Genomic DNA, 72,089 nt, shown 5'->3' with positions numbered 1-72,089 from the left:
CTTCTTGTTTTTAATATTCCCCTGATGAAATGTAGGTACCTCATTATCTGCAATGGATTAATTATATGAGGTTCCAGCATTCCTTTCTGAGCATTTACTATGGCATCTCATATTCTCTTTCTAACTCAGTGTAAACTGATACTGTATTAACTGTATACCAATACTGTATTAACTGTTCATTAACAGTAGTGGTCACAGATAAGTACTGTACATTTTTATCAGTGCTATTGACATGTTCGTTCATGTATCTCTGGAACTTTTCCATATTTTTTAAAAACTCCTCGTTTCTTATGTGCCTCATGTCTAGATAATCGTCCAGTTACACCTTGCGGATTTTGGTTCTTTTTGACATGCAATTCTAAGGCTTTCTCCACAGCGGTACATTCTTGATCACTTATTCCCAAACTTGTTAACTTCCCTTTAAATATCCGATCGATAAATGTGCCAGTCTCTCTGTCTTATCAGCTTTTGCCTGAAGTTCTTCCAGATTAATATAACTGACACTTTTCCATGTCACACTGTAGATTACTATCCTGCCTTTTCTGCCATAATGTAAGCCCAGCGATGAAGGAAACGTCTCTATGGTGAAATCTTGAAACTCTCCAAGTGGATACACTGCGGAAATACGGTTCTCCAGGTGCAACACTCCTGTCAATTTCCTCATCTGAAATTCAAGAAAAAGTTCTGTTTCAGTAGAACTCCTTTAATGTATTGGCGTGCACCGTTCAAAATTGTTTCACTTTAAATAATTGACCACATTTGATACTTTGTCCTTACTACAGGTATGGGCCAGGCCACTGCGTGTTTCCCTTACGGCTTCTGCCCCTTTTAACACTTTCGTCGTGCAATATGACTTGATCACCTATTTTTAAACCCTTCAGTTTCTGGTCTTTATCGTAGTATTCTTTGTTGTTCTCCTTACACAGCTAATTATATTCTTGAGCACATTGTTGCATCTGTCTCATTTTCTCTTTTAATTCGGGTACATGGTCTTCATGACTATAAGTAACACCTGTCGGATCTCTCTGCAAATATACCCGGTATGTAACATGCTCTGGTGAAAAATAACTCATGTGGTGTATAATTCGTAGCTCTATGGGGCGTGGTATCGTACACGAATACGCGAATGGAAGGCATTTGTCCCAGTTTGATTGAGCCCTATCGATACTGTGCCTCAAGAATTCTGTTATAGTTTGGTGTGATCTTTTCAGTACTCCGTTCGATTGGGGATGGTAACAGGAGGTCTGTACCCCACTAATCCTTAACAATCTGCACACTCTTTTTAGTGTGTCACTCAAAAAATTGCTACCATTGTCACTGAGTCTCAGAATTATGCCTTCCATCAAGACTCAAGCGATTGTATGTGTGTCCTGCTTTTCTATCGGTTCTACCACAATGAACTCAGTTAGAGCATCCTGGAATGTTAGTATATATCTATTATTTCTGTCTGTTATCGTCAGTGAACCGACGATAACCAACTGCATTTTTGTCTTATTTTGCGTTATTTTCATTTTTTGACAGCAAGGATATTTCCGGATGTAGTCCTCAATGTCCTATTTCATACCAGACCATGTTCGGTATTTCCTAATTCGATCGTAGAGCCTTGCGATCCCTTGATGTACAGCTATAGGTGCGTCATGGAATTCCCGCAAAAATTTCCAAAATTTCCACCTTTTCTTCAGCAGTTTACGCCTGCTGTTCGTCATCCTCGACTACTGGCACTTCCTCGTGTCCATTTGCTCGTGTTTCAGTATCACCTGACTGTAGTTCCCTCGTCCTTGACAATGCATCTACTACACAGCTGTTCTTGCCTTTTTTGTATACAGTTTCAGAATCATATTCCTCCAGTTTCAATCTGAACTTCATCAAGCGTGAGGAAGGATCGCTAACGTTTCCGACCCACTGCAATGGTTTATGATCTGTACAGATGGTAAACTTACGACCAAAAACGTATGGTCTGAAATGTTTGACAGCCCAAACTATGGTCAATAACTCTCTTACAATTATTCTGTAATTTCACTCTGTATTGTTCAAAGTTCTGGACGCATATGCTACTGGAAGGTCTTTATCTACCTCACCTTGGCTAAGATCTGAGCCAATTGCATCTTGGCTTGAGTACAAGGTGATAATAAACTTTTTTGAAAAATCTGGGTAGTACTGTAATTTAAGGGGGGAGGGGTTGAGTAGCTTCTGTTTTAGCATTTGGAACGCCTCTTCTTGTTTGGCGCCCCATTCGTACTTAACATCCTTTTTTAACAACTCATGCAGTGGTCTTACCATTTTACTAAAATCGCCAAGGAAGCGTCTATAGTCCTCAGTTAATGCGAGGAAACTTGTTAATGCTTTGGCTGTGCTAGGCTGGTGAAATTGCGCCATTGCTTATAGTCCGTTTGAGTCTGGTTTGAGCCCATCTTTGGTTAAGACATGTCCCAAATGTGTGACGGCCTTCCTTAAAAATTCACATATATCCGCCTGCAACTTCAAGTTATTTTGCCTTAGCCTCTCGAAAGCTTTGTCCAATCGGGCCAAAAATTGCTATGTCATCTAAATAAATAAACATCTTTTATCCTGTAAACCCATGAGAACCGAATTCATCTATTTTTGGAATGTGGAGGGTGCAGAACGGAGTTCCATTGGCATTCATTTGTGCATGTAATCAGTGTATGGTGCGCTGAAAGCTGTAAGTTCTAGGTCTTTTTCATCCAGTAACACCTGATAATATCCCTTAGCCAAATCAAGCGTTGAAAAATATTTTGCCTTATCCAGTCCATCTAAAATTTCGTCTATACGTGGAAGTGGGAAGACTGTGTCGACAGTAATGTCATTCAGTTTTCTGTAATCAACTACAACCCTCCATTTCCTAATACCAGATGCACACATCTTTTTGAGAATCATGTGTAATGGGGAACTGTAGGCGCTTGCTGAAGGTACTATTATATCGTCCCCCAACATCTGATTTTCTCCTATTGTTACACCTCTTTCTGCGCTTCTGGTATCCTGTAAGGGCAAGAGCGAATTACTTGCCTCTCTAGTTCGGGAAACAGTTTTATTTGGTGCCGGATTGTATCTGTATATGTCAACTTATCCCCTGGCAAATGGGTGATATCATTATAGGCATAATACACTTCTATTATGGATTATTTTTCTACAGCATTTAAATAGTGTAACCGCAAGCTTTCTTTTAATAAACTGATACTCGACTTTTTTTCTCACTTGAGATCTTGTCTGCCTTGTGCACAGTCTGATTCTGACTTGGGTTAAGCGGCGTAACTTTGTCAACCTCAGTGCGAGGCATCTCCATTGAAACCTCCCCTCCTCGTGTCTTTAACACGCTAATTAAACAAGAGCCTTTCTGTACGCTCACCAGCGCCTCTGGTTGGTACACGCATTCCAGGAACTCTTGTTTCTTGATAATGCCTTCTCTAAGGGTAGTATCTTCAACCTTCATTCTCAAAATCCTTCCCTTACGAGGCCCCACCTTTATTTTAGTCACCTGGGTTGGCTTATGCTCTGTAGCGTTCTTTTCCCATCGGTAAGACGTCTGTCCACCAGTACCTTGTTTACTTCACCATTTCTTCAGTGTACTGTTGTTTATGGGGCCCACTGAACAGCTCAGGGATCCTTGAACTCCATTGTATTCAAACCTTGCAGTTTCAAATTCTGTTCGTGGCTTTCTAAGACTCTGCTCCTGTGTACTTGTGCATTACGCCTCTGTCTTCATACAGAATTTAACGGGCCTACCCCCGATCCACAGGGTTGCCTGGCGTAATCAATTACTACACCATGCTTCGAATGGAAGTATCTACCAATTAAACCGGCGTAGGGAATATCCAGCTCCCTCCCAACAGATTAAACTTATGTTTATCTCTTAATTTTCGATCCATTTCTAGATCTAAAACTGCCGTCCCACATGTACGAATGACTGGACTTGTGATACCTTTAATATTTATATTTCCTTCAGGTCTATGCCCAACCTGGCTTCGCAGATACTTCATACTCAACAAGCTAATCTGTGGTCCATTATATAGCAGCAATTTTAATGGACTTTCTGCACTCTATGGGAAATTCAGTTCTACGAAGATATTTTTATTTTCACAGTCGACTTTGAATACCTTTCCCAGTTCAACATAAGGCGACTGTAATCTTATGCTTTCCTTTCGTTTCTCTGCTTCTCATTTTTCAACGAATTCCCTACATTCGAAACACACAACAAATTTTTATTGTTGTATTGTTAGATGAGGCCATGACTTACTTTTATCTGCTGATGCGTTGTGCAGAGGCGATACAAGACAGCATCATTGCTGAAAGCAGAACACTGTGCTGAGGTGAGGTGAGGTGAGCTGAGCTGAGCCCATCAGGACGTGACCATGCGACGCCCATGGAGTCACGTTGCCCTCAATTGTGCAGCTCAGGGCCGTTGCCGGCTGTCGTTGCCCTGGCGGTCCGTCCTGGATCACACTCGCAGCTCCGTCTCGTGCTTGGCCATTCCCGTGACCCTCGCACTGTCGTGAAGTCGCGTTGACAAGGCTGGATTGGCCGCATCTTCCCTCGTCAGGCATCGATCTCCGGACCTCAGTGAATTTCTTCTGCTCTTCAAGCTGCACCTGTTTTCATATGAGTGCAACTGCTGCTTCTCAAATGAGTCTAAAAGCCGTCAGCCAGGCATGACGTCGGGATGAGTATGTGCAAATCTCCCATCTGTATCAAAAATCATTAAGACAATCATCCCACACCTGGCAGCAGAAATATTTACCTATGTGGTGTCCTGACACAGGACAGAGGGAAGACAGGGCGTCAAAGGTCAGTGTGCAACTTAACGAGTGGTGAGGATCAAATGCAGAAAGACATATTCCCAGTGAAGGTAGGGTGAAAACTTGGATCAGCGTCAAACACTATCACAGGGCATCTACATGAGATGCAGATTCTGGAACTCGACAAGATGATTCCAACGGGAGACTCGTGAAATTCAGGGGCACTTGCGACCAGACTATCTGCTACACTGAAGGCTAATTATAAACATCAGAAAAAGCCAAGGAGGCAACTGGTTGCACAACAAAGTCAGTGTCTGAAGCCATGGGAGCAGTTGCTATCAGAAGTAGCGAACACTAGCAGCACCTTAAGTACAGACTTAAGAGCAGCACTCCAAGTGAGAAAAACAGACATGTCGGGAATTATCGAGGGTGGCCACGTGCGACACGGAGTCGGCGCCTCAGTGATCTGACTGAGAACTCCCTCTGAATTCAAAAACATGGGTTTTTAAAGAATTGTGGAGGCGCATCATTTCTTCCTTCCTACAGACGATCCACCAACCCATCGGCTCCCATCTGTATCAAAAATCGTTACAGGAATCACCCCACACCTGACGCTAGAAATATTTACCTATTAGCTATTGCCTATCTGGTTGGTCGTTCTGCATCTCCAGGTGCCTCTGGCCAACCACATTTAGGTTCCTCCCCTATGTCTACTGGGTATGTAGGGATGCTTCTTGATTTTACATTAACAGACTCTAAGTTTGGTATCAACAGCGTTCACTGCCACTCCAATTGCGGCCAGCAACAACAGTGATTTACGTCACGTGGCCGCGCTCTCCGTCCTTCTGTGAGTGGGGACTGCTGTAGTAGCACTCTAACCTGCGCAAACCCACTAATGCTGCAGTTCTAAACAGCAAGCATCAAGCTTGCTACCTCTGCTAAGACGTGCCTTTTCATGTCCATCTTCTACAGTGCCGCCATACAACAGCTTCTACGCGGTGGATGGAATTACAAGTTAATTCCCTGAGGTGAAACTTCTCTCCCCCGGCAGCTGCAAAAAGCATCTCCAATTTGCACGGATCTAGTGTTACTATTTATCCGCTGTAACCTAAACACTTGCACTATCACCTGGTCTCAGTATTGTGTCTCTGATTTCCTTCCTTGGAGTGCCTTTGATGGCTCCAAATAGCCCTAACCATAACAATGTACAAATCATTATGTCGTCAATATATGACAACAGGTTTAACTAATTCTTTGTGACACTTCTTAACTAGGGCACTAGATATCTCATCCCAGCCAGCTGAGTGCTTGGTCTTTAACATGCAGATTATTCGATTCAATTCATGTTCACTTTTAGCTCTGAATTCAAAGTTTACAGCTAGGGGTGAAGAAATGAAACATCTGACTATTTTGATCAACAGGTGGAGCTGGGATACCATGTGGTGTGATAACATATTTTTTGAAAATGTTGCGGATTGTTCTTGGATCTTATCTTGATTTCCCCCCATGCAATGTGCTTATTTCTTCCATATTCACTTTTGATGGTGCTTTCCAGTATTGATTAATGAGCTTCCAAGATGCTTTACTCACATTGTCAGGTTTAATGACTGAATCAATGTGAACCGTTTTCCTGAAATCCGAAAGCTCTGTCTGAAATAGCTTTGAAATGCTTTTCCTTGAGTATGATGTCCTTTTTAGATGTTTAACGTGAGAAGAGATCATGAACATTCTGCATGAGTTTAATTAGACTAGTGAATAGTTTCAGCTTTGGATTCTTTCTATGTATTAGGGTCCCTTTAACATCTTTAAGTGGGTAACAATGGTTATAATGTCACAAAATTGTTTCATAGAATTCATCTCATTTATTATTTGAGCCTCGACTGAGCGAGGTGGCCGATTGGTTATCACACTGGACTCGCATTTGGGAGGACGACAGCTCAAACCCGCATCCAGCCATCCTGATTTAGATTTTCTGTGATTTTCCTAATTAGCTTCAGACAAATGCCAGGATGGTTCCTTGGAAAGGTCGTGGCTGACTTCCTTCCCCATCCATCCCAAATCCGATGGGACTGATGAACTCACTGTTTGGCCCCCTCCCCAAATCAGCCAACCAACCAACCTTATAAGCACTGTTTCATTCCTCCTGGGCTAATTTACGTTTGAGGCGTTTTGTATTATTATCATTCAAGATTCTTTTCTGTTCAGTAACATTTGTTGCTTCTGCTGTGTTTATACCCATGTACTTAACAGACTATCATTGTGATCCAAGTGGTGAAATTCTGTATCATTCTGTTTAACACTGTTTGTAGCATGTTTATGAGTTATGACACAATTTATCCTGCTAGAGGTGTAATCTGTCACTCTTGTATCAGTGCCTACTATGTTTACAAGGTTGCATGAATTCAATAGATCTGTTAACTTCAAGTCAATCATGTTGTTGGAGTTTGCATTAACATTGAGATCCCTGGGTATAATAAGGTTATCTTAGGCTAAGGACTGAGCTGAGCCTATCAAAAAAGTGTGACACATCTGCATTTAATGGGTGATAAATTCCTGTCACTTTGTATTTCATATAGTTACTACCCTCTTCCTTCAGTTCAAGACTACTTTTTGTAGTAATTAGTTTCTCTTGAACAAAAATAGCCACCTCAGCAGCTTTAAATTGCTGCCTACAGAAGCTGTTAACTAGAATGTGACTGTCAAATTTACGAAATTTTAATTTCTTATCATTAAGAAATTTTCAATAATCACAATGATATGGGGGCCATGTTATGTTATAAAGACTTATAAAAGGCCTAGTTTATTTATGAGGTACTAAATACTTATGTGTATCAGATTCAGGACTTGTTTCCGATCTGCTATGTTACTGAATCACTCAAACGAGCTTCCCTCTCATAAAAAATCATGTTTACAGTAATAAGCATATCAATACTTTTGTTCTACCATAGTTATTTGGGTGGTATTTGAGATTGATGGCTGCTTTGTTCATTTACCTGGTGTGCTGGTTTGGGTCTTCTCTTTTTGTTCATATGAAGACCGTGGGTATTGAGACATGACACATAAAACCTGCTTTTGTCCACTAATTTCACATTAGAGAACTTAGTGCAAATTCTTTTAAGCTTATTATTAATTCTGTCAATTTTCTTTTAACACCCAGCCACTCAGGTAAAGCGTTGCTCTTGCTATAGTTGTTTACAATAATATTTGAGCTGATTAGAAGATCAAATGTTGTGGTCTTCAGTCCTGAGACTGGTTTGATGCAGCTCTCCATGCTACTCTATCCTCTGCAAGCTTCTTCATTTCCAAGTAACTACTGCATCCTACATCCTTCTGAATCTGCTTACTGTATTCATCTCTTGGTCTTTATATATGCTTTTATCCCCCAAACTTTCCTCCAGTACTAAATTGGTGACACCTTGATGCCTCAGAATGTGTCCTATCAACCAATCCCTTCTCCTAATTATGTTGTCCCAGACATTTCTTTAATCCCTAGTTCTATTCAGTGCCTCATCATTGATTATGTAATCTACCATCTAATATTCAGCATCCTTCTGTAGCACCACATTTCGAAAACATCTATTCTATTCTTGTCTAAACTATTTGTCGCCCATGTTTCACTTCAATACATGGCTACACTCATTACAAATAAATCCAGAAACGACTTCCTGACACTTAAATCTATACTCCATGTCAACAAATTTCATTTCTTCGGAAGCACTTTTCCTGCCATTGCCAGCCTACATTTTATATCCTCTCTACTTCGACCATAATCAGTTATTTTGCTCCCCAAATAACAAAACTCCGCTACTACTTTAAGTGTCTCATTTACTAATCTAATTCCCTCAGCATCACCTGATTTAATTAGACTACATTCCATAAGACTCGTTTTTCTTTTGTTGATGTTCATCTTAGAGCCTCCTTTCAAGACACTGTCCATTTTTAATGAGCTTCACCATAATATCAGTATTACAATTGAGCGAGAATCCGATACTAGCTCCTTAAATTTTTTGGACCTCACTTTAGCTGTGGTTGACAACCGCACTGCATTTAATATTTCTAGGAAAAACACGTTTTCTGACAATATTATACCTGCAGACTCAGCCCATCCATGCACCCATAAGATGGCCTTTTTTCATTCAAATATTCTTTGAGTTACAGCAATCCGTCTTGCACCAGATGCGGTAGAAACTGAACTGGTCACACTACATAATATTGCTATAAATAATGGCTATAGGCCTAATTTGGTAAGACAGATGTATAACAAGAAAATAAATAAAACTAATATATTACCTCTTCCACCCTAGGGGATGCGCTAGATAACAAACAGGTGGCAACGATTTCTATCCCTTACATAGGCAATACAAGTTACTAATTGGGACGTTTACTCAGAGCCCATAATTTCAGACTCACCTATTCTACTAATAACAGTTTATATAGGAATTTAATTCACTCCTTGCAGAGTAAGAGCGATAGACTTTCCCAATCAGAAGTATATAATATTACATGCGGGGATTGTCCAAAATTTTACATCGGGCAAATATAAAGAGCATATTCCTACTAGAAGCAGTGATCGTACTAAGGCCTCTACTTATGCGGAACACCTTGTGCAAACGGCCCTCAAGTTAATATTGAGTTACTTCATGCCGAGGTTAAGGATGTTTTGGAAGAAATGCAGATCTTTAAGCATCTGCAACATGTTAAAGACAATATCCTCAATGACCAACTCCTGCTAAGAAATAGAAAATTTTTTGAAGGTTTCACGTTTACTTTGTTCTTCATACTTGTAAATCTCATGATCTGGGGATTATCAGATGAGTGTGCTGCGTAGGCAGTATCTATCTTACCCCTAGTGATATATGCCTCTACATCCTTACATTTGTCCTTTAGCCAGCTCTGCTTAACTATTTTGTACTTCCTGCCAATCTTATTTTTGAGACATTGATATTCCTCTTTCCCTGCTTCATTAACTGCATTTTTATATTTGCTCCTTTCATCAATTAAATTCAGTATCTCTTCTGTTACCCAAGGATTTCTACTAGCCCTCGTCTCATTACGTAATTGATCCCCTGCTGCCTTCACTATTTCATCTCTCAAAGCTATCCATTCTTCTTCTACTGTATTTCTTCCCTCTGCTCTTGTCAATCGTTCCCTAATGCTCTCTCTGAAACTCTTTACAACCTCTGGCTCTTTCAGTTTATTCAAGTCCCATCTTCTTAAATTCCCACATTTTTGCAATTTCTTAAGTTTTAATCTACAGTCATTGTGGTCAGAATCCACATCAGGCTCTGGAAATGTCTTAAAATTTAAAACCTTGTTCCTATATCAATGTGATAGCATTATATAATCTATCTGACACCTTCCAGTATCTCCAGGCCTCTTCCATGAATACAACCATCTTTCATTATTCAAAACCACGTGTTAGCTTAGCTATCATCTGTGCAAAATTCTACCAGTTGGCTTCCTCGTTCATTCCTTAGCCCCATTCTACGTTCACCTACTACTTTTCCTTCTCTTCCTTTTCCTACTATCGAATTCTGGTCCCCCATAACTATTAAATTTTCGTCTGCATTCACTATCTGAATAATTTCTTTTGTCTCGTCATACATTTCTTCAATCTCTTCGTCATCTGCGGAGGTAGTTGGCATATAAACTTGTCCTGCTGTGGTAGGCATAGGCTTTGTGTCTATCTTGGCTACAATAATGCATTCACTATGCTGTTCGCAGTAGCTTATCTGCATTCATATTTTTTAATTCATTTTCAAACCTACTCTTGTATTACCCCTATTCGGTTTGTATAATCCCTGTATCCACCAGACCAGCAGCATTGTTCCTCCTGCCACCGAACTTAACTAATTCTCACTATATCGAAGTTTAACCTCTCCATTTCCCTTTTAAATTTTCTAATGTACCTGCCTGATTAAGGGACCTGACGTTCCACACTCTGATCCGTAGAACGCCAGTTTCGTTTCTCCTGATAATGATGGCCTCCTGAGGAGTCCCCGCCCAGAGATCTGAATGGGGGACTATTTTACCTCCGGAATATTTAACCCAAGAGGACGCCATACAGTAAAGCTGCATGCCCTCAGGAAAAATTAGGGCTGTAGTTTCCCCTTGCTTTCAGCCATTCACAGCACCAGCACAGCAAGGCTGTTTTGATTAATTTTACAAGGCCAGATCAGTCAATCATCCAGACTGTTGCCCCTGCAACTACTGAAAAGGCTCCTGCCCTTCTTCAGGAACCACATGTTTGTCTGGCCTCTCAATTGATACCCCTCCATTGTGGTTACACCTATTGTACGGCTGGCTGTATTGTTGAGTCACGCAAGCCACTCCACCAGTGGCAAGGTTCATGGTGCATGGGGGGGGGGGGGGGGGGGAGGAGAGCCACTAGTCTTACATAATTCTTCAACACTGTAACTGAATTTTTGCAGTATGTCATTTTTTTACAATCTTCCACTGTGACACCAGACAATAACATTCCTACTTTTTTCGCCATCTCCATCATTTGTTCTTTTCTTGCATGCTGAAGGAAAGTTAGTTATTTTACAGTAATAGTTTAATAACACTTTGTGCTCATGCTTACAACTTTACTGAACTTTTGAAACAAATGAAAATGTAACATCTATGCAACTATCGAAAAACAAGCTTCAATATAGATAAAAGAAAAATGATTATTGTCTTACCATATTCCCCCTGGTACTCTGCAATCAGTACTTCTACTGATTGTCTGTCCTACTCCATTCGTACAAAATATGTATGTTCTACATCTACATCTACATCCATACTCCGCAAGCCACCTGACGGTGTGTGGCGGAGGGTACCCTGAGTACCTCTATCGGTTCTCCCTTCTATTCCAGTCTCGTATTGTACGTGGAAAGAAGGATTGTCAGTATGCTTCTGTGTAGGCTCTAATCTCTCTGAGTTTATCCTCATGGTCTCTTCGCGAGATATACGTAGAAGGGAGCAATATACTGCTTGACTCTTCGGTGAAGGTATGTTCTCGAAACTTTAACAAAAGCCCGTACCGAGCTACTGAGCGTCTCTCCTGCAGAGTCTTCCACTGGACTTTATCTATCATCTCCGTAATGCTTTCGCGATTACTAAATGATCCTGTAACGAAGCGCGCTGCTCTCCGTTGGATCGTCTCTATCTCTTCTATCAACCATATCTGGTGTGGATCCCACACTGCTGAGCAGTATTCAAGCAGTGGGCGAACAAGCGTACTGTAACTTACTTCCTTTGTTGTTGGATTGCACTTCCTTAGGATTCTTCCAATGAATCTCAGACTGGCATCTGCTTTACCGACGATCAACTTTATATGATCATTCCATTCTTAATTCATGACAGACCAGAGCAAGTTTCTATGAATGCCTGTTTAATGCCAAATCATACTAGCTGTAACGGCACTATCATGTCACAACATCACATCGAGGTGTAGTCACACTGTCCATCACATCAGGGCATGTCAAGTCAATTCAGGTCATATGATATCAACTCGCATGGTTGTCTGTAATTGTTTTTTTTTCCTACCATCTTGACAATGTGATTCTGAAGTGTTTTTATGTGCAAAGTACGCGTACCCTATCTGGTAGCTTATATACATGGATGCTAGAGTCCACATTTGTACGAAAATGACATGTATTTCATTCAAATGGTTTGCAGCTTCCAGGTTCTGCGTGTATGTTAGAGACGAAGGACAGAAGTGCAAAACGACAAAACGACACAAAAAAGAGTGTGGGTCCGAAAATGCCATTACATGGCACACAATGGGAATTTCACACACTATACAAGAATCTTTTCATTTCACATTTTACATAGTCGAAGCATCATTTTTTTCATTTGTTACGTCCAATTGTATACTGAAACACTAAAACGAACACTGCATTACTAGGTGCAATCATATCCCATAACAAATTGGTTTGTTTAAGGTTAAGCTTAGTTGCTAGTCCAATGCAAATATTTATGGAATGGTCAGATGAAGGGTTCATTTTATTATTGGTAGTAGTCCATTTTTGTTCATTGTGATATACAGCATCCTAAAGTTAAAGGAACGTTGAAAAATCTGCAATTGAGATACCAGAAATATCCAAGCATATGGCTTCTTCGTAGAGATGAACCTTTCTTTCTGTTTGTTTGGATAATTAATTGCAGAAGCATTATAGGCAAAAAAGTGGAGGTAATTGACTTGTACCACTATTGGAACAAACGCTTCATATCTCCCTCAATAACTTTCTCTTCAAGATTTATAGGTTTTCTTTAAGTTCTGTATTTGGTTTACAGTTCAAGATAGTGAAGCCATGAAACCACATAAATGTTGACCACTGATCCTTGTAAAACTGTTTCAAGCATAATCCTGAGAGCTACTTAATAATAAATTAGCCCACGGCAAACACATATTTAAACACACAAGTTGCAGAGTCTGAAGGTTTCAGTCTGTTTCCTTATGAAACGCTACAAATGTCCTCTCGTCACATAACTAATAACGTTATAAACAACTGTATTTTCTACGTAATCAGATCTGACTTTTTAACTGGCCTCGCTTGTGGAAGAACACTCAATGGAACAATATCCAATTCCTCATGGAGCATTTGCAGTTTGCCACGAAAACAAAGCACAATACTAAAATAAAGATTAAGTAGAAGCAACAGCAAACAATCAACTGCAATAACATAAGCGAATATGGCGAAAATAGGTTAACTTCCAATATTAGCAGACACTGACACCACCGAAACATACTCCGAGAGAAATCTTGACTTGATGTGATGTATCGGTCCCTTGGCTGTGTGAATGATGCCATTTGAAATGTATTGTGTAATCTTTTTACTCGGCGTGATATGAGTGTGACTTGACGGTCAGAGTGAACTGTTCCTTACCTTTAGAGTTCCGAGACGGTACGTTCATAGAAGAGTCAACCCAATATATTACTTCCTCCTACCTACATCTCGCGAAAACACCATGAAGATAAAATTACGGAGATTCGAGTCTACTGGCAACTACTAGTGACTGTGATGGTGAAGTTACAGTGCTAGACAAAGTCCCCTCCGCCATACTCCACTAGGTGGCTTGCGGAGTATAGATGTAGATGTAGAATTTTAAGATCAAGATACCATACTTAATTATTTTGAATGCGGAAGCAAACGTAATTAATAGTAATGAAAGAAAATAGACGACTATAAAGAGAAACTTTTAAAACCTTGCAGGCAAAGCTGAAACAGATTCTAATCTTTGAAAAGCTACATGAAATCTATATTTGTATATTTTGTGAGCATATTTATTAATTATTGAAGCTTGATTTCCACTTTCCGAAATAAAATCTGTCGTGAAGAGGCCGAAGATCCAAAGACGAAAGAGGATTAGGCTTTATCTTTGGTGAATAATGTTTCTCGCACATGTTGGAATGTGGGATGTGGATTCAAACTCTGGAAAACAACCGTGACAGTCTCACGAATCCAATCCTAATACGTTTTTGTAACGTATTTTAAGACCACACAAATATGACCGAGATTAATTTGTAGTGAGCGAAGCATTTGTCGACTTTCCATATATATAATTGGTTGGTGTCAAGATGCCGCTTCTGAAAGGTGATTTATCGAGTCATCTTCAACGAAACAAATAAAAATTTATTTGTTGCATTTACGGGTAACCATTTAGTAACAACAACTGCGTTTGAAAGACAAATTTGGATAACGATGAGTTAGGAAAATGACATTTTTCAGTTATTGACTTGTTCTTATAACCAGGCACGCAATTTTTGTTGCTAGGACATTATTTTGTACAAAGCATGTACAAAACTATTTAATAAACACTGTGGCGCGCCCACAGAATTTAATTGTTCGATGGAGAGAGGGCGCCGTTAATTGTTGCGTTCTTCGCACACATTGTGAATATAGAATGAGTGCTAACGGGACAGTGTTGATTCTGTTAAACCTACGTCGCTTCATCTTTTGGAAAGATAGAGTGAAATGCCTGAGCCAACTTGGTTTTTTAGTACACTTCATGGTAAATTGTGAATTCTTTTTCTGCATCGTATTAGTGTCGGCATCGTATAGGTAGCACCATCTGTCAAATTTAGTTTATATGGGACAAGTCCATTCCATACATTATATGACACTCAAATTCGGATGTAAATGTATGAAAATAACTAGCGTAATGCCCCATAGCATATTATAGTGATCAAGAATGTATTAGATCATGACTGATTTGTATGTTGGTGATTTAAATAAAAAACGGATTTATCAGTATATTATTTTTTATAGGTGATATGGAGGCCATTATTAAAGATGCCCTTAACACAATAACTTTCAAGGCTGCTGGAAAGGGCGGTGGTGGCTGTATAAACGAAGGCGAAGCATATTTTACAGATACTGGAACTGTTTTTGTTAAACAAAATAGGAAGTCTCAGGTCAGGTGCAGACTTTTTCTTCTTAAAGAGTATTCTTTACAGTGCATTTTATGGTATCTGGTGAAGGCTATGTAATCACATTACAGTACATTTTCTAATGTATGTGATTGAGGCATTAGGCTACAGGATCAAAGGCTATCCTCTTTCTGCTTATGTAATCCCCTCTTAGCTGCTTTTTCTAATGACATGCTATTTGCACCTAAAGAGCACATATTAAGTCTCTCAAGTAACCATTTCCCTCTTCTCTGGATTCACATAGATCAGTGGTTGATTAACTTTTAGTTTAGGTTTTTGCAGTCTGTAACAAAACATACAGTGAACAGCACTGACAAATATTGGAAATATTGTTCTTGAAGAAACAAGTTTGCTAAGTTCTCTAGTAATTCTTTTTATTACTATTAATGGTTTCGACAGATTTATGCTCTCATCACAACAGTACATAATCTTGAATGAAAATCATATCAAAATCAGTTGTGGATGAGAATAATTTGACACAATGTCAACTGTATATAAGCTATTGGAAATACCATGAGACAGCTGAAAAGGTAAGTGTAAGGGGTATCAAATATAGGAACTGTCTATGAATATGAAATGTGATGCACATTATAGCAGTGTAAAAACTCTTTAAGTGTAGATTATGAGAATTTTGAGTGGAAAGTGAGGGAGAATAAATTGGAAATAGGATTTTTTTTCTGTAGATCTGAACTGATTCTGTGCCATATTAACTAGAATGGAATTAATGGCTGTGCCAATTAAAGAAAATGGAACTGAGTGGTTTCAGAGGCAGTGTTTCTTCTGGTAAGCAAGAGAATTGACTGTAGGACATACTTCGTAAAATATAAACATGCCTGTGACCATGTTATGAAGGCTGAGTATTGACAGAAGTGAATCTGTGTCATGGAATCTGGATTTTATTATGTGCCAGGTAATAATTATGGCCAATAGAAATTGTGACAAACTAAGGAGCCAGGGAGTAGTTGGAGATGACCGAATCATTTATGTGTCAGTGCTGGTTGAATTATTGCCAAACCAATCACAAGTAGCCTACAAGTTTACGTGCTGTTTGGGTGTCATATTCTGATCAGTGTGTAACATTGATTCATATTATTGTAATTCTTGAAAGATGCTTTTTGGAAGTAAACATTGAAGAATATGGGTATCTTTCATGCGTGTCAAAGAGGAAGTTTCTTGCTTGGTTAATTACTCCCAAGAATTTGCAAAGAAAACAGTAGTGTCTGTCAAGACTAACCAGTTTCCTTATTTTAGTTATTTAATAGCTTAAATGTTAACTGACGGGCAGGCCTCGGAGAAAATAAGTGTCAGATGCATTTGACTCAAGTTCTAAAACTTAAACACATTGCAGTTGTGACAGAACACGCTTAGTTTACTTCATAAAACTGGAAAAATATCTCATAAATGTAATACAAGAGCTATTAATAGCCTCTTCTCTGCACGCTGTCAGAAAATGACATGCAAAATGTTCAGTGTCGTGGAACTAACAGATACGTTTGATGCCCTGAGAGCCATAAGGGCATAAAGCACACTGTCCTCTATTTTAAGACTGTAGAATGTGGGTAAATCCATATGCTGTGGTCCAGTGTTGGTTGCTTGACCATTTTTAAATATTTTAATTTTTTATGTGTGATTGCCCTATATTTGTGAAGTTCAGAAAAGTTTTTTAAAATAATTTATCTTGGACCTTTACTGGATGGCGGCCATTTTTATTTGTAGGTGTGCGGCAATTTTTCAGTCTGGAGACATTAGCAAAAATTTGAATAACTCTGCACTGGGTTAAGTTACAACATTGCAATTGACATGATTGTTTTTAGAAAAGTGTCCTCCACAACATTGTCTCTTACACAAAGTACACTAAATTCAAAAATAACCAGTCAAAATGACTTCCAAAGTTTGGTATCAAAATTTTCAAAAATCAACTTTTTAGGCCAAAAGGCTTGTTTTTTCCCTCCTATATTTATATATCATACACTACTAGCCTCATATAGAGCACGAACACTTACAAATGTTTCCTTAATTTTTTATGAATTTTTGAAGTTTCAAAATTTTCATTTTTTCTTAAGTTTGGGGCTAGTTATGTCAGGTGGGACTGAATATAAAAATTTGATTTTTGCACAGTTTGTACATCTATATGATAGTAACATAGGCCTACTGTAAAAATTTCAACATTGATATCTGACTGTGAACAAAGAGATAAATTTTTGAAAATGAGGAAATAATTCACATTGCTCCATAACTGATCTTATGGCTTTTGTGTATTTAAATGGTTTATTGTTTCACTGTAAAAAAGTTAATAGTGATATATATTTAGTTACCGCTATCACCCAATATTCATTTAGTTTATTTATTTTTAATAATGCAATATTAAACAATAGGAGCTTTTGCTTTTGTTCTATGGTAATAAAAATGCCCATTTATGTTTAGGTTTATTGTCAACAAAGAAGTACATTATTGCTGGGTGTGGCATTGTTGTAGTCAGTCTGTTTTGAAACCCCTGTTAAGAGTGGATGTACATACTTTGAGAGTGTAGAATGTGTTATGTACTTTGTTCTGTGTGTAAATTGTAATTAGTTTTCAGAGATTAACTGGAATGCATGGATAACAGTGCTCTGTTGGACAGATAGCAAGTGAATTGTGCCACAAAACAGTTTACGGTTCAGTTTTAAAAAAACTTGAAAAATTTCAATCACTTTGATGAAGTTAGACAAACTTTGCTTAAATTTTGAGTAAGTTCTTCTGTATCATCAGTGTGTGAGTCTCACGAGAAGAAATAATTTCTGAAGTACAACCATATTTTTGGAAGAAAGTGCTGTGATCCACATAAAAAGCCTATTACTAGAGGTTTGAGGAAAATAAAACTTGAACATTTGCCCTTGTTATGTGAGAGTGAAACAGCTTCCCAAATGAAATGTAATGTGATTCCTGGAAATTCACTGTGCCCAAATTGTTACTCAAAAATATTTGTTGTGAATCCAGAACCAGAATCATATAACCTTGTGAATGACATTTATATTCCTAATGAGGAAGCTGTTAGCATATTGTATTTGCTTGTTCTAAGTTAGATGTATCTCCTGCTTCGAAAATAATAAAATTAAGTAGCAGAATAAGAAGAGCAGGTATTGAAAATAAGGTACAACAAATTTCAGATAAAACTAGAAAAGACGAGGAATCATGCATTAATAATACAGATACCAACATTATTTCTAAAGAAGAAGAAAACCTACCACCAGCATCATCTGACACTGAATATTTAGCTTAATAGATAAATTAAAAATTAAATGTTCAGTGACATCTAAAAGATGAAAAAGTTGAAATTTTAAGTTTGCTCTCTGACTCACAGTCAAGAGAAAAAATAGTTCATGAATTCAAGGTTTCTCATTGTTTGGTTAAACTAACCCAAAAATTAGTGAAAGAGCAAGGCATTCTTCCAGTTTTAGGAAAGAAGAAAGGAGGAGTTATAAGTGAGGAAACAATTAAAAAGATTCAGCAGTTTTTTGACGATGATGAAAACAGTAGAATGTGCCCAGGTTGCAAAGATAGCAAAAGAGTTGTTATAAATGGAGTTAAAGTAATAAAGCAGAAAGGACTAGTGCTGCCAAATTTAAATGAACTTCATGTAGCTTTCAAAAATTCTAATCCTGAATGGGGAATACAGAAGTGTCCGATTCCACCCTTCTGCTTTGACCCATGACATCACCAGTATGGCGGAAATGACTATTCTCAATGTCTCCACTATAATACCTATGACATCATTACATAAATGAAACAAACATGGAAATACATATAAAACCAACACACACCTCTCTCAAAAAATATAATCAAACTAACGGGACCAGTGCGAGAAATGGGGAGGGGGTTGGGGGGGGGGGGGGGACAAACTAAATACAAACACATACAGATACACACCACAATCCCAAACCACACAAAACAACGACATAAAAACGCCACAAAACTACCAAGTTCCGCTACACTTACAGTATCGACCTACATAGCTCAACTGAAATTGTCGATACCACAAAATAAAAACCAACTACTCCAAAAATAATAATCACACCGTAACTATTGATACCACAAAACCAACACCTAAAACAACAAAAATTGGAATCCGATACTTCCCTTGACCTATATAGGTCAACAGCAGCTCACAATACCAAAACACACATAGCTACGACGACACATTGGAATGGGACACTTCCCTTGACCAAATAGGTCAACAACAGCTCACGATACCAAAACACACATAGCTACGACAACAAATAGCAGTCGGTTACTTCCCATGACCTATGCAGCTCAAATACAACTGATGATACCAAATAAATTGAAATCGAGTATGTTTCCCTAAGAGACATAAATCAACCACAAGTGCTGATACCAAAACATCAACCTCCAAAACATGCAGTAAATGACACTGACCCAACAACACATAAAAACCCCACTGAACATCATAACACGCAAACAATAGACCCAAAAAAAAGTCCATGTACCATAAAAAAGTTCCGGCACTACATGCTAACCCCCAACGCATATTCTGCTTGCATACGCCGCATTTCGCTATCTCTGTCACAAGCCCAAAAAGTTGCAGAAACTTAATGACAGACAACGTGTTGTTCCCCATTGCAGCCCGCAGGTGAGTGCTATTAAACTTATAAGTCATATCCATACCTAATAAAAGGAGCCACAAATTGAATTAAACAACTTACCACATGACAAACAGCCAACCAATAACATCAGACAACACTGCAATAACATGAGCACAATGGAAACTTAATTGTTAACTCACTGTCCATTTTTCTATAACAGTCACGACTGATAAATGCACACTTCAAGCACTGACACCAAAATGAACCCAATATACCACCAGAGGACACCACCAATCACAAGATGACATCTAAAAACACTACACACTCATAAACTAAATGCTGCGCCATCGTGACATCACACACTCAACACCCTTACATCATGGGTCAAAGCCAACGGGTGGGATCGGATGCTCTCCATTGACCCCGTGAATGCAAAATTGGAAGGTCAAAATTTTGTGACCGCCGCCATAAGTGGTGTATTTTGGCTGGATTCTGAGGGACACACTCCATATGTATTTGTTTATATCATCAAAATGTCAAACTGATGATTGCAGGTGCAAAACTCAGGGATCTTAACTACAAAGAGTTACTAGGTTTAATGATCTGCAACACTAACAGTTATGACTGCATGATGAGTTTGTGTAATAAATGGTGCCCTGGTAAGGAAGCCATTATTGAATTGTTTCACGAATATGAGGAGGAAATGCCAGACAGTATTACCTTTAAACAGCGGGTCACAACTGACAGGGCAGCTGTTAATCTCAGGAAAAGTTCTTGGAATCTTTAATTGATAATTTACAAAAACCCAAAAGTCACCACTATGTTTCTAAAATCCAAAGTAAGGTTTTGAAGGACAAAAAAGCACAACTTCATGAAACTGAATGCATAGTGCTAGCTGATTTTGCAGAAGATCTTACATTTGTGATTCAGGATGCAATACAAGGGTACCACTGGGTCAATGACCAGACAACAGTGCATCCATTTATTCTCTACTTTAAAAATGAGAAAGATGAAGTTTGCACATCTTCAATTTGCATTCTAAGTGACTACTTGGAGCACAACACTTTGGCTGTACATGTGGTTCAAAAAGTATGTAGTAAATTAAATAACAGAAATTTTTCCCAAGGTTGAGAAGCTGAAATACTTTTCAGGTGGAAGTGGTAGTCAGTATAAGAACAGAAAGATTTTTTTCAAATCTGTGCAACCACAAATTAGACTTTGGGTTGGAGGCTGAATGGCACTTCTTCTTCTTTTTCTTTTTTTTTTTTCTTTTTTTTTTTTTTTCTTGCCCTGGTAAAAATTCATGTGATGGAGTAGGAGGTAGGACATGTATGTCTTTTGCAAGGATAATATTAAAGGCAATACCTATTTTCTAATCAAGAAAGAAGAAGTGGTTCTGCATATGAAAACAACACTTCAAACCAGATTTGAAAACTGTATAGCAATAAAAGGAACAAGGCATTTCCACAAATTCCTGGGCATTGCAGAAAACTTAGTTCGATGCTAGGTAACATTAGAAACCAAAATTCATGAGGATCATTGTGCTTTCCACAAATTCCTGGGCATTGCAGAAAACTTAGTTCGATGCTAGGTAACATTAGAAACCAAAATTCATGAGGACCATTGTGTCAGTAAAATAACATCTCTGTCTTTAACATTGAATGACATAGTGGCATGCGTGTATGATGGACGGTGGTGGCTTGCAGAGGTTGAAAGAATAAGTTTGGAAAACAGTGATGTTTTTGTGCATTTTTATCACCCTGCTGGCCCAAGAACATCATTCAAGAAATCTACTAGTGACAAAGTTTGGATACCAATGAAAAATGTTTTAAGGAAACTTTCAGTGCTTGAACTTAACCCCAGCAACTGGGAGGTCTTATTTTATATCACAGAAGCTGTCTGAAGAAATAAGTGTTCTTAACATTTACCACCAGGTTTAGGAACAGTCATATCTCGAAGGATGTTAATTGAAAATATTTATTTTAAGTATGTCAAAATAATATAAATGTTAATTTCAGTGCTTGAACTTAACCCCAGCAACTGGGAGGTCTTATTTTATATCACAGAAGCTGTCTGAAGAAATAAGTGTTCTTAACATTTACCACCAGGTTAAGGAACAGTCACATCTCGAAGGATGTTAATTGAAAATATTTATTTTAAGTATGTCAAAATAATATAAATGTTAATTTCAGTGATGTTTCCACTTTTTGTGTATAATTCAGTACCTTACTTCAATAATAATTGATTATATCTCGTCAATATCACACAAGAATAGGCAACAGCCAAAAGATCAGTTGTAGAGTAATGTGAATTATGTCCTCATTTTCAAAAATTCATTTCTTGGTTCACAGTCAGATATCAATGTTGAAATTTTTACAGTATGTTGCTATCATATAGGTGTACAAACTGTGCAAAAATCATATTTTTTTATTGAGTTCCACCTGAGATAACTAACCCCAAACTTTAAAAAAAGATGAAAATTTTCAAATTTCAAAAATTCATAAAAAATTAAGGAAACATTTGTAAGTGTTCTTACTCTATATGAGGCTAGTAGTGTATGATATCGAACTATAGGAAAAAATAGTCTCTCATAAATCACTTCACTAAAATGCTGATATTTGAAAATTTTGATACCAAACTTTGGAGGTCATTTTGACTGGTTATTTTTGATTTTAGGGTATTTTGTGTAACCCATTGCAGAGATATTCATATTTTTGCTAACGTCTCTAAACTGAAACATTGTTGCACTCTTACAAGCAAAATGGCTGCCATTCATTAAAGGTGAAAGATAAAATTATTTTAAAAACTGTTTTGAACTTCTCAATTATAGGGTAATCATATATCATATGTTAATCTTAAAAGTGAATCAATCAGCTTTATCAGTGCTGTATCTGTACCTGTGTATATGAACATTTACGAAAAACTGTCTCACTGCTATGCACTTATGTAAGGGTCCAAAGTGTGAATTGTCATTCATCTAGGAACTCTCACACGGGCTACACTGATGTTCATTTTCTCATAAAACCTGAAAGTCATTAAGGAATGTGCCACCATAATCTCATGTTACATGATTTCAACATTCCGGTGTGTGAAATGGGCACTGAGGATTCCATAACTGTAAAGAGTGTTACTGACCTCACTATTAAACCAAAAATTGATGTTGTGATAACAATGTACATTTCAGTGATGGTGGTGATGTTTTCAACAGATTGTTGGGAACCATTGTTAAAAAACAAATTTTTTGGTGGAGTTGTGGAAGGTCACAATTTTCGTCAAGTTGTGAGGGAGATCACAATTTGTCATTTCCTCACAGTTTGCAGTTTCCAAATTTGTCTGTGGAAGACAAATATCAACCTTGAAACACAAAGACTTAACAAAACTACAAGGTTTCAAGCCTGAAGTGAACAGACAGTGTTTTATCTGAACCTCCAGCCAGAAAATGTGCTTAATGAAAATGATGCTAATGAGGACCATGAAATGATGGGATATGTCATAATTGTGTGTGCATTTAGTACATGTTCTTTATGTTCTGATTCTAATTTCATATTAATTGCAAACTACCCAACAGTCTAAAAGACACTACTGCCACTAGCCTATATATGAAAATTTTGTGGATTAACATTAAAATATCCCTAAGTGTTAAGTAAAATTTCACAACAAATTGGGTGCATTATTTTTTATAGAACATATAGGATGTTGAGACTTGGTTCATTAAAAAAAAATAAAGTCAGACCTATGAGACTTGTAGTTTGCATACAAATTTGATTTTCACAAATATGTATTTTTCTCAAAACTTACATGAGGGTAAGTCAGATCCGCAAAGTAGTTATAAAATTTTATTGCAGTCAAATTGGAAACTTACAAGAACATCATTTTTCAACATAGTCTCCTTGTGTTTCAACACACTTGGTCCATGGTTATACAAGCTTCCTGATGCCCTCATAAAAGAAGGTTCTCAGTTGAGCTGTGAGTCAGGAATGCACCGCTTCTTTCACTGCTTCATCCGAGGCAAATCAACAGCCCCTTAATGCCTGTTTAAGTGGACCAAACAAGTTATAGTCAGAAGGGGCAAGATTGGGACTATATGGAGGATGATCCAGTACTTCAAATTCGAGTTTATGCAGTGTTTTAGCAGTGTAGGCAGCAGTATGTGGACGGGCATTGTCATGCAACAACACAACACCTTTTGACAGAAATCCTTGGTGTTTGCTTTGAATTGCAGACTTTAACCTAACAGTAAGCATCTCATTGTAACATACACTGTTTATTGTTGCATCCTTTTCCCCATAATGTCCCAGTGCTGGACCTTATGCGAATGGTTGATCTTGAACTTTTTCTTTGCAGGTTACTCTGCTATTTACTCTCTGGCTCGTAATGATGGGTCCATGTTTTGTTACCAGTAATGATCCTGTTACCATAGTGAGCCAAATGTTTTTTGCAGATGTCCAAGTGTATTTGTTTATGCAACTGTGTGAGTTGTTTTGGGACCCATCTTGCACAAACTTTATGAAACCCAAGTCTGTCGTGGATGATTTCCTACGCAGAACCATGACTAATTTGCAGACGATGTGCAACTTCATCAATAGTTAATTATCTGTCTAAGAGAATCATTTCACGTGAATGCTCAATGGTTTCTTCATTTGTGGCGGTGAACGGTCGTCCAGTTCCTTCATCGTGTGTAACACTTATGCATTGTGCGACCATTTCGGAATTTTTCAGTCCATTCGTAGACACTCTGTTGCGGCAAAACACTGTTCCCGTACTGTACCAAAAGTCTTCGATGAATTTCAGCCCCTGATACACCTTCCGACCACAAAAAAACGGATCCTGAACATTGCTCTTCTTTGGTGCAAATAGACAACAGAGCAGCCATGATTAACAGCATGGCAGTGATAATGGAACTAACCTAGCAGCTTGAAAATTGCAAAGATATAACAACAAATAAACAAAGCATGCGTCATCAATGTAAAATGACAGTACTGCCAAAATAAACAAAAATATAACTAAATTGCGGATAATAATTGACTTACCCTTGGAATCACACTGTAACCAAAGTATGATCACACAGTGATGTCACATGAAGAATGAAAATAAACTATGTATCAGAATCATAATTACTGGCAAGTCAGAGTATTTTGTGACAAGCATCAGAAAGAGGGCTCGGAGGCATGTATCAGACATTACAGAAGCATTTCGTTACTGCACAGTGAAGCTTGCTTGCCACTTAACAGGTTATGGTACATCTGAGTCTGAGTAGAATTAAAGAAAGAAAGTGTTTAGTATCTGTGTTCAATTACCTTATTGTGCAGAGAGCAAACTGTTTCATTTAGTTGACAGAATGTAATCTTGAATGAAAATCATATCCAAAGCAGTAGTGGATGAGAATCATTCTAAAATATTTGAAAGTTACTGTACTATGATCCTTTGCTGCATTTGCTTGGAAATCACACATTGAGCAATATATAAACAATGCATAAATCAATGAAATGGCCAACATTGTCATTCTTCATTTGCTAATCTGTTGCTATCAGTTATGACCCAAAGCAGAATGATTTCTGGGTCATGATTTAAAACTGGGTTTGAGATTAAGTCGTATATGACAATATTTGATGGTTACATTCCTCTGTTTGGTGATTTAAAAATTCTCTTTCAGAGTCAAAGAATGTCACCACTGAAGAAATTGCATTTTGTTTTGGTGAATAAATGAGAGAGGTGTTTGTTCATTTATCAACACATTCAGTGTACTTTTAAAACTGGGGCAGCTACCTTATTTTAAGTTCGAACAGGAGCATCTTGTATTTAGGAAGTTTGGCAGCTGGTGAATTGCATCTGACTCAGTTAGAGAAGGCCCACTTTATAGATACTTGATAGACTGAATGTGGCAGTTGAAAATCTATTAGCCCATCAGCAGTGCACTACGGGACAAATGTATTGGTAGTATTTTGATGCAAGACAAACTATCTTTGTATCTCCTTTACTAATACTCAGTGGACAAAAGTGAAGAGAGCAAGGAGAAGTTACCTATTAGCCCATCAGCAGTGCACTACGGGACAAATGTATTGGTAGTATTTTGATGCAAGACGAACTATCTTTGTATCTCCTTTACTAATACTCATTGTACAAAAGTGGAGAGAGCAAGGAGAAGTGACAAAAGAATGGCATTTGCTTTATTTACTCCACTTGAATCCGTTTCCAGTTGCATTTGTATGTGGCATGACAGTAACCATAGTGGGTATGTGGGCTTGTGTCTTTGAGTAGAGCACTTTCAAAACAAAATCTGATGCTTATCCATAAAAAAATATTAAAAAGCATGCATTTAACCCACTATAGAATGACAACACGATAAAAAAAAAGTGTCACAAATAAGAGTTGTGTGGCAGATGAGATCCAGTTTCTTGATTCTAGTATTGAGACAACCAAAAATAAATGAAAATGATTAGGCATCAGTTGCAATGAAGTGGCTGGAAGATAATGGAAATGAATGTTAAATATGTGCTTACAAAGCACTGAAGTGTATAACATAGCCATGAAATAAATTATGAAAGCCATTAAATAACTGAAGAAAGTATTTAGTTCTCTTGATTCCTATATGTTCTTGCAAGATTTTTAAATCTTTTTCTGCTCCCATAGGATCCCTTTCAATTATCTTTTGGAGTAAGTTGTTCCCATATGTTTTATGTCCTGACACTTGGATTATGGGTAGTAACAGATATGTACAAAATAGGAAATAAGTATTGGTAAATGATCTGTAAAATCAGATCTCTATTGTTCCATCAAGCAGTTTCAGAAACATTTCGATAAGTAATGTATGCTATTCGTACACAGTGTTATGATAATGATTAATAAGAAAAGTTATCCTCTTGATATCCCAAGTGACCTTCCTAAGGCCTTAATGAAGATACGAAAGTTTCGTTAAGGAGACCATTGAAGTGTTATGGTACAAATGACACTTATGTGGCTAAGGCCTTAGCTTCATGATAGAAAAGATGACATCATATCAACAGGAGTAAGACAGCACATCAAATGAACAAAAACCAGTTCTACATTGTTTATTTGCCCCTTTTATTTGTATTTTGCTTCCCCCACCAAACAATTGGCTTTTTGTTTTTCCATTTTTGATTCTAAACTGAAATACCCGTTTTCCAATATTTCCCGTTGCAGTAGGAATAAAACTGATGTACCACTTATTGATGAATTAAGAGTTGTCAGACTCAGTTCACACAGTCTCCTTCTCTGACCACTGTTATAGGTGCAGGGGTTGAACAAAAATATGGAAACACCAAAACCACAACACACTACTATTCCTAATACAGAGTAGGAAAAACATAGACATTCAAAACAGCTTCCCCTTGCCTTGGAATGGATAAATACAGGTCCTATATCATGCACTTATACCATTATACCTGCAAAATAATGGCAAGTTAAAGTAAGTGGATAGTGATGATGCACACTTCTCTCCGAAATAGAACACAAAAGCTCAGTAATATTGATATCTGAGGCAGAGGGCGATGCGACATTTGTCGTGCTCAGTGCTGGATGATGCAAGCTGTGTGAACATGGGCCCTGTTGTCTTTGAACACGGCTTCACCATTGAGGAACAAACATTGTACCATGGGATGGGTCTGATCAATGAAAATGGTCACATATCCTTGGCAGTAGTGTGTCCTTGCAGAGTATCCACAGGGCCCATGGACTTCCACAATTTGGCTCCCCAAATCGCCACTGGACCCTGTCGTGTTTCATTCTTGACAGTAAGCATTCTGCATCATAGGTTTCAGATGGTGTATGCCAGATGTAAGCTTGGCCAGGTGTTGGCAACAGTGTGGAACAAGGCTCATCCATCTAAATGACTTTCTTCCATTGCTCAATAGCCTTGGTTTTATAGATTTGGAACCACATTTTCGCGTACGAGCATTTGCATCACTGGAGTGTCATTTTCTAATTCCAATGCGTCCTGCAATTCCCAGTACATAGAGCTCCTTCCATATTGTTTTGAATTTGACAGGGTTTACATGTGCGACATCAGTTCTGTGGCGATTTTTGCAGCTGTCATCCTCTTATTTTCTATCACAGTCTTCTTCAGTGAACATCTGTCATGATCACTCAGCACACACTTTCGTCCATGTTGGGACTTAGTGGAGGATGTCTTTCTGGTTTCCCTGGATGTGGAATAAATCTTCGATATAGTCCCTCCTGAAGCAAACACTTTGGCTGTTTTGATTATGGAAGCACACACTGTATAAGCACCAACGATTTGCCATTGTTTGAATTCACTTGGGGGTCAATCCATATAAAATCACCCAATATGAATAAAATTTGTTGCTCAACATTTTTTATTTTCTTGATTTTTTTAACATGACTTTCCTATAGACAGACATTCACAAAACACTGTTTTAAAAATATTTGTAAGTCATAGTTTTTTTCTGGCAGCCGTTTTTACAATGGCGGTTGGGCTAATTTTAGTGGAAATCGAAGTTTGTGGAAACTTTAATTGCCAAATTATTTTAAAAGATATCATAATAATTCAAAAACCAGTGTGCTCAGCATGAAATGATCTTCAGGCATTTTTTTTTTTTAATTTTTCTATCATGCAAGAGAGTCACTCAAACTCTTTCTGTAAAGACTCAGAAAAAATTATCAATCTTCACTTTTTAATGCCTTCAATTTTCATTAAGGAAGAGAGACTCACTAATAATATGTTATGTCTGTGTTGCGTACTTACATAACTACCTGCAGTAAAAGTTGCAGTCCTGAGAATGCACTCCTGTTTTTCTAGAGCTATTCAAAAATGGCCAAAACCCTTCTAACGTCAATTTTCATAGGTCAATATCTAAAAAGGGACTGAATGAAAACTAGTGAAAATTTTACAGAATATTCTTTATTCTCACGGGAATATCTCACAAAAGAATTATGACTGAGACTCAACTACATTGAGAGTAATAGAGCAGCAAATTTCAGTAAAAACGCTACCCCTCTACATGCTCGTGCAGTCCCAAGTTAGCAAACAAGGGCTTGAAATTATTACAGTTGACATTGGTCAAATGATGTTTAAATGATTACATACAATAAATAATAAAATATTTCCACTTTTAAATAACAATGGGCAGAGAGAACAGTTGGTAAGAGTTCTAATTCTTAAAATTATCGGTACATTTGTTGTACTGCACTTGCGTACAGTATACACATAATAATGTTTCTCCATGTATATAGATTTAAAACTTCAGTTGTAACTACTTGCAGCTGCAATTTTCATTAGGGAGTTAAACAAACACGATATTTCATTGCATAGTTTATCAGTTATGTTGTGTGTTCTACCAGACACTGTTGTGAGTGCCAGTGGTGTCAGCTTTCGTACTATTTTATTTGCAGGCTCCCAAGCAGTGTCATTTTTGAAAAGTTGAAAGGCAGTTCTTGGAACAGACAGGTGAATGAAATGCACTAAAATGTCATTGTTTTGTTCACTTTTCTCTTCAATTTTTCCAAGCCACCACTTCTCATCATACATACAAACAACAAAATTGTTATTTGTAAAAAGTATTGAAGTTTGATGATCATCAAAGTTGGGGCCTTTGGAAGTAACAAAACATCTTATTTGATTGTCACTTATGGGAACATATCTGTGATAGCTTCTTGTTCCTTTCAATGATAAACAACAATCAAATCTCTCAGTCAGCTTTGTTTTGATTTGTTCAATTTCAGTTAAAGAAACAAACATATATCTAATTCCAGTAATATTCTGTTGACAGTATTTGAACAAATCGTGTGGAGTCTGTTCTGTGTAAGGTCTTTGAAGGGAAGCTTGTATAACTTCTCTTTTTGTTGTTCCACCTATCCCATCGCAAGAATTCTTTCTCTCCACTCTGATGGTAAACCAAAATAATTTTTGTGTTGGCAGATATTAATGAAGTTTTTCTTATTTTTGTACTGGCTGCTTGCGCCACCACTAAAGTAGATTATCTTTTCAACATTACGTATGATGTTCTTAATTTCTTTAATGAGGTGATGTTGAAATGCACACACAGTCATGGTATTATGTTCTAGGTGGTCACTAATTACACCAATAGATTTGCAACACACGTTGTCTTTTTTAAAGTAGATGAAAAACGATGCAGTGTCGCTTGTGCATTAGTCCAGTGAAAACTTTGAATTTCAACCTGTACTGTAAATGTATAGTTTTCTGCAAAATCACCAATCACTAAACAGTGGGTTTCTTTCAGGTTTTCTTTTGTTTCCTTAAAATTTTGAGCTTGAGCTTTTGAGATAAAGTGATGGGATTTTAAAAGCACCAGCTTATCGACAACAGACTGTAAAAATTCCTCACTGGGCATTACCTGTGTAACAAGCTCAACTCTATTAGTTTGTACCCATTGTTTGAAAACTACTTCATCAGGCAAGATGTCAAGTTCATTTTTTTAAGATATCAAGTAGGGTATCTGGTCCAGGACATCCTGCACATATGTCAAGCATACATTTTTCATTATCAATATCACATACCATGAAAGCTATCAGGTCTTTATAATTTGCATTAAGCTTTGCTCCTTCCATCATAAGCTTTGTGTTTTGATGATGCTTGCAAATGCATACAGTATGAGTTCCTGATGAACCCGGAAGAACACACCACTTTGGTCGAAGAACACAAAACATAGAGCGACCAATTTTGTTATTTGGATATTTTTGTTTATAGAGGCTGTAGAGCTCATTCAGCGAGAGAAGAATTAACCTTTTCTGCTTCTGCACCTTAACATTGTCAGTCACAATTAAAACACCCCTTTTTACCAGGACACATGTGACTATTGTCATCATCCTCGTAAAATTCTTTAACACTATTAACAACAACTTCACTTATTTTGTTGGCACCTTGTCTTTCGAAAGATGTGGTAAGATACCTTGATCCATAACTAGCTGCCTAGTTAACTTCACCATGTATTCAGATGCACCAAATTCCTCGATTATTTTTTTCGTTGCCCATGATCTTGGCAAGGGGCTAATTATCTTAATTTTGTCATCTTTACTGGAAACTTTGAATTTTTCTTTTTCAAGTATATCATACTCACTTTGTACATTTTCTGTACTATTTCCATTCTGAGCATCTAAGTCATTATGGAAAGATTCTTCCAATTTTCACTTGACAGAACTTGTAATTTTATCAGTTTTTCTTTGTAAAGCTGATGGTCTTTGTTGAGCTTTGTTATTTTATGTAAAGGAGATAATTCCAAAGTTTCACAGATAGTTTCTACTTTATGCAAAGGATCACCCTCAACCAATTCAAAAGGCCCAGGAAGAAATTCAGGATCATTCTCAACACTAATTGTCACTTTTTCAGCTGGTTTATTTACAAATATTCTTGATGCGCAAGTTGGGCATAGAGCTTGTCCAGGAATTAGGTTAATATCCACATTTTTTTGTTTAGGTGTTCAACCAGTATTTTATGCAAACCATTTTTAACTGGCTTTTTGTGAGTACCAAATGGGTCACAACACTTTTTACCAAAAATGTGGTTGTATTTGTCTAAATATTTATCTTTGTGGTAATAACAAATATTAGAAATTTCTTTCGAAATTCTTAATTTTAACAAACATTGTTCTTCAGCTGGCAAGTCACTCCTCTTATTAATTCTTGGTGCACTTTCTTCTTGTAGTGTTGTTTATGGCACTGTTCACTTATTTGTTCACCCACGAAACAACTCATTTCAATATTTGAAAAATCTACTATTCTTGAAAACAGTTGAAGATGGGAGACTTCAGATCTACACTTACAAAACTCTTATTCACTTGTTTATTGTCTCGGGTCCTGCAAAGAAAGTAATATGAAAAGTAACTCCAATGGGATTCACAAAGTGTCTGGTAGAACACACAACATAACTGATAAACTCTGCAATGAAATATTGTGTTTGTTTAACTCCCTAATGAAAATTGCAGCTGGCAAGTAGTTACAACTGAAGTTTTAAATCTGTATACATGGAGAAACGTTATTATGTGTATACTGTACGCAGGTGTAGCACAACAAATGTACCGTTAATTTTAAGAATTAGAACTCTTACCAATTGTTATCTCTGCCCATTGTTATTTAAAAGTAGAAATATTTGATCATTTAGTGTATGTAATGATTTAAACATAATTTGACCAATGTCAACTGTAATTATTTCAAGCCCTTGTTTGCTAACTTGGGACTGCACGAGAATGTAGAGGGGTAGTATTTTTACTGAAATTTGCTGCTCTATTACTCTCAATGTAGTTGTGTCTAAGTCATAATTCTTTTGTGAGATGTTCCCATGAGACTAAAGAATATTCTGTAAAATTTTCACTAGTTTTCATTCAGTCCCTTTTTAGATATTGACCTGCGAAAATTGACGTTAGAAGGATTTTGGCCGTTTTTGAATAGCTCGAGAAAAAACAGGAGTGCATTCTCAGGACTGCAACTTTTACTGCACAACACAGAGACAACATATTATTAGTGAGCCTGTCTTCCTTCATGAAAATTGAAGTCCTTAAAAAGTGAAGATTGATAAATTTTTTCTGAGTCTTTACAGAAAGAGTTTGAGTGACTCTCTTGTATGATAGAAATATTTAAAAAAATTATGCCTGAAGTTCATTTCATGCTGAGCACACTGGTTTTTGAATTATTATGATATCTTTTAAAATAACATGGCAATTAAACTTTCCGCAAACGTCAATTTCCGTTAAAATTTTCCCAACTGCCATTGTAAAAACGGCTGCCAGAAAAAAACTATGACTTACAAATATTTTTAAAACAGTGTTTTGTGAATGTCTGTCTATAGGGAAGTCATGTTAAAAAAATCAAGAAAATAAAATATGTTGAGCAACATCGCCTGGGTGATTTGAAATGGATTGACCCTTAGCTCTAACATGATGCAATCACGACTTCAAAGGGCACTGTACTGACGATGACTGTTACCCAATTCATCAGGAACTGTCAGAAATGTGAGAACATAAACTTTCATAAATATTACTTAGAGCAGCATATGGAAGCATCTGAAACAGAAAATGTATTTCAAAATATATCCTTTTCAATATTAAGTGCACACCGACTACCTGCAGATAATTTTAATCTGGTTACAAATCATCTGGAACCTCTGTAGCTCTATGTAACAGTAAAAATAAATAAATAAAAGGAATCATAAGTGCAGATGTTATGATACAGTTTCTCTTAAAAACTCTTCCCCTAAGAATTTATTGCAGTCAGTAACATTATCATTCAATTTTAACACCTTACTGTAAACTTCCCATTTAGGCTAGCTGATAGCTCAAAAACAGCCATTGATAATATCTTTACAGAAAGAACTGACAAACAAAATTATATTGCAAAATCAAAAGTCATTGGCCTCCCAGACCATGACTTGCAATTCCTTATGTTAAATGTTAATCTTTCAGGTGGGCAGTCAGTAAACAAAAAGTTGATTACTGCAGGAAACTCAGCAAAATCATGAATTATAGTTACATATGCAGTGCTCAAGACATAAATGAAAAATACAAAACTTTTATCAACAAGATATTAACCTTATTTGAAAGCTGTTTCACCCCAAAAGTACACTAGACTAGACCACAAGAAAAGAGTATTGTACAAGTGTTTCAGAAGACAAAAAGAAAACTGAAAGAAACAGCCTTGATGTTAATCGTATACCTCATTATAAGACACAATGCAAAATATTGAAGACAGTAATACAGGCATCAAAGCAAATGCATTACAATGAAATTATAGTCACATTGGGTAACAAAATAAAGGCAGGAGGCATATCACAGACCTTGCCGAAGAGGGGTATCTAGCATGCATCAGGAATACAGATAGCATACCATAGGTGCAACCACAGTGGAGGGGGACCTATGGGAAGGCCAGAGAAACGTAGTTCCTGAGGAGGGACAGTTGCCTCTTCAGTAGTTGCAGGGGCAACAATCACTGTGATTTTCTCATCTGGCCTTGTAATATCAGCCAACATGGCCTTTCTGTGCTGGTACTGCGAATGGCTGAAAGCAATGGGAAACTGCATTTGTTACTTTTCCCAAAGACATGCAGCTCTAGGTATGGTAACTGATGATGGCATCATTGTGGGTAAATATTCCAGAGGTAAAATAGTCCCTCATCTGATCTTCAGGTGAAAACTACTCAGAAGGATGTCATCATCAGGAAATACAAAACAGGCATTCTTTGGCCTGGCCCTTAACCTGGTAGGTAGATTAGAAAATTGGAAATGGATAAACTGAAGTTAAATATAGTGGGAATTTGTGAAGTTCAGTGGCAAGATGAACAGGAATTCTGATCAGGTGAGTACAAAATGAAATAGAGGTAACACAGGAGTAGGTTCAGTGGTGAATAAGGAAGTAGGAATGCAGGTAAGCTAGTGCGAGCATCATAGTGAATGCATTATCATAGTCAAGATAGACAGAAAGCCAACACCCACCACATTAGTAAAAGTTTATATGCCAACGGAGAGGGAAATTTAATTGTGATGGGAGACTGGAATTTGACAGTAGGAAGAGGAATGAAAAAAGATGGACTGGAGGAAAGGAATAAAAGAGAAACCCACCTGGTAGTACTCTACACAGAACACAATGTAAACATTGCTAACACTTGCTTTAAGAATCTTGAAGAGGGTTGTATACATCAAAGAGACCTGGAGATACTGGAAAGTTTCAGATTGATTATATTATGGTAAGACAGAGATTTCAGAACCAGATTTTAAACGGTAAGACATTTCCAGCAGCAGATGTGGACACTGAGCATAATTTGTTTGTTATGAACTGTAGATAAAAACAAGAATTTACAAAAAGGTAAGAAATTGAGGAGTTGGGACATGGATAAGTTGAAAAAACTGGAAGCTGTTGAGAGTTCTAAAGGCATCATAGGAAACCATTGACTAATACTTTGGAAGAGAGTACAGTAAAAGACAAATGGATAGCTGTGAGGGGCAAAATATTGAAGGCAAAAGATTACCATATAGTTAAAAGACATGGCCTATTAGGAATTCTTAAATATCTCAGAACATATTGAATTTAATTGGTGAAAGGAGAAAATATAAAAAAAATTCTGCAAGCAAATGGGAATATAAATGTCAAAAACGAGTGTGATAGAAAGTGCAAAATGGTTAAAAAGGAATAGCTAGAGGAAAAATGTAAGTCTATAGAAGCATGTATATTTAGAGGAAAGATAGATACTGCCCACAGGAAAATTAAATAGACCTTTAAAGAAGCAGGTGAATGAATATCAAGAGCTCAGATGGAAAACCAGTACTAAGAAAAGAAGGTAAATGTGGAAAGAATGTGTAGAAGGCTATACAAGAGAAATGTAGAAAGGGAAGATTAGATTAGATTAGATTAATACTTGTTCCATAGATCATGAATACGACACTTCGTAATGATGTGGAACGTGTCAGGTTAATAAAAGATGTCTGTACAAGAAATTACATTACACAAAATATTGCATGACACTAATGATTAAGTTGTTTTTTTTTTTTTTTTTTTTTTTTTTTTTTTTTTTTTTTTTTTTTTTTACTTACTTTATATCTAAAAATTCAGCCAATGAGTAGAAGGAGTTGTCATCTAGAAATTCTTTTAATTTATTTTTAAATGTTAGTTGGCTATCTGTCAGGCTTTTGATGCTGTTTGGTAGGTGCCCAAAGACTTTTGTGGCAGCATAATTTACCCCTTTCTGTGCCAAAGTCAGATTTAACCCTGCATAGTGAAGATCATCCTTTCTCCTGGTGTTATAGGTATGCACACTGCTATTACTTTTGAATTGGGTTGGATTATTATCAACAAATTTCATAAGGGAATATATATACTGTGAGGTTACTGTGAGGATCCCTAGATCCTTAAATAGATGTCTGCAGGATGACCGTGGGTGGGCTCCAGCAATTATTCTGATTACACGTTTTTGTGCAATGAATACTTTTCTACTCAACGATGAATTACCCCAGAATATGATGCCATACGAAAGCAGTGAATGAAAGTAGGCATAGTAAGCTAATTTACTGAGATTCTTATCACCAAAATTTGCAATAACCCTAATAGCATACGTAGCTGAACTCAGACGTTTCAGCAGACCATCAATGTGTTGCTTCCAGTTTAACCTCTCATCAATGGACACACCTAAAAATTTTGAAAATTCTACCTTAGCTACAGACTTCTGTTCAAATTCTATATTTATTACTGGAGTTTTGCCATTTACTGTACGGAACTGTATATACTGTGTTTTATCAAAATTTAAAGAGAGTCCGTTTGCTGAGAACCACTTAATAATTTTGTGAAAAACATCATTTACAATTACATCACTTAGTTCTTGGTTTTTGGATGTTATTACTATACTTGTATCATCAGCAAAAAGAACTAACTTTGCATCTTCATCAATGTGGAATGGTAAGTCATTAATGTATATCAAGAACAGTAAAGGACCTAAGACCGAACCCTGTGGGACCCCGTGCTTGATAGCACCCCAGTTTGAGGAATCAGCTGTTTTAACATTACACGAACCACTTATTTCAACTTTCTGCATTCTTCCAGTTAAGTATGAATTAAACCATTTGTGCACTGCCCCACTCAAACCATAATGATTTAGCTTATCTAAAAGAATTCCATGATTTACACAATCAAAGGCCTTTGAGAGATCACAAAAAATACCAATGGGTGATGTCCGGTTATTCAGAGCATTTAATATTTGATCAGTGAAAGCATATATAGCATTTTCTGTTGAAAAGCCTTTCTGAAAACCAAACTGACATTTTGTTAGTACTTTATTTTTACAAATATGGGAGGCTACTCTTGAATACATTACTTTCTCAAAAATTTTTGATAGAGCTGTCAGAAGAGAGATTGGGCGGTAGTTGTTGACATCCGACATATCCCCCTTTTTATGCAATGGTTTTACAATGGCATATTTCAGTCTATCAGGGAAAACACCCTGCTCCAAAGAGCTATTACATACGTGGCTGAGAATTCTACTTATCTGTGGGGAACAAGCTTTAAGTACTTTGCTGGAAATGCCATCAATTCCGTAAGAGCTTTTACTTTTCAGTGAGTTTATTATTTTACTGATTTCAGAGGGAGAGGTTGGTGGAATTACAGCTGTTTCAAACTGTGCAGGTATGGCCTCTTCTATTAATAGCCTTGCCTCTTCTAGTGAAGAAGATGTCGATGAAGGTGATGTGGGAGATACCCTCTGTAAGAAGAATTTGACAGGGCAGTGTGAGACGTAAAATGAGACAAGACCAGACCCTTTGGAAGAAGAATTTGACAGAGCAATGAGAGACATAAGACAAGACACGACCCTTGGAGTAGATGGCCTTATGTCGGAACTTTTGGTGTCCTTGGGGGAACCAGGCATGTCTGCAACTATTCCACATGACATGCAAGATTTATGAGATGGGGGAAATACCTTCAGGCTTCAAGAAGAATGTAATAATTTCAATCCAAAGCAATCATGTGCTAACAGGTGCAGAGATTATAGATTCATCATTTAAATAAGTCATGGTTGCAAAATATTGACAGGAGAATGGAAAAACTGGTAGAAGCCAACCTCAGGGAAGATCCATTTGGGTTCGGGGAAATGTTGGTCCACATGAGGCAATACTGACTTTATCACTTACCTTATTCTGTAGATTAAACGTATACCTACATTTATAGCTTTTGTAGGCACACAGAAAGCTTTTGACAATGTCTGGAGTACAATTTTTGAATTTCTGAAGAGAGCACAGGTCAAATACAGAGAGCAAAAGGTTACATACAGGTTGTACAGGATCCAGACAGCAGTTATAAAGAAGGGAGTGAGACAGGACTGTAGCCTGCTCCCAACGTTATTCAGTCTGCACATTGAGTAAGCAGTAGAGCAGTCCAAAGAAAATTTTGGAGAAGGAACTACAGTTCCAGGAGGAGAAATCAAAATTTTGAGTTTTGCTGACAACATTGTAATCAGATAGAAAAAGTCTTGGAAGAGCAATTGAATGGAATGGACAGTGTCTTGAAAAGATATATAAAATGAACATTTACAAAAGCAAAACAAGAGTGATGGAATGTAGCCAAATTAAATCAGGCTATGCTGAGGGAATTAGATTAGGAAATGAGACACTGAAAGTAGTAATGTGTTTTTATATTTGGGTAGTAGAATAACTAATGTTGCCAAATTAGAAAGGATATGAAATGTAATGTGGCAGTGACAAGGAAAATGTTTCTAAAGATGAGAAATTTATTAACATCTAATTTAAATTTACCAATGAAAACAATCAATTATTGATAAAATTATTTCATTGGATAGATAAAGAAATCTACTCATCAAGTGGCTGCAGAACACATAAAAGACTGTTGTGATTGGCAAACTTTTGGAGCCAATGGCTCCTTCAGGCAGAAGGGTTAGAGGGGAAGGCAGAAGGATGAAGGAAAAGGACTGGAGAGGTGTAGGAAAAGGGGTAGATTTTGGGAAAGTCACCCATAACCATGGATCAGGGGAGACTTGCCATATGGGACGAGAAGGAAAGACTGATTGTTGGGGACTGCATCGGATGAGATTTGAATACCTGAGAGCTTAAATGTGGAAGACAGGGTAATATGCAAGACAGAGATTACTACCGAAAACATTATGCACGAGTTAATAAGTGAGAGAAGCTAAGTGTATTGTACGTTGAAGAGGGTAGTGAAAATTAAGACGGCAAAGACAATGAAAGAAGCACGAGTTAATAAGTGAGAGAAGCTAAGTGTATTGTACGTTGGAGAGGGTAGTGAAAATTAAGACGGGAAAGACAATGAAAGATGTAGAAAACTAAAACGGAGTGAAGCAAAGAGTAGTTACAGTGAAGAAAAGCTGAAATGGAAGAAATTAATGTAAATTAAGGCCAGGAGGGTGGTGAGAACCAAGGACATGTTGTAGTGCTACTTCTCACCTGCAGAGTTGTGAGAAACTGGTGTCTGGGGGAAGAATCCAGATGGCGCATATGGTGAATCAGGTGTCAAGGTCATGAATCTCATGTTGTAGAGCATGTTCTGCAACAGGATATTGTGAGTTACCAGTTTATACCTTCTGCCCAAGCTCATTCATCCTTATTGATAATTTGGTGGTAGTCATGCCAATGTAGAAGGCTGATCAGTGTTTACACATTAGCGTGTATATGACGTGTTGTTTCACACGTGGCTCTCCTTTTGATAGTATATGTCTTGTCAGTTACAGGGCTATTATAGGTGGTGATAGGTGGGTGCATAGGGCAAGTCTTGCAGCAAGGATGGTCACAGGGGTAGGAGCTATAGGGTAGGCAGATGGGTGCAGAAGGAGCTTAAGGTCTGACATGAATATTGTGGAGATTGGGAGGGTGATGGAAAACTATTCTAGGTGTCGTGGGCAAAATTTCAGACAGAATGGATATCATTTCAGGGCATGATTTTAGGAAATTGCTGTTTTGTGGAGGGATCAGCAGTACTGTGATTGGATGTGATGGCCTGGGAAATCTGCTTTTTATCCAGGCTGGTAGGGTAATCATGTACGGTGAAGGCTGAGATGAGAATGGAGGTGTATTGTTGAATGGAGTCTGCAGCCTCCGATGCCAAGGCTGTATGGGAGGGATAATTTGACATGGAATGGATGGCAACTGTCAAAATGTAAGTACTGTTTGTTGATAGGTTTAATGTGGACAGAAATGTGTAGCTGGCCTTCGGTGAGGATGAGATCAACATCAAGGGAAGTGGCATGGAATTCAGAATAGGACCATGTGGAATTTAATTGGGAGAAGGTATTCAGAGATTCCAGGAATTTTAGCAGGTTAGCCTCACCGTGAGGGGTCCATATGGTAAAGATGTCATCACTGTATCTAAACCAAACCCTTCTTCCTTCCTCATCAACCCTTCTGCCTGAAGAAGGAGCTGCCAGCTCCGAAAGCTTGCCAGTCACAACAGTCTTCAATGTAAGTATTCTGCCACCACTTGGTGAGTAGCTAATTTAAATTTAGATGTTAGGAAGACTTTCCTGAAGGTATTTGTGTGGAGCATAGCCTTATATGGAAGTGAAATGGATGATGAACAGTTCAGACAAGAAGAGCACAGATGCTTCTGAAATGCGGTGCTGCAGAAGAATGCTGAAGATTAGATGCATAAGTCACGTTGCTAATGAGGTGATTCTGAACAGAAATAGAGAGAAAAGAAATTTTTATCACAACTTGACTAAAGGAAAAGTTAGGGACTCATTCTGAGATATCAAGGAGTCGTCAATTTAATATTAGAGGGAAGTGTTTTGGAGTTAAAACTGCAGAGGGAAAAGCAGAGTAAGCAGGTTCATATGGATGTGGGTTGCAGTAGTTATATGGAGATGCTGAGGCTTGCACGGGATAGAGTAGTGTGGAGAGTTACATGAAACCATTCCTCAGACTGAAACCCCAACAAAAATATGGGATATAATGATGGAGGGCCTGTGGTAGAAACAGAGGTGAAGAGGAGAAGATAGATGGTAAATGATACATTGGCACACAGAGTAGCAATGTTACAAAACTTTTAAACAATCTTTTAATTACTGTTACTGAAAAGGTGGTGGTGTCAGTTTCAGTACATGCTGCCATGGATATACCTCAGACCAGCTATTATGAATAGCTAAGGTAATGTGAATATGACTGACCCTCACTACACCAGTAAAAGAAATGTCCACCATAAAATCTTTAAAGCTAAAAAGAGCTAGTGTCAGAGACAGGAAAGGACTTGGAAGAGCAGTTGAACGGAATGGGCAGTGTCTTGAAAGGAGGATATAAAATGAACACCAACAAAAGCAAAATGAGGATAATGGAATGTAGTCGAATTAAGTTGGGTGATGCTGAGGGAATTAGATTAGGAAATGAGACACTTAAAGTAGTAAAGCAATTTTGCTATTTGGGAAGCAAAATAACTGATGATGGTTGAAGTAGAGAAATTATAAAATGTAGACTGGCAATGGCAAGGAAAGTGTTTCTGAAGAAGAGAAATTTGTTAACATCGAGTATAGATATAAGTGTCAGGAAGTCGTTTCTGTAAGTATTTGTATGGAGTGTAGCCATGTATGGAAGTGAAACATGTACGATAAATAGTTTGGACAAGAAGAGAATAGAAGCTTTCGAAATGTGGTGCTACAGAAGAATGCTGAAGATTAGGTGGGTAGATCACATAACTAATTAGGAAGTATTGAATAGAATTGGGGAGAAGAGGAGTTAACTAATTAATGGAAAATCTCAAAAAAAGATATGAAACAATTACTAACAAAGAGATAGAGGGGCTGGCATGCCTCCATCCTTGCTACCTTCCCTGTTTTCCTTTCCCTATAACCTGGGTTGTGAGTAACTAAATCCACTTTCCCTTCTTCCCTTTCTTTCCCCTCTCTTCTCCCTGATGAAGGAACATTTATTCCGAAAGCTAGGAAATTAAATTTTCGGTTGTTTTTTGTGTTTCTATCGGCTGTACTGAGCTGAGGTAAGTACTCGCCAGCCCCTCTATCTCTTTGTTAGAGAAGAGGAGTTTGTGGCACAACTTGACAAGAGGAAGGGACTGCTTGGTAGGACATGTTCTGAAGCATCAAGGGATCAAAAAAAGGCATTGGAGGGCAGGGGGGAGGGTAAAAATCATAGACGGAGACAAAGAGATGAATACACTAAGCAGATTCAGAAGGATGTATCTTGCTTAAGTACTGGGAGATGAAGAAGCTTGCACAGGATAGGGTAGCATGGAGAGCTGCATCAAACCAGTCTCAGGACTGAAGACTACAACAACAACATTAAGTTGTGTCACCTCTAATTTATTACTGGAACATGTGCAAGTAGGTTGAAGTACGTCTTAGTTAAACTCGTAAGAGAAGAGTAAAGAAATACTGCCAAATTCCCATTCAGTTTCATTTTTGCCAGAATGCTCTAAAATTTTTAGAAAAGACAATACACAAATGGCTTCATAACCATCTGTCTGCAAATAAAGACTGCACAGTATCAAATTTTGGCCAATGAGGCCTTTGTGAAAATAGATTACACACACACACACACACAAAGGGAGGAAAAAAAAACTGCAGCCTCTGCCAGCTGAAGCCACACTGTGAGTAACAGCAGTGATGGCAGTGGCAACTGGGTGGGGATAAGGAGGGTGCTGGGGCAGCGAGAGGGAAGGGTAGCAGGGTGGGCTGGGGGACATTGAGGTGTTGCTGGGGAGTGCGCAAGGACAAGGTGGAGAGATGATAGGGCAGATAGATGCAGTCGGCAGGTAGGCAGAGGGCAGGGGAGAGGTTTGGGGGGGGGGGGGGGGGAGGGGAGTTGCAGAAAAGGAGAGAAGTACGAAGACAGGGTGCATTGGTGGAGTGGGGGCTGTGTATTGGACTGGGAACAGAGATGGGCTGGACAGGTGAGAAAAATGACTAATGAAGGGAGGATGCCAGGAGGGTTGGGAACGTAGGATATATTGCATTGTCACATTCCATCCTGGATTTTCCATTGTTTGACATCTGCAAATAATAAATTATCGAAGTCAGTTTGATTTTTTAATTGTCCGATATTGAAGAGGCTATTTACATTTACTGCAAGAATGTACTTAATTTACTAGTCAGTAAATTACAAACAGCTGGTATATGCTACAATCTGTCAAAGGTGTTTGAGTGTAAATCACAGTATCCTCACAAGTAAATTATAATACTACAATGAAACAGGAAACGCTTCTAAATGGTTCAAACTGTATATCTCAAACAGGAAACAAGGGTTGTTAATAGGAAGGAGTCCTGTATTAAACTGTCGTTCATCTCGCAGCTGGGAATAACAATATGTGGGTCCCACAAGCCCTTTTTTTTTCTTGTGTATGTTATTGAGAAGTCGTCAATAAACTTACCAGATACCAAGTCTAATTTGTTTGCAGATGATACAAACATTGCAGTAAATAACAATTCAAGTATAATTTTAGAAATGTCAGCTATTGAAATTGTCATGAACATTAATAAATGGTTCCTTGTCACTAAACTTTGGAAAGACATTGTTTGCAGTTCAGAACTTGTAAGTGATTTCTATCCAGTATATGCCTAAAACATGATAAGCAGGTAGAAGAGATTAACGCCGTTAAATTCTTGAGATTGCAACTTGTAATAAATGTTATTTGTAGGAGAATAATGGAGAACAGCTGAAGCATCTAAACAAATCGTTATGTGAATTTGGGTGCTAGGGTTTTGAAACTCTGTATTCTGCAGAAGACAATATATTTCTTTTTCTTTTACCCAAACATGTTATGGCACACAGGTATCAGAAGATGTTTGGGTAAGTAGGGAAAGAAGTGAATTGTTTTGCAGAAAGCAGAGTTAAAAACTCAAATTTAATTTGTAAACATGGGAAAAAAATGTTAACATGACCTTCCAGTGCCAGCAAGATGATTATTTCAAAGCCATACCAATGTGGATGTTTTGTCAGGCATAGGTATTATGAAAGTAAAAAAGCTAGCACACTTCTCTTACTTTTATTTAATTTTTTAGATAACTCATCAAGTCAAGGTAAAGTTTCCTGAATCCAAAACTGTGTAACATAAATTGCTTGTGGTGTGAACACAAGAACACTGTGCACAGGCCTTTTTAACTAACTACTGCTTCCAGTCACTTACTTTGGACAAGAAAGCTGTCAATTATTCGGGAACATTCATTTACAATAACTTTCCAGCAGCCACTTTATCAAATAACTCGAGTGTTTAGTAAAATCTGACTGCATTGCTCAGCGCAGTTATGTGATAAGTGTAAATAATTGTCATGCATGTGTTTTCTCTTTAATGATGTGCGGATGCAATAGCTTAAGAATTACTGCATGCGCGTGTGTATTACACATTTACATGTTTTGCGGGAAGTTTGGTATTACTTCATATATGAGAATAGTTTAAGATGTTTTTGACTTATTCCACATTTCTGGGAATCATTTCCATTGGGATCCATGGAAGGGGCTTCAGCATATGATTTAATTTTTTTAAACTTATGTTATGTCTTCTTATTTTCTGACATCTGCATTTTTAAGGTCTCTTTACTATGGCTCTAGGGAACAGAAGTTTCTTTTGACAAGGGCAGAGGGGAAGGGGGAGAGGGGGGAAGCAGTTAGACACAGGGACCTGTCCTATATAAGGAAGAATATGAGGAAGAAAAGAGCCAAAGATGAAAGAAAAAGCGTCCAACAGACTTGGATATCAAATGTAGTAAATCTGTTAACATTGTAGCAGCTTCAATAGAAATTATACTGGAAGGAGAGATGGAGAAGAAGTACAAGTGGATTAGAAAAGAAAATGGCATATGAGCAGAATATTGTAAACCATATGTAAGGAATAGATAGAAAAGAAGAAAGAGAGAGAGGTGGGGCCATTAAAGGTTGGGGTGGGGGGAGGGGAGGGTTCTTAATAAGACAAAATGATAACAGATAACTTGGGTGGAAGGAACTTGTATGTGTATGTGGAAGAGGGGAATTAGAATAATGTAATCTGCATACAAGATCATGATGGGCAGACAGTGTGTGATTGAAAGCAAGTTCTCGTCTCAGGAGTTCTGGGGTACTGGTACTGGGTAGAGGATCCAATTGGTCCCTGTGGTATATTGGCACTCAGTCTCCTTGACTTGTGTTGTAGTTTGTGTTCAGCTAATGGGTACTTGGTATTCTTGTGATGAGCTAGTCATTTTTTTTCTTTTATGGTGTACATTCGAAAACAGCCCAAATTTTGAAGTAGTGCATCAGTTGGCAGAGGGAGAACACTGTGGCTACTGAGTGCACATAGTGGGAGGTGTAGACAACAAACTGCCATTAGCCTCATTTCAATGTGACCCTTAGTTGTGCTACAGTGAGCATGTGCACAAGCTGTTTGTCATATTAGTAACAAGGAAAATGCTTGAAGAATAATGTGTGTATATGAAATTTTACTACAAACTTGGCAAAACAAAGGTGCAGTTGTCACAGTGGGTGGACAAAAAGTCTCTCCTCATCCAAAAAAAAAAAGCACACAAGTTGGTCAGAGATCAAGGTGATATTGTTAGTGGTTTTTGATTGCAAAGGCATTGTCCATCAGGAATTTGTATCGCCTTGTCAGCTGGCAAACAACAAAGTCCAAATGGAAAGTTTAGTGTGTTTGAAGGATTCTGTGAATACAAAGAGGCTCGAATTGTGGAAAAACCAGATGTGAATGTTGCATCATGACAGTGCACTGGTTCACATGTTGCTCCTGATCCACAGCTATCTGGCAGACCATCAGTTTTCCATTGTACCCCCTGTTCTCCAGACCTATCCCAGCAGACTTTTCTTGTTTCTCAGATTAAGACCATGATGAAAGGACATAATTTCTAAACCATAGAGGAGATTCAGGACAAGAGACCTGCACTCCATCCTGAAAAGTGCAGTCCAGGAGGTTTTCAACCAAAAAAAAAAAAAAAATGGATGAAATGTTTGAAATAGTGTATTGTGTGTGGCAGGGACTACTTTGAGGGGGACAGTGCTCAACATGTAGTTCAATGAGCAATAAACATGTGATAACCAAAGTTTGGCCTTTTTTTGAACACACCTCGCATAAGTTCTGCTAGTTTGTTGGTGTTTGCCCATATATGGAATACAGAAGTCAGCTGATAAACAGTGAGAAAGTTTTTGAGTGTATCTGCCTTTAACTTTGTATATTTTGATAGAGGTTGTGATGAAGTATGTGGTGATTTCATGGGAAAGGTTATCACAGCAGGAATGGTTGCTGTTGGAATACCAGTACAGCAGAGATGCTGAGTCACAACTCAGCATCTGCACTGTACTGGTATTATTTACTTATAGAGAACTACATTATTTTATTTTATTTACATGTCTAGTTCCATAGGACCAAATTGAGGAGCAAATCTCCCAAGTCGTGTAAAGCCAGCAGTAGCTAGTATTCAGTGAGAATCTGAAATTATGTTTTATTTTGTCTTTTTGTGAGAATCATAGATAGTGAAAGAAAAAAAAAAAAAGGCAGGCGTATATAGGATTTCCCTTCTAGGAGTTGTCGGGCATATTTTCTCTGGTGTTTCAGTGTGTAGCTGAAGTCAGCCCAAACCACATACTGTTCATTCACTAGAGCAGTCTGAAATTAGTCTTGTGCAATATTCATTTTATTGGTGAGAATGAACAGCAACATTAAAACATGATGAATAACCAGTACTCCAGCAGCATCTGGCCAATGCTGATGCACAGTGGTAGCAGCCAACTTCTGGCTATTCTTAATGTTTTACTGTCCATGTAAATACATAGCAATAAAACAAATATTGTACTAGACCAAATTGGGGCCACTCTATCAAAGGAGCACCTAAAATTACATCTTAAAATTAATTTTGTGTGTAACGGGAAACAAACCAGCACTTTCTATCAACACTGGACGCCACTCTTACTATTTGGCTGCAGATGCCATAACCTGGTGTATGCAGCATTGAAATAGTCAAATACTTGGAGTAGCTGGATATAATGCACACAAGCATTTATAATTAGTTTAACCATCTAGAGTTTTGACTACTCATGCCATTTTCAATTAATCACAATAATGGAGGTTCTGCAGAACTTGTAGCTGCACAAATTTATGTTTCATATTGTATGGAATCATGTTCCAATGCTTCAGAGGGTCGTAGAGGCAAACATAATTCTTTCTGCATGTGACAACAGTATTTTCTTTCCAGTTAAGTTCCTCATTGAAAGCTACATCAAAGTTCTTCATTATTTATGATACACTTTTGTGATACCATTGAGGAGAACAGGAGGCAGTTATTTGCAGAATTAAGATGAATTAATTTCTGATGGGATACTAAAATTACGTGTGGTATTTCTCATTTAGTTTAAGTATCTCAGTTTGTGCCCATCTTAATACTGAAGACAGATCGTATTCATCTGGATGATGAGATATCGGTTTCTTCAAGTCTGGCACTTAATACTTACAGTAAGACAGAACTGACAAGACATACAAGAAGAACAGTTGTGGGTTCAGGTCTGCCCTGTGTGACACTCCTGAAAGAATATGCATCCAGAACAACTTTCATTCGTGCAGGCAGTGCATTGCATTCTGTATCTCAAGCAGCTTTGTAATCAACTAGGAGCACTATAAGGCATTTTTAACTATCATGTTTTCCTGAGCAGTGTGTCAAAGTTGACAGAATCACATGCTTTGCAAAAATAGGTTAGTATCAATATTGTGGCCTCATGGTTGTCTACGGCATATTTCAGGATCATCAGTTATATCAATTATTGCAGTGTTCCTGCTGTGGCAGTTTTGAAGATTACACTGACATTTTCATACTATTTCAGTGATATTAAGTTTTCAGTTATTTGGTTATAAGTGACAGTGGATAAGATGCTGATTCATCAATAATCACAAGGTGATTGTGAATGTTTGTTCTTAGGGATAAGTCAGTCTATGCTTCTTTTGCATTACTGCGATGTATCCCAATCACAAGAGAAACATTAAATATGTATGTCAGCACAGGTACATAGCAATCCATATTAGTCTTGATCATCATTGTGCTGGTACCATCATTGCCCATCACTTGGTTCTCATTATTTCTTTTCTTTTTTTGTTTATTGTAACATGTTTTAGGTAGAATATGCCAGGGTTAGGTATCTAGTCTGTGGGGTTCTGGCATGTGATAATTCTTTGCAGTATGAGGGCTGGCTGGTGCTGAAAAAAATTCACTCAGCTCATCAGCCAAGATTCCAAAAACATTTTCTGATTTTGTCTCTATGACAGCCAGTCTGTGGATGTTCTGCTTCTGAATCATGGGATTTGTGTCACAGCATACAACATACTGAGAATGACTGATTTTGGCGTCACGAGCATATTGGTTTACCATGTTCTGCAGGTTTCTGTATACAGTGAAACTCCAATTTTACATTTTCATGTGATCCAGACTTAAAAAATGCAAAATTGAGGAAAATGCAGAATCGAAAAAAAAAATTTAACCCCCCCCCCCCCCCCCCAGAACAAGAGCAAAAATAAATTTAATTAGCACATTTGATTAAAAATTGCAGTCCTCTCCAATACTTTGTATAAAATATGTCTACGTAAAGGAAATTAAATGTACAATGCAATGTTTATACAATAATCTGTGGTGATAAATTTCATCACTTCATAAAAAATCAGATGTGTAACAGCAAGTAAAAACTCATCAAAAAATTTGAAATTGATATCTGGGTACAAGCCAGTCAAGCTATTTTCCGACATGCTACGAGCACAAATTGTATGTTCAAAACATGTGTTTTTGAAAGATCATCTTTTGTACTCAACCAGAAAAAAGCAAAAATTGATGAACACATTGAATTGAACCAAAACATCACAGCAGCTAGGTGGTAAACCATAAGCAAAAATGCAGATATATGCTTAATGACGATCTTTATCACCATTACTGTTATTGTTTAATGCTTTTCTTGCGAGCCGCTGCCCTTCATATGCTCACCACCATTAATGCGTTATTTTAGTCTTGAACAGAGAAACGGAGACGTGGAAAAAAAAAAGAAATGAGTTTACTTCCCCAGTTGATGTTACAAGCTTATTAGAAGTCAGCTCTGAATTTTTGTACACTGTGTAAAATGTAAATCTGAAAGAAAGCTTAGGTGCTATAGTTTTGCTTCATGCCCTCTATCAATGCTGCCATTCTTTACGGTCTACAATGTGTGGTTTGTATGATGTCAAGTATATATTTGAGTAGTGTATGTAGTTGTTGCAACTGTATCGTGTCAGATTTGAACATGAAAGTCGTTAAAATGTGCTATTGCGAAACTCTTGTTCTATTTCTGTGTGGCATCCCTGTTGTACCACATCATCTGTACGAAAAGTATGTATTTTCAGTACTTCAAAAAATTCTTTCACCCCTAATTGCATTCCTGTCACTGAAGGGCCACTCTCCTCGCACCGCATTTAGAGTAGGCAAGCTAAATTTATGTGTGTTATTGTGGTGTGGTGACTGCATTGGCTGTTGGATGATTGAACAAGTCTCAAGCCAATAAGAGTTCACTACCCAAAAATGGGCAACATTTCCTCGATTATGACCGAGCATATTATTCGAGACTCAGTGTTTTAATTTAAAAGATTGATGATTAGTATTGTTGCTGAATACAGTACATCAGAAATACACGCAAATAGATGATACTGAGTTATACGTAGCATAAGAAAAGTTGATGGCTGGACCCCTTCATTACGTATTGGCCTGATCAGAAACATTTCATGTTGACTGTTGTGTTCTTCCATTACCACTGCAAACTACCAGTAGTTGTATCATAATTGTGTGGTGAAGCTAAATGTTGCAAGTTGTGTTGGCAGCACTTATCGTCAACATTTCCTCTCTCATGACTCCCCTATCCACAACGGCCTAAAATACCCCCTGAGCTCCACCATCATATGTCGTGCAAACCATCTGTCTTTTGTTCCACTTATAACACATTCAGTCACATCAAATTTCAGTAGGAAGGAAACGGGATGAAGTCCAGCGAGACATTGAGTATGAACTTAGAATCGAGGTTAACCTTATGAGGAAGAAATGTAAAACCGGGGAATTTTTAGTATTGACCTTACGGGTTTTTCATAGGGGCTACAAATTTATGGTTTAGAATTGCGAGAAACTTAAAATCAGAGAATGTAAAATGATGTTACTCTGTACTTTGTGGCCTTCAGCCTTAAGATTTGACTAGAAATGTCTATGAGGAGCATCCCTATTGTACATCCTTTGATTTAAGTCAGTTGTCAACTGAGGGGTAGAAATTTTTCTTACTTGGATTGTACATACCGGAGCATGCTTGTTGTAGAGGGCCATGAGCTTATCAATAAGTTCATGTATCTTGACATCTGTTTTGGGCTTTCTAATTGTTTGATGCCATCAGACTGCTGAGCAATCCACTGTCATAGTGACACAGTGTATATGTAACCTGATTTGAGCTTTGAGGGCTGTGAGAAATAGACTAAAATAGCTAGAGCTGAAGTTTGACAGGTATCTCTTTGGTGATCTTTACTGTTGCGATTACTCTACACGGATCATCATTAAAATTGAAACACCCATAAGGATAATGAATAACGAAATTTCATGTATTGTGGATATACTGTATAATTAGGAAAAATACATGATTGATTTTGTAGAGGATTTGGGAGTTAAGAAAGTGCAAAATTTAGTATATAGAGATCCCATCTCTGGCAGCAGCAATAAGTCTAACTGAGCTGGTCATTGCACTGAACTGAGCTTATGTATGTCATTCCGTGCTGCTTCAGTTCTCTTCAGAGCCCATTAATTGTAACTGTTGTGCAATGGTGGCATGCCAGTCTCTCACAACCCATTGACTAAATTTTTTCATGGGGTGAAGATCTGAAGATTCTCCTGGCCAAGGTGACAGTCAGATATCCTTGTTCTGAGATAAATCAGGACAGCATGAGCCACATGTTGTTTCGTTGAAGTATAAAATTAAGGAGATCTCGAAAATTTTACACAGCCACTGTCCTTAACATATTAGAAATGCAACACATTTGTTCAAATTACTGGATATGCAAGCCAGAGTTGATAGAGTTTTATAGTCAGTGGCACTCCATACCATCATGGCAGGTGCTGCGTCCATGTGATGATGACAAATACAATCAGGCAGATTTCGTTCTTCTGAAAGACTCGATACACGGATATGTCCGTCATGATGCTTTATTCGGAACTGGGGCATATTTGAAAAGACGATGTGATGCCACTCTGCATCCAGTGTTGTTGGGTGCACAACTCTCTGCAAGCATCTTTTTGTTGCTGTGTCAAGGGAAGTCAAACAATGATTGCTATGTTTACTTTCCTTGGTGCTCAAGACATCATTGCAGTGTCCATGTGGATACTTTCCTGTATGCGAACAAGCTCGTTTCCTGACACAAGTTACATTGGTGGCGGGACGGTCCTTTTCGCTCGAGGAGAGACTTGAACCAAGAACCTCTCATTTTGCAGCTGCTCTCGCTAACCACGGGACCACAGCGCTCCTGAGCTCAGATTAACCTTGATGTCGCCTATCTTCACATAGACTACTCAGTTTGTATATTTTGCTTATTTTTTCATAGTTTCACACAACTTCTTCCTGTTTTCTCGATTGATCTGTGTTCAGTTTATCAAGGCCTATGCACTGTGGCAACTTATAAATAAATCTGACGGGGGTGCGATGGGGAGGTTCCCTTGTAAGAAAGGTCATAGGGTCAGTATTGCCTCGTGTATTCCTACATTTCTACAGAAGGCCTATGAACTGTGGCAACTTATAAATAAATCTGACGGGGGTGCGATGGGGAGGTTCCCTTGTAAGAAAGGTCATAGGGTCAGTATTGCCTCATGTATTCCTACATTTCTACAGAATCCAAACTGAACTTCCCCAAGGTCGGCTTTAACAGTTTTTCCTTTCATCTGTAAAGAATTCATGTTAGTATTTTGCAACTGTGACTCTCATTAAACTGATAGTTTGCTAATTTTCAGACCTGTCAACACCTGCTTTCTTTGGAGCTGGAATTATTGTATTCTTATTGAAGCTTGAGGGTATTTCGCCTGTCTCATACATTTTTCCCGTCAGATGGAAGAATTTGGTCATGGCTGACTCTCCCTAGGCTATCAGTACCTCGAATGTAATGTTGTCTATTCCCAGGGCCTTGTTTCTACTCATACCTCCCATCTCATCTTCATCTATGTCCTTTTCCATTTCCATAACATTGCCCTCAAGTACATTGCCCTTGTAGAGACCCTCTATATACTCATTCCACCTTTCGGCTTTCCCTGCATTGCTTAGGACTGGTTTACCATCCGAGCTCTTGATATTCATACAGGTAGTTCTCTTTTCTCCAAAGGTCTCTCTAATTTTTCTGTAGGTTGCATCTATCTTACCCGTAGTGATATATGCTTCTACGTCTTTACATTTATCCTCTAGCCATTCCCGTTTAACTGTTTTTGTTTGCTGGCAATCTCATTTGTGAGACTTTTGTATTCCTTTTTGCTTGCTTCAGTTACTGCATTTTTATATTTTCTCCTTTCATCAATTAAATTCAGTCTCTCTTCTCTTACCCAAGGATGTCTACTAGCCCTTGTCTTTTTACCTACTTGATCCTCTGCTGCCTTCACTCTTTCATCTCTCAAAGCTACCCATTCTTCTTCTGCTGTATTCTTTTCCCCTGTTCTTGTCAATCGTTCCCTACTGCTCCCTATGAAACTCTCTCCAACCTGTAGTTCATTCAGTTTATCTAGGTACCATCTCCTTAAATTCATTCCTTTCTACAGTTTCTTCCATTTTAATCTACAGTTCATAACCAATAAATTGTGGTCAAAGTCCACATCTGCCCATGGAAATGTCTTACAATTTAAAACCTGGTTCCTAAATTTCAGTCTTACCCTTATATAATCCATCTGAAACCTTCCTATGTCTCCAGGTATCTTCCATTTTTTCAACCTTCTTTTATCAAACAATGGAAAATCGAGGATGGAATGTAACAATATTATGAGAAGGAAAGTTGCTGCTCACCACATAGCGGAGATGCTAAGTTGCAGATAGGCACAACAAAACAAAACAAATCTCCCGTGCCTTATCTTTGCAGTCTCCTACCACCTCCTAAAGTCCCATCATCTGGCCACAGAGGAGCATTTCCCTGGTAACTTAGTATCACCCAGGACTGGAGCAATTGAATTACATTCTCTACCAGGGTTTCGATTACCTCTTGTCATGATGCCCTGAAATGAGAAATGTCCTGCCCACTATCCTTCCCACCCTTCCAACAGTGGTATTCCACTGTCCTCTGAATCTACACATATAAATGTCCATCCTTACAAAACCCCTGCTTCCAGTCCCTTACCTCATGGCTCATACCCCTGTAGTATACCTTAATGCAAGACCTGTCCCGTACATCCTCCCACCACCACCTACTCCAGTCTGGTCAATAACATCACCTATCCCATCAAAGGCAGGGCTACCTGTGAAACCAGTCATGTGGTCTACAAGCTAAGCTGCAATCACTGTGCTGCATTCTCTGTAGGCATGACAACCAACAAGCTGTCTGTCAGTATGAATGGCCACAGGCATACTGTGGCAAAGAAACAAGTGGACCACCCTGTTGCTGAACATGCTGCCAAACATGATATCCTCAATTTCAACGACTGCTTCACAGCCTGTGTCATATGGATCCTTCTCACCAATACCAGCTTTTCTGAACTGGGCAGGTGGGAACTTTCCCTGGAATGCATCCTACATTCCCGTAATCCTCCTGGCCTCAACCTTCGTTAGTCACGTCCTCACCCATCCAGCCTCTTCCCTGTTTCCGTTCCAGCACTACACAGCTGCCATTCGATCACCAAACCCAGTCTCTTTATTTCTCTCCTTCTCCACTACTCTCTCTCTCCCCCCCCCCCCTCTCCCCCCCCCCCATCTATCCACCCCAATGTCTCCCCTGCTTTCCGTCCAGCCTGCAGCACTTCATTGTCTACCACCTCCACTGTACTATCTCTCCCCCTCCCCACCCTGGTCACTTCTTTACCCCCACCCAGTCACCACCCACATCATGCACTGGTGCTGCTGCTCACAGAGTGGTTTCAGTTGCCTAAGACTGCAGTCGTGTGTGCATGCGTGCACACGCGTGTATGTGTCTATTGTTGAAAAAGGCCAATGGCCGAAAGCATTAATTGTGGGCCTTATCCCCAGTCCATATTCACCTACCACTTTTTCTTTTCTTCCTTTTTCCACTATTGAATTAAAGTCCATCGTGACTTAAATTTTCATCTCCCTTAATGATTTAAATAATTTCTTTTACCTCATCATGTATTTCTTCAATCTCTTCAGCATCTGTGGAACTAGCTGGCAATGATTTACATAATTTCCTTTACCTCATCATGTATTTCTTTAATCTCTTCAGCATCTGTGGAGCTAGCTGGCATATAAACTTGTACTACTGTGGTTGGCGTGGAATTCGTGCCTATTCTGGCTACAATAATGTGCTCACTATCCTGTTCATAGTAGTTTATCTGTGTTCCTATTTTTTAATTCATTATCTAACCTACTCTTGTATTACCCCTATTTGATTTTGTATTTATAGTCCTGTATTCACCTGACCAGAAGTCCTGTTCCTCTTGCCACCAAACTTCCTTAATTCCCACTATATCTAACTTTAACCTACCTCTTTTCCTTTTTAAATTTTCTATCGTACCTAACAGACGAAGAGATCTAACACTCCACACTCATACCCATAGAACGCCAATTGTGTTTCCCCAGATAATGATGTCCTCCTGAGTAGTCGCTGCCCAGAGATCCAAATGGGGGACTATTTTACTTTCAGAATATTTTACCCAAGAGGATGCCATCATCATTTAACCATACAGTAAAGCTGCATGCCCTCAGGAAAAATTATGGCTTCCTTTCACCAATTCACACTACCAGCTCAGCAATGCTGTTTTGGTTGATGTTTCAAGGCCAGTTCAGTCAATCACTCGGACTGTTGCCCTTGCTGCAACTACTGAAAAGCTGCTGCCCCTCTTCAGGAGCCACACATTTGGCACCGTATTGTATGAATAATTATGGTTAATAGCAAGTTGTGGGGTTTGAGAATGAGTATGTCAGCCTGAAACCAGTAATCAATGCAACTGAGATGGACAGAAAAAAAAATTGAATTTTCTTACCTTTATGTAGTTATAAGGTTCAACAAACTCTCTCCTCTGTCTGCCAAGTGGTGCAGATTAAAAATATTCCTTATACTTTGCTGCCTATCAGAATATTTTCTATGTAATAACCATAGTCTTTCTCTGATTAAGAACATGTTGGCATTGTTTACATACTCTATTAAAGCAGTAACTTTAAGTTTCACTTAATTGCTTAAGGCAAATGAGCTTGGTTCCTTTGAAATTGACATGGTCATTATCCTTCCACATCCCTCTACAGTCTGAGATTGTGCTCCATCACTAATGATCTAATCATCAATGGGCTGTTAAACCTAATCTTCTTTCCTCCATCTTAAAGCCGTATTTACTTCATAATTATGACATATTTTTGTACACTGTTGATTTTAAGTACAAAATCCTGTGCAAATTTCTTTTTTATTGGTGTTCTTCCTTTTTTCTGTGCAGGCGAGACTGATGTTTGATGGTGAATTAGAGAGCCTTAAAACTATAGCAGCAACTAATACAGTGCGTGTTCCGCAACCTATTGTGGTCTTAGACAATCCTCGTGGTGGATCTGTCTTAGTTTTAGAATATGTTGACATGAAAACATTAAGCAAATTCTCAAAGCAGCTTGGACAACAACTGGCCAGATTGCATTTGCATAACAGTGAACTAAAGACAAAGGCATCACAAGGTTTTGTGGGACAGGAGGAAAATGTTTCTTATGTTGAAAAATTTGGATTTCATGTGACCACCTGCTGTGGCTACATTCCTTTAGAAAATGAATGGTGCGGTGACTGGCCAGTAAGTAAAATTTATGGTTAATATTAAATCTATATTTGTAAGTAATATAAATACCTTAGAGGGATCAATATAAAAATTATTTGTCATCTACACAATAAAATAATAAAGTAATTTATGGATAAGAGATGTGCCACTTTGGTCAACAAAAGGAAGGAACTGTATTTGGACACTGCCCTACATGCCATTTTCAGCTTAGAGCAGTCTCTCTTACCAGCATCGTCATTTTCTAAATAACTTTCATGGGCGCACGGAATTGGGGGGGGGGGGGGGGGCGGCGCAAGAGCGGAGTCTCCCCCTTCCCCACAGACCTTGTGAGGGGGCATGCTTCTCCCTCTCTCTGCCCAGATACTTGGAAACAAACAGCCACTGTACTACTACCACAGCAGATCAGAAACCCAAGCATCCTACTTACAACTTCTCTCATTGGACCTGTCTCACATTTTACTGCCACATCTGGTATTCTGGAATGGAAAACAATTGGTTATCCCATTGACCAGTGACTGCGCAATTTGGTCCTATAAACAAAGGTCATCATCATCACATTAGAGATGTTTCATATATGCAGACCGAACAAGATGGTACATTGGGTAGCAAACTGGTCCTACATTTTGGAGGACGACAGTTCAAATCCATGTCTGGCCATCAAAATTTAGGTTTACTGTAATTTCTGTAAATTGCTACAGGCAAATGCCAGGAAGACTCCTTTGAAAGGACACAGCTGGTTTCCTTCCCCATTGTTGAAATATTCTGAGTTTGGGCTCCATCTTTAACGACCTTGATGTCAACAGAATTTTAAACCCACCCTAATCTTACAATCTTCCTTCCTTCCTTGATATATACAATGAAGAAATATATTTACAGGTCAAAGGGTGATATGTTAGATTTATGGGAAATGCATAGTATCTTTCTTGAGATAAAGAAATTAGTATTGCAGTAAGTTAAGGGAAATAAATTATCTACTGCAATGTTGTCATGGAAATCATTGGAAAGACAAAGTTCAGCAACTGTACATTAAGAGGATAAGATGGAGAGCACAATGTTTGAAGGACATAGTTGGAGCAGAATCTGAACATAAATAACAGTCTGAGGGGGTAATGATGGGGGAAATTAAGGGTCATGATTAAATAGTGTTTGAGAATCGGTCCCTAACTGTGAAGTAGATAGCAATGTTCTGTAAATCAATGCTTGAAACTGATAGGTTATAGATGGCTCTTAGATTGTGCTTGTTGCAACATATTAATAGATGGTTGCATGATAATTGATACCAAGACTCGAAAATAACTGGTAATGGTCTGTAACACACTACTGTCATGCTATCTTATGATAGATCCTCTGGAATAGGAGTGCACTCGAAAATATTATTGGAAGAAGAAGGGATGTAATCATTACCAGCCTTATTTAAAAGTACAATCTGGAGCTGGCTCTTGAACTAATAAAAGCTGGTCATCCAATGGAAACATACACTGATCAACCAGAACATTATGACCACTGACCTAATCTCAATATAAGCCCGTCCAGGTGACAGCAGTATGGCCTGGCGATCAATGACTGCTAGTCAGACACATGCAGGGTGCATGTAGTATCAGTGAGCAAGCTGTCCCTGTGTAGAATGGGGAAGGCTTGCAATCTATCTAGTTTGACTGACAGCAGATTGTTATGACCTGGAGGCTTTGCTTGAGCATTTTGGAAACTGTACGACTTGTCAGATGTTTGAGGAGTGCTGTGGTGAGTGTCTTCAACATGTGTGACTCCCCTCGTTACAGATGTCGAATGTTGTAGGCTGGGAAGACTGGTTAAACAGGCGGTAAACTGTGGTATGCATATGCCAATGTTAACTCCACGACACCAGCAACTTTGACTGAGATGGGCAAGTGCTTATTGGCACTGGATGTCGGTGCAGGGTCAGAGTGTTGCATGGTCTGATGAATCCCGATGCTTTCTTCACCATGCCGATGGGAGGGTGTGAATCCATCACCTTCCAGGGGAACAGCTCCTTCGTACCCGTACTCTGGGACAGAGACAAGTTGGTGGCAGCTCCATTATGCTCTGAGGAACATACACGTGGGCATCCATAAGTCCAGTGCAGGTCATGCAAGGCACCATGACTGATTGCAGAACACACACACCCCTTCATGATGATCGTGTTTCTCAATGGCAGTGACATTTTGCAGCAAGATAATTCATCATGTAACAAGGCCTGGAGTGTGATGGAGTGGTTTGAGAAACTCACCAGATCTGAACTAAACGAAAACATCTGAGATGTGATTGAATGCAGTGTCACAACTCATTGCCCCCTCCCCGGAATTTACGGGGATTAGGTGACTTGTTTGTGCGTATGTGGTGCTATTTCCCTCCAGCGACCTATGAAGGCCTCATTGCTTCCATGCCACGACACATTGCTGCTGTTATCCATTCTAAAGGTGATCATAATGTTCCGGCTTATCAGTGTATTTGCTCAGCAATTTCACATGCCTAACTAGGGTGAATATGGCTGAGTGAAGGATTGATCCCAGTGAAATGGAATTAGTTGAACATACTCAGTCCAGTTGGGTGTTTGTTGCTGCTAGTGTCTAATGGTGTTCCATGTTTAATTACCTTTTATGGAAGCTGAGGAGCATATAAACATGTTATGACTAATGTGACTGCAGGTTTTCTTGGGTAATCAGCTTAGTGATGGTCTCGTTTTGTTGCAATATTTCAGTTAGCTTCATAACCATCACCTTCAAGTGATCCTCTACCTAAAGGTGGTGGGTATGAAACCCATTGAAACATTGTAGCAAGATGACTCCACCACTTGGCTGATCACTCAAAAAGATTTTATCATGTGGTGACCTATTTCTTGGAACACAAAAGGATAAAGTGATATTGTCAGCTACAGTTGCTGCCTAGGAAGACAGTGTCAGTAACTTTCTCATGGGTCTCCTACAGTTCTTCAAAGAGTGCCCCTGTTGACAGAAAACGTGCACTTAGATATTACAGAAAATATGCACTTAGATATTAATTCCAACGATTTCTTCTCAATGAAGAACAGTAAGCTGTACCTATCTCAGTCCTATCCCTCAGTATATCTCCTTCATCATTGAGCAGTGAATGTTCTGGCTACATGCTGTGTGGGAGCAGTGTGTTTTTTTTAGAAGAAGAGTTTTCTTCAAGATACACTGATTAAAATGCAACAGATACACTTCTTTGAACCAAATAAAACCGACCATATGCAGACTGTGGCCAACTACACATTATATTTCACAGATAACTGCACACTGTCATAAACGAAACATTTCCTTTATGCTTTGTGTACATTATGTGATGGTGCTATAAATGTTTCTGTGCCCAACCTGTAAAGTCAAGACATTTTGTCCTGTTGTCCTCCTGTGCTTCATCTTAGTGACAAAATTCTCCTGTAGTCCGTACAATGAAAGAAGAACCCTGACACTTAAAAGTGGTCTTTGGATGGTTGCTTCACTTATCTACTGTGACCAGTCGTGCATGAGGTTTTGAATACCTTTCTGTGGCAACACCTCTTTTGTTGTCACAGGTCTGTAGGCTATTGTTTCCAGTCATGTAGCTTTGTTACCAGCAGCGACCATTTTTCACTTAACACTTGAAAACCTGCACGAGCACTGCCCAAGTGTCACAGAAGTATAGGTTACCTTGTTAGTGTAGGTTTCAGCCAGTACTCTTTTCACTGAACACTTTGTCTCACAAGACATGTATTTGCTCCTGATAATTTAATGATGTAGGACACTTGTATTAATTGGTGGCTGATTCCGTGTCTTTACTTGGCTACAGTGGATGAGCTTGAACGATTGGCCGACTAATGAGGCTACCAAATACACACTCGGTGGGTGGCCAGGCTAACTGGAGTGGGAATTGTTATTGGCAAGTTTATGGTAGGGAGTGCCTACTTACAGACAGTTTTATTCCTGTTGTCAGTGAGACTATTTGCAAATTGTTGACTGTTGCTATTCAAGTAATAATACAATTAAGAGATACTCCTGTCTTTGAAAAGCTCATTTTAACCCTAGTGTACATGTAGTCTAAAAGTTGGCTTTCTCATTGCGATACCATGGACAGCTTTCCATATGCTTTCTGTATATCCTAAACACCTTAAATGTTTTAGAGTCTAAATTTCATAACATGTCTCATTTTAATTATTATGTGTAGGAAATAAAGTTTTTTTTACCTGCTGTCTTGCATGATGTTCTCTTGAATGTGTCATCAATTTATTCTTATCTGATTGGCACAGCATTTCACTAACAGAACTTGTAATCATCAGGTGCTCCCTGAAGTACATGTTCAGTTAGTCTGTGACATACCTGAGAGGACACCATGCATTATCAGCATGGGAAAACTTGATGTCTTGTACTTACTGTTAGTAGTAATTGCAGTAGTTCTTTAAGACTTCTTATTATATGGTCTTATATATAGCTGTAATTGTATTTCTGCAGTGATTAAAATAGTAATTACATTGTTGCTGTATTTTTCAGACATTCTTTGCAAGAAATAGACTTGACCATCAAGTCAGGCTTGTTGAGAAAAATGTAAGTATGAGCCAAACATGTTGCTGTTTGCAGCATTTGAAAATCTGTATGTATTTGGCAATCTTTACTAGATGTCATTATTAATTACTTGAAGAAAAAAGTCTTTTACTGTAAAGTTTGGGTCACCATCTCTTTTCTTGCTCTGGATTGGCCCAGATCAGTTGGGAAAAGTTGAACCGGTTTTATAGTGTTTCAGTAAGAGGGTAATCTCTGAAACATAGCAACAATTTTATTTCTATAGTGGCACATAGTCTAAAATAACCGATATTTCTATCAGTGATCAAAAAGGGAGGAACAGGGCTCAAAAACTTACCCAGCCTTCCTGTCTTCGGTTATGGGCAGTTTTCCTGAATCACTTCGTGCAAATGCTTGGGAAGCCAGAGGATACTCCCCACCTCATGCGACCACCTGTAATTGCTGTAATTGTGTTTCTACTTTGTATAAATTTACTAGATTTCATATCTGCAGCACACCACAACCAGTGAAAATTTCTATGCTTCATTCAGTAATTTCCAGTGTCTGTTTGAGGTTTTGCGATTCTCCAGTATAACTGGCTGGATTACTTATTTCAAAGGTTGGATGAAATCAATAGGACAACACATAGTGCAGCATGGTGGTGCTCGAACCAACCTTGGAGTGAGGACTGCTTTGCTTTTTACATTCATACTCTGCAAATTGCTAAAAGACAAAGAGAATACAATACACTGCAAAATTTCAGCACCAGGAAGAATAGCAAAAAATGAAAATTTCCTTGTGTACATATAATATTCTAGGATGAATAAGTAAAATATTAACAGTTGCTGTTGGTGGTCGCTTACCAGTCGTATCCACATCCAATGACCAGATGTTTTCAATGGATGAGAGATCTTGAGAACATGCAACAGTTGGACATCCTCTGCACTGAGGCAAATCAAGATGGCGTGGGCAACATTCAGTCTTGCATCATCTTGTTGAAAGGCAACATCTCAAGACCCCAAAAATACTGCACAGCCACTGACCTGAGCCAGAGGTGATCATGTTCTGCACTCAATGGCATCCTGTATGATCACATCAGGTCCTGGGCCTGTATGACAATGACAAATGCAATATTGCAGTGTTTATTCCCCTCAGAGCCTCCATGCATGGATACATCTAGCATGAAGTTGTAAGCAGAACCACAACTTGTCAGAGAAACAAGGTGGTGGCACTCCTGTGTCCAGTGTTGTCATTGGCAGAACTTTCTCTTCTGCTGCATCAAGGGAACCTGCGCAATGGTCATCATTCTGACTGTCCATGGTACTACTTATCTAGCTGCAAACAAGCCCAGTTCCTGATGGAAAGTACGTGACATTGCTGTACAGTGGTGCAGCGCCTAGTGAACATGTCTGTGCTTTTGGTCAGTAGTCTCGTGGTGCTCCTGAGATTCTTCATGGAGTTGAGTATGGGCTTCTTGATCACATCAATTCTATTTTTGCATGACATTTGTGAGATCCTAACTGATATAAGCAGCAATATTGTGGAATGATAAACTGCAGTGTTCATAGGCGATGATCCTTACGCAGTCTAATACTGGTGGACATTACTCTTTCGTATGTGAGGCATAACACAATCTTCTCACAAACAACCAACATTCAAATGCAATTTTTGAATGAGTAACCTGCTGCTTTAACTTCTTCGTAAGTGCAGAATGAAGATGGTGTTACTCTACCTACTCTCTAAGGTTGTGGTGGATTTCTGACCATTTGCATATCCAAGTTTCCTGCACATTTCATGCCAATTTGTCATTTGTTGTATTCTGTCTTCATGATGTTCCAGTTTTAATGGCCAGCGGTGAAATATAACTTACAACTTCCCATTACATTCCCATATTCTCTACCAGATGGATGTCATGATCTATCTTTCTGTACTTGGGCTAAGAGTACTCTCTCCAATATTCCTCTCTCCAATTCTCCTATTTTGAAATTTTCATTACCTTCACTCAGTCGCTCCTAGCATGGATCTCAGGCAACACTGCTGCTGTTAACTTGGGTTGGTTGATTTGGGGGGAGGGGACCAAACATAAAGGTCATCGGTCCCATGGGGTTAGGGAAGGATGGGGAAGGGAATCGGCTGTGCCCTTTGAAAGAAACCATCCTGGCGTTTGCCTGAAACAATTTAGGGAAATCACAGAAAACCTAAATCAGGATGGTTGTATGCGGGTTTGAACAGTCATTCTCCTGGATGCGAGTACAGTGTGATAACCATTGTGCCACCTCATTTAGTTGTTAATTTTTACAGAATTATTCACACTTAAAGAGGCATGTGGAACTGTCAGCAATCTGTAATTGTTACTGTTGATGTAGAGGATAGAGATTGAGTACAGATCCTAAATTTATGTCCCCCGTCCGGCCAACCTGATTTAGGTTTTCTGTGATTTCCGTAAATCGCTCCAGGTAAATGCCGGGATGGTTCCTTTGAAAGGGCATGGCCGACTTCCTTCCCTAATCCGATGAGACCGATGATCTTGCTGTCTGGTCTCCTCACCCACACAACCCCAACCCAAATTTATGTTGCTAACATACTGGGAATCTTTGACAAGAAACTATTCCAAACCAAAACTTGTTAAAGTTTAGTCTTTGTTCTTGCTCATAATTCTCCAAAAGATTTTTTTCCCCACAGTTGCTTGCATATTTCACACTTAGATAAGGTATAACAGCGACTTTTACAGTGATTTGGTTTCAAATGTCACAATATTTGTATATAGTCTATGCAGCCACACACATTTCTGTCATCTACAGTGTGGAGATCCTGAAGTACGAGAGCTGTGGTCAGAGCTCCAGCTGAAGATCCCGAAGTTTTTTGAAGGTTTGGATATTCAGCCAGCCTTACTGCATGGTGATCTATGGGGTGGCAATATAGCAGAAACTGCAACTGGTCCAGGTACAAAATAAAATGTAATAGGTAGTCTTCAATTATTAGAAATTCATTGCAATTAAAATTCACTTGTGGATTTTTTCCAGTTATATTTGATCCAGCATCATTTTATGGACATCACGAGTTTGAACTAGGCATTGCTCGAATGTTTGGAGGATTCAGCCAAGCTTTTTATGATGCATACTTTGATGTAATCCCTAAAGCACCTGGGTTTGAGACAAGGAATAAACTGTACCAACTGTTTAATTATCTGAATCACTGGTATGTGTTTGATCTCTGTTACAATACATTGTGAAAACTGCAGCCGCATGCCTAAAATCAATGCTCTGTACAATGTAAACATAATCATACAAGACACATATTTATATATTAAAAACAAAGATTCCAAGACTTACCAAGCGGGAAAGCGCCGGCAGACAGGCACATGAACAAAACACACACACAGAATTACGAGCTTTCGCAACTGGCAGTTGCTTCGTCAGGAAAGAGGGAAGGAGAGGGAAAAATGAAAGGATGTGGGTTTTAAGGGAGAGGGTAAGGAGTCATTCCAATCCCGGGAGCGGAAAGACTTCCCTTAGGGGAAAAAAAGGACAGGTGTACACTCGCACACACACACAAACACACATATCCATCCGCACATACACAGAGACAAGCAGACATATTTAAAGGCCTTAAAATATGTCTGCTTGTGTCTGTGTATGTGCGGATGGATATGTGTGTTTGTGTGTGTGTGCGAGTGTACACCTGTCCTTTTTTTCCCCTAAGGGAAGTCTTTCCGCTCCCGGGATTGGAATGACTCCTTACCCTCTCCCTTAAAACCCACATCCTTTCATTTTTCCCTCTCCTTCCCTCTTTCCTGACGAAGCAACTGCCAGTTGCGAAAGCTCGTAATTCTGTGTGTGTGTTTGTGTGTTTTGTTCATGTGCCTGTCTGCCGGCGCTTTCCCGCTTGGTAAGTCTTGGAATCTTTGTTTTTAATATATTTTTCCCATGTGGAAGTTTCTTTCTATTTTATTAAGACACATATTTACAATTACTAGTGGTTGTCACAAATGTGCATTGTAGTGTGTGTGTGTTTGCAGTGCTAATGATAGGAACTAGAAAGTTGTTCGTGTAATAAACTCTCTCGAAAAGGGAATCCAAAATAAACTGTTCATCATATTTTTTTAAACTGGTAGGAACTGGATTATATAAATATTCAAAAAGAGTTAATTTAATGTTAGGTACATTTTTTAAACAAGGTGAACGTAACATACAATAAACTCGTAAAAACTCCAGAAAAGAACAGCATTTTAAAATAATGTTTCTGAAACCCACCTACAATGTAACAAATATATTGCAGCCAAGATCTGATAAGAAATATGATCTTCAAACAATCATCTGCACAACCCTCTTAAAAACTACTTAGTGTTAGTAAAGTCAGGAGCAACTCATTTGGAAGCTATGTCCACTATTCTTTAAAACCACTTTTCATCTGTTATAGGATCTGTCATTTATTTCTCCGTTCACTTCAGGCACTGATTTAAGTACGTGGAAAATGCCAATTTGTGCTATGTTATGGAATTCATGTTAAACCGTAAGCCCTTTTATAACTGACTGTGTAAATCACTCTGCAGGTATGAGGAAGGCAATAGCATCACGTCAAGTAGAACCGTGCCAAGAATAACACTATGATGTCCAAAAGAATGTACTGATTCAGGATTTAAGGGTTAATTGAAGGCGAAGATTCTCTGGAAAGCATTGGGAGTATCCAACATGTACTAAATATGATCGGGAATATTTTGTGTGCAGGTTGCTCAGGTCTTTTGTTGTCATGCACCTTTAAGGATGCGCTGACCAGGTGGATGTTCTCTATTAGGATGGGTAGTGCAATATATTGACTACTCCCCTTTTCATTATTATGTAAATCAGTTAATACAGCAATAGATCAATAAAGGAACACACAGAAAGCTCACCTTTGACCTTTGCCTTCATGTGAATCAATTTTGTTGATGTGTGAGGAATAGTAACTCGTCATTTACATTTATATTGTCAGTAGGTTTCAGAAACATTGTTTGATCTAAAATGCTGTACTTTTTGCTGCTGTAAAGAGTTTATTGCATGTTATATTAACTTTGTTTTTATAAAAAATGTATTTTTAACAATTATTATAGAGATAATTCCATGTTTAATATAAAATAAAAAAATCATGTATTTTTGTGTGTAAGAATAAAAATAATTGAAAGAAAATATTTATGTTGAACACTGAAAGAATATTGAAACCTCACCACAGCTTTGAGGTATGTCTATGTTATTCAGAATTTGTCAGAAGTCACCACTGCAAAATATGTGCACCAGATTTTTTTTTTAAAAAAAAAGCAATCTGGTGTGAAAATGCTTGAATATGTGGTGGAAGACAGATTTCCTTGGTAGTTTTATCCAATGGTAGAAATATCTTGAGAAATAAGAAAATATTTTAGCAACACCAAAATTTATTTTCAGCTTTTCCATCATGGGTTCTGATCAAGAAAATCTGATTGCACCTGTCTCTGCACATATTGAGCATATTAGATACAATATTTGATCAAAACTAGTAATTTCTTTCACTGTGAAACACCGAACAAAGTAAAAAAAGAGAGGAGAAACTACACAAGCAAATTGTCAGTAGAAATCAAGTTTCAAATCTTGAAAATAAATTTAAAAAGTCAGATTACTTCAAAAACTCCACATTGGGGTATCAAAATTTATTGAAAGTAAGATCATAAAAATATGAATTCACAGAATTTCATTTGACAGCTCTCTAAGACACTCGCTAATTCAGTGGATGTTGATACTGTTCATGTATGAACTTGGAACTTGTAAATCATCCACAAACTTTCGACTCTCATCTCGATGTTAAAGTACAGAGCTAATTTTAAGAAGTGATGTTCGGAAGTTGGTTGAAAGATAAGTAATAAGACACATGAAAATGGAAAAAGGGGGCATTTGCAGACCCTGCTTTTTACAGCAGCTGGAGGGATATTTAATGTATGTGTTCTTTATTTCTGTGTTGTGTGTGTTTACTAGAGTTAGAATAAGATTGAAGGCCATAAAGGTAGTTTGATTTTCCTTACCTTTAAATGTACCTGTGATCCACCTTCATACATCTGCAGGTGAGGGAGTGTACACCTGCAATTTTCCTTTTTATTTACATCCTGAAATGAAAATGGCTGGTATAGCAGCTTATGGCTTGACAAGATTGTTTTGCAGAAAGGGATGTGTCAGAGTGCTCGTTTGGATTTAATACAAATAATCTAACTTATTGAAATGTAAAGCCTATACCAGAGGTACAGTATATCTGGCCTGTAAATTGACGAATAGAAATGTGGACTCTTCTAAGATTGAGAGGCTATTAGCCAGTTTACAAGGCAGGAATACTACCTCTAATCTTATCATCCAGTCACTCATTCATTGTATAAGAAGCTTAAGGGACCAGGACAGCTTTGGAAAGCTCTCCTGATAATTGTGGTTGGTTTCATTTATTCTTTCTGAATAAAATAGCACATAATATTTTTGTATGGCCACTGTGGTTAGGTAGTTGTGTGGAGCAAGAGCCATGGTGAAATTCATAAGTCTATTTATGAAATTAATCAGTGTAAAAGTTGATTTATTTGTATGGGTGGCAGTTGTCTTTAAAAGCAGACATGGATTAGGTTTACCATGTTTCAGAATATACAGATAACATTCATGTAAGTGGAGGTAACTTAGGAGGAAGGAATAACAAATTTAACTCTAGGAAAATGTTTTATATAAATGTCACAATACATCCTCCTCGTGGACCGAAATAAAGTTGCTATGACTGTATATGGATAACGCCACTGGGCTCTACCTAAATGACTGCCAGAAATGTATTGAGTCAACCTTCATTCATGTTGTGTGATCAAATTGCACATTTGCTCTGCAAAATTGAAGTAATTACTATTTAAAGTAAAATTAGTGGGAGCATGAAATTGAAGGCTAAGATAGGCTGTATGATCAGAATGCTATGGACATCCTTTGCTGTTCATTCTAAAGACTTACAATTTAACTGGCAGCTTGTAAAATTTCCTTTTGTTATTATTATATGGCTTTATCGGGGAAAAGGGGGGGGGGGGGGGGAGAGCGGCACTTCTACATATTTCCATGCAGTAAAGATGCTGTTCTGTGGCAATGGAAGTCTGTCTGAGCTCCAATTGTCATTTATGCTGGTGGGTGTAGAGCATGCTCTTACAACAAGGTATTGTGTGTTGTCGGAATACACACTCTGCCTATGTTCTTTCATCCTGACTAGTAACTGAGTTTTAGTCATGCTGATGTAAAAGGCCGACAGTGTTTACATAACAACTGGTATATGACATGTTGTTTCACGGGTGCCTCTCCCTTTCATAGTATATGTTTTATCAGTTACAGGGCTGGAATATGGGTAGAAGGATGCTAGAGCAAATCTTGCTGTGGGGATAGTCATTAGGGTAGGAGCCATAGGGTAGGGAGATGGATGCAGAAGGGGCATAGAGTCTGACAAGGATATTATGGAGATTGGGAGGGTGACAAAAAGCTATTGCAGGTGTGGTGGGCAAAATCTCAGACAGAATGGATCCCATTTCAGGACATGATTTTAGGAAGTCATGGCCTTGTCAAAGCAGCTGATTACATTCAAGACCAGGATAATACTGGGTGACAAGTGGTGTGATCTGAAGTTGTTTTTTTCATTCAAGACACCAGGATAATTAGCTACTCTGAAAAGGCCATGACTTGCAATCTGTCTGAGTTTTTGTCTGCCACATCTAGTATGGCCTGTTGTGGCCCTCCCAGTTTCCTCAGTATCCTTGTTAGATCCTATGCTTCTTCTACACCCCTCTCCGTACCCTATGGCTCCTGCTCCAGTGACTGTCTCTGCTGCAAGACATACCCTGTGCACCCTCCTGCTCCCACCTACTCCAGTGCTGGAACTGGCAAAACATTTATTATGAAAGGAAGAGGCACCCGTAAAATGACATGCCATATACCAGCTGTTATGTAAACACTGTTCGACCTTTTACATCGGCATGACAACCACTCAGTTACTACCGTATTTACTCGAATCTAAGCCACACTTTTTTGCTGGTTTTTGTAATCCAAAAAACCGCCTGCATCTTAGAATCAAGTGCAAAGTAAGCAGAAGTTCTGAAAAATGATGGTAGGTGCCTCCACAACTAACTTCTGCTGTCGAATATATGTAGCGCTACACAGGCATGCTTTGCAGGCACAAAGATAAATACTAGCACCAAAACCTCTGCGTCAGTAGATGAATTAAAAGAAAAGGTAGAAGAATGTAAACATTGTGCCATGTATTCTTTTGTGTTTGCTGCTATCTCATTTAAATCCTATCTGCCTCATAAACTACGAAACTAGAGTGAGACAACAGCACACGCGCAAGAATATACATATCATATCATGTTTATATTCGTATTATTCTTATGCTGAATAGTGATACAGTCAGAAATGAAGCATGACAACTGACTAGATTTTTAAATCTTAGATGACTCAAATTTCTGTGCAGAATGTAATGTACTAAAGAGGCATCTGCAAAGACTTTCAAACGGAGAAAATTTTACGTTAAACTCTGGTTCAGAACATCTTCTCTATCATACGCAGTCAATTATTTGGTTCTTGTTGATCAATGTCAAAGAAAGCAGCAGTGCAAGTAACAACAAATAGCAGTCTCTTGCCATAGTTTCGCTTACGAGACAATTCCTCTCTTTTTTTTAATTGTAAGCCGTGGTAGCGCACACAAAATCAAGCCATGCCGCGCGCGGTGACAGGTTGTAAACAATCCTTATCAGAAAGCAACAAACAGTGCATGACACTGTACAATAACGCATTTTCAGCTTAGAGTTGTAGAGTGGTGTAAACACCTATAACAAAGAGAACGGTACTTATCAGATCAAAGCAAAATAAGCAATCGATTCAAACCAGACAAAGCACGTGAAAAAGGAAGGGTAGCCGTATAAATATAGATGGAGTGCCTGACACACAGCAGTGGCTACTTGATAAAGCTTAACTGTTAAGCATACAACTCGAACCAAACTACTGTAGCTGCATCTTCATCCATTCGTCCTAAATTGTGTCTCACATTACAATGGACCAACTTTGTTTCGAATTGGAGATGCAGTCTAAAACTTTTTTCTTACACCTTGAATTTTGAGTCTCAAATTTCAGGTGCGGCTTAGATTCAGGAAATTTTTTTTTTCCGTGATTTCGAGTCTCATTTTTCAGGTGCGGCTTAGATTTGAGTAAATACGGTAGTCAGACTGAATGGGCATAGGCAGAGTGTGTATTCCAACAACACACAATATCCTGTTGCAGAGCATGCTCTACAACATGACAGTCGTGACCTCGGTGACTGTTTCACCATGCACGTCATCTGGATTCATCCCACAGACACCCATTTTGCAGAACTCCGGAGGTGGGAACTAGTGCTGCAACATGGTTTGTTCCCCACCGCCCATCTGGCCTTAATTTACTTTAATTCCTTCTGTGTCAGCATGTTTTCATGGTAATACCTCATTTCTTCACTTCATTTTAGTTTTCTGTGTCTTTCATTTTCTGACCTGTCTATTTTTTGCCATACCCCCCTCCCACCTCTGTTACATACAATTAGCTTTTCACTCTTGTTAGTTCATACACAATGTTTTAGTAGTAATTTCTGTCTTATATATTCCCCTGTCTTCCACCTTTAAGCTCTTAGGATTTCAGATCTCATCCAATGCAATCCCCAACAATCAATCTTTCCTTCTTATTCTGTCCGGTAATTGTCCTCTGACTGAGGATTCTGGGCAGCTTTTCTGATCTGTACCCATTTCCCTAAACCTCTCCAGTCCTTTTTTTTCACCACTCTTCTATCCCCTTCAACTCTTCTGCCAGAAGAAGGAGCCACTGGCTCTTTTTGTGTGGGCGTTCTCCTGCTGCCGCTTGATGAGTAGATTTTTTATCCATCCATTTACATTATATTGTCAATAATTGATTATTTTTGATGTTATGATTTTATTATTGATTATGCTAAGGTTGTTTTAAGTCTTAATTCTGTGGTTGTCATGACATTTCAAACAGTTTCCTTTATATTCCTTTTTTAATCAAGGCTTTTTGGGTGTCTTATTAGTGCCATACTTTTAAATTTGGAATTTACATCTTGTCACACTATACACATTCCTCCAATCAGCTTTCTGGTAGGCTACCTTTATCTGGCACTTGGAACTGAAATGTCTTACACTTTAAATAAAATAGGTACATAATTTTTTTGTTTAGTAGAACTGGTACCTTATTCTTTTTCTTTACATTAGCAAAGATGTGTCAGTGCACTGATCACATTTTTGTAAATCTGAGGAAACTAGCTGTTAATACTTTGATATTTTTTATTGGTGACCAGAATATCAAAACCATGAAAAATCTAATTCTTTTTTATTTTTTTTTACAGGAACCACTTTGGTGCAGGATACAGGAATCAGTCCTTATCAATAATGAAGGCTTTGTTAAAATAAAAGCAGCACAAATTAGTAAATACGTTCCTGTAAAACACAAAACTGAATAAAGGGAATAGGTTTTTAAAATTGCTTTTATTTATTGCACAAAACATCTATGTTTTCAAAGTTATCCACATCAGTTAATTACAGAAAACTAGTTAAAATACTTTGAAAATAAAGGATAAAAAGATAGATCCACTATTCTATTGAAGTGTACAAGGTGACCAGCGGGGACAGATGCTTACCCCTTTCCCACACCCTATAATAGAATGTCTCCATAACCGAAACTCACATTCTGAACCACCAAATTTTTGAAACTTGAGGTTCAAGGATATTTTTCCATTCTGTGAAATTTTATAGCAGAATGAAATTGTTGCCACATCATAAAAAAAATTTCAGAAATGAAATCCACAGCCTGCCTTGCCAAATAGACAGACACATCAATTCACTATGAATTCGATAAAATGTCATGACATGTAATGAATATTGACTAGTAGCAAATAAATATAAAGCCATATGCCATTAGTTAATTTAAGCAATCTACCCAAACTGCTGTGGCTGATTGGGGTGATAGGACAGTAGTGCAACTTAAGGTATCTGATATTTACTCATAGCATCCATTTTATGTAATATAAATGTAAGATAGTTTATTCTTTCCAAAAAACAAATATACTCTAAAATTAACACACATCTATATATTCTTCAAAACTGAAAATTGTTACAAAATACAAGCCGAGAAGTTCTTAAGATCAGTCTAACAGTACAGTTCACAGATCCTGGTCAGTTTTTCTAAGAGTTAATATCTTGTCAAAACTCAAAACTCCCAAAATGTTTCAACAACATTAAAACAATTCCCCAAAAACTGCAAAAATGTTAGATAAGCCTGTTTGGTTGTGTTAATAAAATCCAAAACCATTCGTAGAACAATAACAATGTTTACAAAAAATGAGCGGCTGGCTGATAGGCAATTTGATCTGTTGAAATCACAATGCCCTTCACAGCGTACATTCTACATATGCTGAACATTTTTTAATGATTAGTGGGGCTATTGACATCCAATTTCATTACAACATAAACCAGCTTCACAGTATGCTTTTGAACATAATTCAGTCTATTTCTTGAAACATGCATGCTTTGGACACAAGCTAATGGTACATCATACACAAGCAAGAGACTGACAGTAGCGCTTGCGATATGACAGAAACTTTTTAAATGTCATACAGAAAAGTGATATCATCAATCTTTTAAGGTGAGGTGCAGTAGTTCCCTTAAATTGTAATAACGTCTAGTGAGACATGCAAAACATATCTAATCTAGCCTCAAAAAATATATTGTGAAATATCAGCCATAACACATGCCTTAGATTTACTTGACAAGCTTTGTATTAGTCATGACAGTAAAAAATCATAGATCACAATGTTAGTTGGTGCCCCAGATAGATTCAAAATTGTTAATATCGAACAAGAGCACCACAATATTCTTAATACTTTGCCGTCCGCACATCTCGTGCAAATTGATTCGCTTGGCACTGGCAGCACTAATTCGGATCACCTGGCTTGTCGCTGGCCGTTCTTGGCATTATCGGGAGATTATAAATTGTTAAGTGTTACTAATCTCATCATTAGTTCTCATAAATTCTCAACCCTGTTCCGTTACTTTTCTGAAATTTCGAAGATAAACATACATAAATAAATACAAAACTATGTGTTTAAAATATTTTGTTTATTTAAACTTTTTGGAAAAATGATCAATTATAAATTGCTTTTTGAAAAGCCAGTCGGCATTATCTGGTTTATTGTTATTGTCAGGAAAATAAAAATGATATTATTTGTCTGAATCAGTTGCCGGACATCATTTTGCGAAATAATGGTGTGTCTATCAAGGGATTCATTGACAAATAATCATCGATCCTTGCTTTTTTTTTTTACAGTTCACAAAGGGGTAGAAAGCCCAAACAGTTTTCTAAGTTCATGTCCAGTTTTCGTCTATTGACTGTAGTACTTGTTGGTTTCATTGCTAATATATTCAAATAGATCATTCCCAATATAAAATTTGACAATA

The 72,089-nt window shown here is 38.1% G+C and overlaps 1 protein-coding gene across 3 annotated transcripts; it reads left to right on the top strand.

The window, feature by feature from the left end:
• Window positions 1-14,106: 14,106 nt before the first annotated feature.
• On the top strand, window positions 14,107-70,115 carry LOC126355659 (ketosamine-3-kinase-like). Of its 3 annotated transcripts, none has more exons than XM_050006034.1 (7): window positions 14,107-14,332; window positions 15,008-15,153; window positions 54,765-55,103; window positions 59,588-59,641; window positions 62,398-62,539; window positions 62,620-62,794; window positions 69,983-70,115. In XM_050006034.1, the coding sequence occupies exons 1-7, from the start codon at window positions 14,317-14,319 to the stop codon at window positions 70,044-70,046; spliced, it is 936 nt and encodes a 311-aa protein (XP_049861991.1). In that variant the 5' UTR covers window positions 14,107-14,316; the 3' UTR covers window positions 70,047-70,115. The 3 variants fall into 3 exon arrangements, with proteins under 3 accessions (XP_049861991.1, XP_049861999.1, XP_049861983.1); XM_050006026.1 differs by lacking the exon at window positions 14,107-14,332 and adding an exon at window positions 14,379-14,750; XM_050006042.1 differs by lacking the exon at window positions 15,008-15,153.
• Window positions 70,116-72,089: the final 1,974 nt, after the last annotated feature.

This window comes from Schistocerca gregaria, chromosome 1, assembly GCF_023897955.1.
Source record: "Schistocerca gregaria isolate iqSchGreg1 chromosome 1, iqSchGreg1.2, whole genome shotgun sequence".
Lineage (NCBI taxonomy): Eukaryota > Metazoa > Arthropoda > Insecta > Orthoptera > Acrididae > Schistocerca > Schistocerca gregaria.
This window is presented reverse-complemented; position numbering and strand designations above follow the sequence as displayed.

Bases quoted from the DNA above. Each gene is read 5' to 3' on its own strand.
- LOC126355659 (XM_050006026.1), top strand. From the start codon at position 14,714: ATGCCTGAGCCAACTTGGTTTTTTAGTACACTTCATG. The intron at 62,540-62,619 runs GTACAAAATAAA...GATTTTTTCCAG, and splicing joins AGAAACTGCAACTGGTCCAG to TTATATTTGATCCAGCATCA. The intron at 62,795-69,982 runs GTATGTGTTTGA...TTTTTTTTACAG, and splicing joins TTTAATTATCTGAATCACTG to GAACCACTTTGGTGCAGGAT.